This window comes from Thunnus thynnus, chromosome 3, assembly GCF_963924715.1.
Source record: "Thunnus thynnus chromosome 3, fThuThy2.1, whole genome shotgun sequence".
Classification (NCBI taxonomy): Eukaryota; Metazoa; Chordata; class Actinopteri; order Scombriformes; family Scombridae; genus Thunnus; species Thunnus thynnus.
In genome coordinates, this window is record NC_089519.1 from 38,415,383 (window position 1) to 38,485,704 (window position 70,322).

The window sequence follows — 70,322 nt, forward strand, 5'->3', positions numbered from 1 at the left end:
CCATGTAACTATTACATCAGCTTTATGGTGGATATACTGCATATTTCCATTTTTAGTTTTGTAGTTTGACCAGAGAGTACCAGCCATGTCTGAGATGTCCTTAATCTGGCTCATTTACTTTCTGCTCAGTTGAATATTTGAACAAAAAAGTATCTTTTTTAAAAGACACAGTAACTTTAAATGTCTTCACAGTTTTGAGGGCCAGAATGAGCACCAGTGAAAAAGAGGTGGAGGAACTCAAGAGGGAGAACACAGGTAAGGTACAAAAATAAATGTGTGTATAGTTTTATTTGATATTAAGGTATGGTTCTTGATAAACCTTTGGGTGAAAACATATTTGAAGTTCCAGTTTGGTACCACTGAGATGTCACTGGTCTGAATCATTTACTATCAGCTCAATTAGATATTTGCCAACTTTGATGCCCAAAGTGACTGAGAGGCAACAGCCGACTGAACTTAAGGAAGAGGTAGTTCAACAGTGGAAAAAACCTCTATGGCTATATCAGTATATGAGAATGTCTTCACCCAAAAAAATGATTTGCATAGTGTGTTAAAAAAGTCATACAGTATATATGTGTATATGAAAGGGTGCACATTGTTGCTGTGTTTGCTTTGCTCTGCAAGATTTGAAATAAAAGAATATAGTGGGAATATAATAACAAAAAGAGGGACTTTGGCACTAAAAAGACTGTAATATTGAAAGATATCTACTTGATTTGACTCATTTGGACGCTGAAGCTTCATATTAGCTTCAGATAAACTTTTAAATACATTTTTGCACAGAAGGAGGACTGTGGATTTTGATGTTCTAATGGTCAGTATGAACAGGAACATTTTAATTCTCATACGGGTTCCTGACTGCTGTTTTAAGAGAGACTTGAAAGATTGTGAACCCATCCTTTAATGTTGTTATTTTGAAAGAAAGAACATCATTCTAACTTGTTGTTTGCTTTAAACTTCAGTGTTCAAGGATCTTTGGTGCTATTTTTATATTTGTTATCAGACACCTGTTTAATTCTCATACAGTAGCTCAGTGACCTGTTTTACGTTTATATAAAGACGGGAACTGAGCGAGACGTGTCAGACTGCGTCTTGCTGTCTAAAGAGGTGATATTTCACAATGAGGCGTGCTGCAGCTTTTCTGGCGTTGCTGCTCTGTCTGTACTGGACGAGGGCTCAGGGTGAGAGTGGAGGGCTGACAGAGAATGATATCACTCAGACAGCGGATCAGTCTGAGTATCTGGGCGTTAAAGCAACCATCTGTCAGACTAACGTCACCCCTGATATCTCGGCTGAGCTGAAGGAGCTGAGAGACATGGTGATCGCACACAGCGTGGAGCTCAGGAAGCTGGAGCAAGAGAATACAGGTTCATTCACATCACGTGCTAAACAGATTCATGCAATGTTCACATATTCATTACTTTTAGGACTAATTTACTGCTTTTATTCCAGCCATACAGGCCAGACTGACAGCCAGTGAAATCAAGAATGCAGGTAGATATCTACATTTTATTAAATGTTATATAATTCATTCATGTTTGTGATGCTTTTCCTGTCAAGCTCAAGAGTTGAATGTATCCAAATCTTTAAGGTGTTTACTGAGATTAATATCTAAGATTCAAAATGAACCTTTTGATAAAAAAAACTTTAAATGTGTTCACAGTTTTGGAGGCCAGAATGAACGCCAGTGAAAATTTAGTCAAGGAGCTCCAGAGAGAGAACACAGGTAAGTTTAAAAACATCAAAGTGTGAAAACGAAACTGAGTTTATTATGTTAGCAATGAGAACATATAAAGGGTACGTTTCATTCATAATGTTTTGGTGGGAAAACTTTAAACATCATAGAGCACAGGTAAGCTACAAAAATCAATAAGAAGCAAAAATAGCATCGTATGATAGAAATATAAACATATTTAGAGAGAAAATGATCATAATAAAAGGTTCATAATGAACTTTTCAGTGAAAAATGTTACAGTTTTGGAGGCCACAATAAACAGCAGTGAAAATCTGGTTTTATTCATTAAATTTTCACATATTACAAATTTTAATGTCATTTTACACTTGACTGTTGATTGACTGTAAACCTTTCATAATAGTAACTAGAAATGTCTTCACAGTTTTGGAGGCCAGATTGACCATCACTGAAAATGTGGTGGAGGAGCTCAAGAGGGAGAACACCGGTAAAAAAAGAAGAGTAAAAATGACATTTTATGTTAGAAAACATGTTGTTGATTAAAACTCTATTAGATGCGAAGTCGAAAAGTGATGAAAGAGGAGTAAAAAGATATATTTGGAGGAAACAGGTTTAACATATTGATAAAATTTTACATGTGGATGTTAATTTAATTTATTTCCCCCCTAACGCAGATTTTTTTTTAATTCAGATTTGAAGGCCAGATTGAACACTGCTGAAAATGTGATGGCGGAGCTCAACAGGACGGACACCGGTAAGCTGCAAAACACACAGCTGACAGTTTATTAGATACACGTACAGGTATTTCCAGTTCCATTTATGTAGTTTATCTCTTTTACAATAAAAATGATGAATGTGTTCACAGTGTTGGAGGCCAGAATGAGCTCCACTGAGCTCCAGGTGGAGGAGCTCAAGAGAGAGAATGCAGGTGAGCTGCTTATATCATTATTAAAAAGTCAAAATATCATGTTATGGTAGCAGTGAGAATGGCAACGGTAAATCGAGGGTCATCCTCTGTGCAGCAGGATGCATAGTGACATGAATACAGTTATTAATTGAGGCAGAAGTGACATTTTGCAGCTGTCACTGATGTCCATCTTCCACATTCACGCAGAACGACCAAAGGTGGCGTTTTCTGTCGGCCTTACTGACGCAGGAAGAGTTGGACCCTTCGGTACTGAAATCACACTTAAGTTCAGTAAAATTTTCACCAACATCGGCCAGGCTTATAACCCAACTACAGGTACATATACCTCTTTCATCTACTCACACTGATTTTATTAAATTAAATTGTCTGTCTTGCCAGTTTTTTTTTTAACATTTTTTCCTCTTTTGTATTTCTTGTCTTCCTAGTAGGCTAGTTCTGGGTTGGAAGCTCTTATAAAGCTCTTTCAGATAAAGTATATTATACTGGGATATACATGATGACATTTTGGTGAAGGGACTTTCTCTTTTACATAGTTTGCACATGTATTATGTAGATATTTTTATTCTATTTGGCAGTCTTTTTTATTGTAATGGATTCTTCTGTGAACGTTTTGATAGTTCTCACTTGTATTTGGGTCGGTTTGTGTTTTCACTAAATTGACTCCTTGATTAGATTTCTAACACAGTCTAACATACACGGACTTGGCAACAAATTCCCAGAGTTAAACACACACCTATAAAGCCTGATAAAAGCAATTAAAAGACTGAATTCCTCCTTTGTTGCAGGTGTCTTTACAGCCCCAGTCAGAGGAGCCTACTACTTCAGATTCAACGGTTGGGAAATATATAATACAAATGTAGCAGGCATTGGACTGTATCACAATAACAGGAGATTGACCCTCACCCTTGATAGAGTTGTTAACAATGGTTATGCCACTGTGTCTAATGGATTTGTTCTTCAGCTGGAAAAGGGAGATGTGATCTATCTGGTTCTCCCCTCAGGTTGGGGTCTTTATGATGATGCCAATAATGAAAACACTTTTAGTGGTTTTCTACTTTTTGCTATGTGAGGTCTGTTGTAAAAACAACCACAGTTGATTGCATGAAGTTTCAACATTACACTATTAAAAATATGAAATCCAAATAAAAATCTGTTTGTGTGTGTGTATTTTTTTCTGGTTACAAGAACAAGACACAGGGTGAAAAAGTTTTCTACTGAAAATATCAAACAACCTCTCCACAGTTTAAAAAAGTTATACTCTACTGTTTTCTTTTAGGAAAAATAATAATGATAATAATGATAATAAACCAAACCCATCCTGCAAAACTTGCCAGAGATGCATCCAAACCCAAACAGATCACACCCTCCGCTTATTTTCTTTCTTTTCTTCACATGCTGTCCCCTGTTACATGTCTGTCCTTTTATGTTTTGTAAGCCATTATCATCTCCTGTTGCCTTTGTATTTGTTAATATGTCCATATTGTCTATATATGTATACACTTATCAGTGAATAAAAAAAAACATACCAGTGTTAATGAATATGAAGAGGATGTCATATGTAATTGAGATAATTTCACAAAGCATTTTGAAGAAAAGTTGTAGCCCTTTACAACGTGAGTCTGGGAAACAAACATACACACTTTTCAAAGATCAAAGACTGAAATTGCTCTTATCAACTGTTAAGCTCTCATGATCATTCAACATTAATGTACTGTAGTTTTTAAAGGATTTACTATTAATGATTTTAAAAGACCATCATTATAACTTGTTGTTTGCTTTAAATTCAGTTCAGTGTTCAAGGATCTTTGGTTTGGTTTTGTTATCAGACACCTGTTTAATTCTCATACAGCCGTTCAGTGACCTTAATGTTTATATAAAGACGGGAGCTGAGGGACACGTGTCAGACTGCATCTTGCTGTCTAAAGAGGTGCAGGCACTTGCACAGATAGACCTCAAAGGGGGGCTTGAGGACCTGCCCTCCTAGAGAGAAAGTTCCCCTTTTTAGGGGTGTTTTTTTTTTTAAAATAAATAAATAGATTCTTGTTATTCCTGCTACATCCAGCGTTAGAAAACAATGTACTCAGTATGTCATCTTGTTTCTGAGTGTAGCTGACAGAGAATCTATATTAGTGTATGTTAGTGTTAATATTTTACTGCAAGGTAAAGTGACTGTAGGTGACAGAACGTGGAACTAATGTTCAGTGTGGGGAGGGGGACTATTATTGTCATCACACATCCCATGCAAAGCGACCATGGATACTGTCATGTAACATGTTTCTCCAAGTTGTTTAAGTCAGTCATGAAGTTGTGAGAAAGGTTTGCATCTTTATCCCCCACAAGCTACAAGATAACAACGATGTGATTCACTTAAGAAAAACGACGAAATTAATTAATTAATTAATTTCCTCCCTTCTGTAACAAGCAGCCAGTGAAGTGTGTTCAATGTTAATTAAAGCTGCAAGCAGCGTTGAACGGGCCCTCGCGCCTCCGCGCACGTCAGGCTGCGGTGCAGTCGAAGGGCCCATATCACGGCCATGTAGATGTCTTCAGACCCGGGCTGTTTTCAGACAGACAGACAGACTGAAGCATGTACAATAAAGTTATAGCAACTTCCTCTGTCATGGCGAAACATCAAATCTCAACGGTGTGAGGATGAGAGTTTTCTGCAGGGTGAGACATGTCTGTCTTGCTCACACCTGTGTCATCAAAATTAAGCAAGTTTTGAGCCCATTCACTTGAATTTCAATTAGTAAATTGAAAACTCTTGATGAGTTTGTTCGTAAAAAAAATTAATTTCCTAATTCAAGTCTATTTTTAGAAAAGTAAAGACGTTTAACCCACATGACCTGGTCAAAGTTTGATTGACATGTGTACTGTCAGGTGTGTAGAGACAATAAGTAACTGCAGCTGGACACAGAAAAATACTCATATATTTGAATGGAGAGTGTGAGTGAACCCACACCTTTTTGAACATTTACTGCTTCCACATAGTTTTAGATACAAACTTCATTTGAACTTTAAATGAGTCACGAGACTTTGACCTACAAACCTTGAATTTACATGTTTTTTCTATCTTTTATTGTTTTTGAGATATTAGAGTGTGAGTTTTAAAGTCTTTTCTTGCTCCTCTTGTGATTTTATAATGAGTGTGTATTGCGGAATGTTTCACAGCACTGAGGGAGTGACATCACCAGGAGCAGTTGGAGAGGAGGATTTTAGAGTACACTTCTTATGAAATCTCCTCATAAATCCAATGACTTTGGCCAAATCTTACATCAAAAATCACATTTTTTGTAGGAAATTCTGGACTTCCTGTTGGATTTAGGTCAGGGGTGTCAGCATGTGATTTGTAGGTCTTGATGAGATGAAAAATTGAGTTTTGGTTCGATCTCTCTATGACATTCCTACGGGCCATGGCAGCCATTTTCGTGACATAGGTGGCGCTCTTGAGCACATTTTGGCACTTTGGGGATAGTTTTTTCATTTTGTCAAATTTTTCACCAGACCTGATGTGCATGCCAAATTTGGTGAGTTTTTGAGCATGTTTAGGGGGTCAAATTTAGGGTTTAAGTGGCAGAATAATAAAGAAACAAAGAAGAAAGAAAGAAACAAACAGAACAGAGGGTCTTTGCCCCTTTGCGGCTCAGGCCCTAATAATTAACATGCCTGATAGTCTCTTTTAAAAGTCCAAACAAGCCTTTTCCCACACGGTCCAGTCTAAACAAACAGGGAGAAAAGTCAGAGGGCCTCTGGAGGACTGGTGGAGAATAGCAGCTCGAGAATAGAGCCAGACTGTGACAGACACTAACAAAAGCCCTCATTTTCTCCCACATACTTTGTTATATATGTCACCAGACTTGCTGCCAGTGATAAAAAATAAAAAATAAAAGTATTACAACCTTAAACTGTATTAAAAACTTTAGTAATGTGTGACAATGTTGAGCTGCTTCAAGCAGTGCAGGTGGTGACTGATTGACACATATTTGTCTCTCGGGTATTATCATAGTTGCATGCTCTTGCCTCTGCTGTGCTGAGACGGTTCAGTACAAAATACCTGTATACTAGTAGTCCTGGGAAGTTCAAATGTTTGACTTGTCTCAGTACATTTGAGTACGGACTTCTAAATGTATTGAGTATTTCCAGTTTTGTAGTACTGGGTGTTGCGTATCTCTCAGGCCACTATAATGCAACATACTGATGTGTGTCTCAAGGGTTAGTAAATACATTTATGCTTCATTATCCTCACAAAAAAACACAACTGTGTTGGAAAATATCTGGTTCTTTGATGAAAAAAATCAAAGGTACAAGACTGTGGACCTTTTAACAAAGCTTAATGGGGATCTATTAGTCTCATTTCCAGCTCCATATTTTTATTCTGGGACTCCACTACAGCAGCTTTGCATGATTCACAGTTCAAAAAAAGCTCCTTATTTATCTTATACTGGTCCTTTATGCACCCCCTCAGTTCAGCCTCTGTCTCTAACAGGCAATCTTAGTTCATAATGATGAACGATATGCCTCTCATAATGATTTGAATTGAGAATTATTATATCACAGTGGAAGTGAAGACTTTTCCACGGACAGTGAAAGCAGAGATGTTTGTGTTAATCATGGTGGACAGATGAAGGTCGTCTGTGTGAATGTGGAAGTTCGTCAGTATTAAAACAAATAAATAACATGAACGTAACGTTTCTGTCTGACCTCCACAGTCTGGATGTGACAGATGGCATCTTGTGTGAACAAGTTAATATCTTGTTGTGTAGGAGTATGCTCTATGTGAAAAGTGCCCCGAGATAACTTTTGTTATGATGCTATATAAATAAAAATTGAATGAAATTAATTGAATACGATTGTTGCAGTATTAAAATGCACCTCTCACCCTGCAGTGACATCATGTTTCTCTCTTCCTGTGACTGACCTTCTGGTCCTGGGCTGCTGTCTGATGAACTCTGCAGCAGATCATTCCTGTTGATCTTCTTTAAAAGCTTCTTGGTCACCTCCACAGCTCCAGGAAGTTGGTAGGTCTGCACCATCAGATCCACAGTGTCCCGTCTCTCTGCCTTCTCCAGCTGGGATGCTTTGATGGCTTGGTGGCCTTCCAGACTTTCATGCTTTAGGAACCACTTGAAGTCCTCAAAGTCCTTCCCAATCAAATCCTCCAGAGTTTTCAGTAGGTCCTCCTTCGTCTTCATTTCTCCCTGTTAAAATCACAGAATATTGTCAACACGAAGGACTTGCCATTTGCACAAACAACAGTCTACAGCCAGATGTTCTATTGCGTCCCCATGGTCATTGTATTAAAGTCTCTGTTCCTGCCTTCTTCCCTTTTGGATTCTGCTGACTACTGACTTGTTATCAACCTCTGCCTTGAATCAAAAAACAGTTTTTTTACTTTTATCTTACCTCCTATGTTGCTGAGTCTTGCCTATGAGTCCAAACATCACCTACCAGAAACATTGGAAAATCAAAAATGAATCTCACATGTAATTTAATTTACAAACAGTACGGAAATAAATGACTCATGTGAAATCAAGGTGTCAACAACACTAAACAATGGTCAAATGGGTCGATCTCAAAGTTCACTTGAATTTTTCAGATTACTGAAACAACACTCGTCATGGCAACAGGGATTCCCCTGAGGTCATGTGCTGAGGGGAAGTTAATGAGGGCATGTTGCACGACTAATGAAACGCAGCCTCATTTGGCCGGCGCCCCTCACACAGGAAGTGTCACACCAAATTAACCGAATTAAATTTCAAAAAACAAATTTTTAATTAATGCTGGTATGACTACGAGACACAAACTAAGAATAAACATTTTTTATTTCATAGTTATTTTGTTGTACATTATTTATTTATGTTTAACATAACAGCCTTTCTTCTCTGGATAATTGGAACGGGGGCGGCACCTCACATTAACCTGCTGCCACTGAGACTAAAGGTGCCTTTAGACTCTTTAACAACATCAGTTGTTTATTGTGAGTCACACTGTGTGAGACAGTTCCAATAAAGTCTTGGTCAGAATCTGTTTCAGACTGTATGATATCAGTTTGAGGAAGTTTGTCAGATTGTTTGATGAATGTGTGGTGAATCATAAAGAAGATAGCACACATTATGACAATTCTGTTTTCTTCATGAAAAGGTTCGGGAAGCACATTTGGTGATTCCATATTTTTGTAAACAAAAGGTCTCATACTGTCTCAGCAGAATTACTGACATTAATGCTACAGGACTCAACAAAGCACCACAACATGTCAGATAGGTTGGTTAGCTTGAATGAGATCGACCACTCCCTAAAACAGTGAAGAGATAGAAATGTATTTAACACTCACAGAGAAACAACAGCTGTCTTTTTCCTGACTGAAGTCTTGTTGATTGTAGATTCTCCTGCAGACTGAGAGAACTGAATCTGTGGAGTCTTCATGAGCCGAAGGGCAGAAGAGTGATGAACTGCTCCAACAGGAACTAAACCTTCACATTTTCTCAGAAAAAGGGCATGACTGGTTAAAAGTAGACCAGTATGTTGTGTTTCTACACCCACAATATGTGGTAGTGACTTTGACATATTAAAGTTTCTCATCTGTTCGGTGACCACATCCTGTTACTGCAGCTGACACACAGACTGCTGCAACACATCAAAACAGCTCAGAGACACTAAATTCATTCACCTGCATCGTATCAGGATGGAGACAAATATCTCAAAAAACATGGACACATAAAACCAAATCTGTTTGGACCGACACCACTAGAAGGAAGACAGAGAAATTTTTTTATCTTTTATTTAGGTAAACTGACTTTACACACTCTCACAGCAGCCTAACTGAACAAATCTAAACTCACATCAACCTGCTGTGACCTGCCCCTGCTCAGCCATGACTGTCGCCCCAGTTTGTGTCTCTTATGTATCAGCAGACATTCGGGTCACAGATGTAACCATTGCTTTCTCTAAAAGACAATTAACCGGCAATGCAGGTCATTTAAAAACATCTACCGCTGTTTTTGACAGTATTGCCCGAATCTCCAAAGACTCTTCAAACCATCTCGATTCAAAAAAAATCAGTCCACTGCACGATAACGAAAGATTTTTAACTTGTTTCCCAAGTCGTGACTCTGTTTCCTATCCAGGCAGGCTGCCATCTTTGTTTTGATACACAGAGAGAGGGTTAAAAATCTTTCTCATGACTTAGCAGGCAAAATATTTTTTCATCCAGATGGTTCAAAAAGTCTTTGGGGGATTCTGGAAATACCTTCAGAACAGCAGCAAGTGTCTTTAAACATTTTTAATCGTTGCTGGTTAATTATCTTTTAGAGAGAGCGGTGGTTACCTCTGTGACCCAAATGTATGCTGATGATGCTGATGACATGAGAGGCACAAACTGGGGGCAACCATGACTGGTTCTTCAGCTTTCATTTTTATAAATGTCATTATTCTTTGACAGATTGACACATCTGTATTACTGTGAATTAAACTGCAGATTTGTTGAACATGTAGGTGAAGGTAAGACTGTATATAGAAAACACCTTCACACAGGAATCAGGGCCGTCTCTGGGATATCCACTGGCTGGAGATCAATGTTCCCATTTGAATATTATATAATAATTTTATAATACTACTGCAGCTTTATTCAACTTCAAGTCTGCATCATAAAATAAGATCCCAGGATGGAAATTTTGTATTACAACGACACAAGAAGAAACCATAGAGGTAAATGGGAACATGATACAGATACATTTTTTTAAAAAAGGAAAAGAAAAAAAAAATATAGATTTAAAAAAAAGATCAAAATTAAAACAATATACACAGTATATTACCCTAACTGACAGACATAAATATATATGCAGAGACAATTGTGAAATTATCTTAAAGCCAGATCAAAGTTGCAGCATAGTAGATAAAATATGATTGGAATGAATATCAGTAGTCTGTTTTATAGATTAGCATTAAAAGTTATGATGTATACACTCTGTATATAATGGTTGTCAAGTATAAAGTGAAGTGAAACTCTAAGTATATACACATATATACAATGTATACTGTGATATGTCTATACCAAAGACTAAAAAATATGGATGTAGCCACCGTGACGTCACCCACTGGTGCCTGACTTCATTTAACTCCTGAATACTGTGCAGTTGTCATGAAAGAGGAAATTAGCTATAGAGACCAGAATTGTTTTTTGTATCAGGCTGTAACATGTTTATTTCTGCTGTAACATGGGGGTCTATGGGGATTGACTCACTTTTGAAGCCTCAAGTGGTCATTCAAGGAACTGCAGTTTTTGGAACTTCCTCATTGGCTTCATTTTTCAGCCCTGAAGGTTACCGCTTGGTCTATGTACAATATATGTATATGTATAACATATAATAAAAATGAGAACAGAATAAAACAGTACAGCAGCTTAGTATAGAAACAATATGACATAATATTTTTTAAAAAGGACAGTATGTTATTTTATGATAGAATAGTGGAGTGGTTCAGTAGTATCTTTCGCCCCTGTCATGCCTTACTCTGGTTTAATCATGTTAGGGATATGATATGGAACATAACCTGGTTATTAAAGTCACTGTATGATTCTAATATTATCAGGTTATTGATCATCTGTGCAGGAGTGTCTTTGACTCTTTCGCATTAAACTGTAATTCCTGTACTGACCTGCAGAAATTTCACCACCGCTGTCATTTAATTAATTGAAACTGACTGCTGTTTTTATGGATTTTGTGACTACACAGTTCACTCTCACCACTGTAACTTCCAGGTCTTAGATGGAGCACCGTGGGTTGAAAGAACAATTTTCAGCAAAACTTGGCATACGGTACACCAGCAACAGTGATACACATTAGTATGCCAAGTATCAGTATTACACTTTCACTTATAGCAGTCCCAACCACGTTCATGATCCAATGTTCAAATTAAAATTAATACAGCAGATAAGATGTTTTAAAGCTGAATCACTCTGCATTAAGAGAATCTAACATGCTTGTTGTTTTGTATAGTAAGTATTTTCTATAATATCCATGCAAAGAGAATGTCTGTGTGGATCTGTTGTGGCAGGAAGATCTAGACAGGATTTAGACATGTTAACAAAATACTGAGGATTTCAATAAACAGCAACTTGATAAAGAAATTTCACTGCTGCTGTCATTAAATTAACTGAAACCGACCACTGTTTGTTTTGTATATTTTTTGCTTCCGTGGCTTCACAGTTCACATAGCAATGAATACAGCTACAGCTCCAGTTCTGAATAAACGCAGCAGTCAAAATAACAGTTCAAGTGCTGTTACAAGCAGTTTTATTATGTCATAGAATTTACAAAATTATTATCTGCTGGTTCTACTAAAGGAGAGCCTGAAGGGAGAGAAGACAGTCAGGAGGCAGCACAGTGTGGTACCAAAGGTAAAAGAATAATCACTACAACTAAGATCCCCGCTCACCCAACCTAAAGGTGACCACAACCAAACTACCTCCACACACCACTCCGCTACAAACCAGCTGCCACACCACATGAAACCGCCCCCAGTGCAGCCACCAGTAAACCCTACAGAAGGATTAGCGTTAGTCTTCTCTTTAAAGTATTAAAAATCAGGCAGCATTAACAAACTATTCAAAACATAGTGGATAATAATGGGCACTTGACTGGAATCAAACAGATAATTACTGAATAATTTGCATTTGTATATGAAATTATGTAATTATTATGTTCGCATATCATGACATAAGTTGTGACAGTGAATACACAAGAATACAATGTGCACAGTACAGGGTAAATATATACTTAAAATATTAATCTTAGATGATCAACAACAGACCAAACCTGTCTGGTTAATTGACACCAAATTAATTTCTAATAACCCATTCTGTCAACAAAAAACATCACAATCAATCATATCTGTACAGAGTAAAATAATTGATACATTTATTTTTTTTAAAAAGGCAATAATTTGTTTAAATTTATGAATTTGTGTGTGGAGCCTGTTGTAAATTCGTTGTAAATTTGTTTAGTTCACCAGTTGGTTTTGTCAGCAGTTCTGAAAATATGATTTTGGATCTGTGCTGGTGTATTGATCGTGTGTGTGAATGTTTCTGGAGACACTGAAGAGACAAACCAGGCAGCACTTTTCTCCTTTCCCTCTGACTTGTCTCTAAGTCGTCGCTGTATAAACTTCTCTACTCTACTCAACCTTTCAGTAATTTCTGCGCAGCAGATTGGAGGACAAGTCAGATCTGTGTAGAAGTTCAGGAAATGACCGATTCAGTGTTGTCACTGTTGGGTTGTTGTAGGACACAAAGGTATTTGTGCCCAGTGGAAGTTCGCAGCTGTCTGATGGAGAGAACAAGACACAAAACAGCAGCAATCATCAAACAGTGAGAACTGAAGGCAGATACACAAGCGTTTGATTTAACCCTTTCAACCCTTTCAAGGTGTTTTTCCTTGATTTTAATCTCCTTCATTTATATGCTTTTGTCAGAGTCATTAAATGTGTCGCCCAGGATACAGTATATATAGATTTTTTTTCAAGTTAAGCTATTCAGAAATACCATGCTCTAGGACAGTCGTTCCTAACTTATTCTATCAGACTGCCAGCCCTCAGAAAACTCAATTATTGATACCACCGATCATGTTCCAAATGTGTTCATTTAAATTGATTTGAAACTCATATAATAATATAAAAGTGGATAATAGTGGATGTTACAATATTTTGTCATACTGTTGAACTGAATTATTAAAGTTGGTTCAGCTAACTTTGCAATTGTATTACTACCACTTGGACTGGCAGAAACCAGACAGTTGAACTGTTTACATGGTTATTTTTTTTCCTTTACTTTAAGTTAACAATTTTATCTGTTTATCCATTCCTATCATTTCCTATTTTATCAAATTACTTGAGTTACTCTACAGGCTTTCCATGTATCCTGTCAACTGCAGAAGTACACCAAATGGTACATGTATGCCTGGTTGGGAGAAGACTTTTTACGGGGGGGGAAAAGGAGATGTAAACTTTGAAGTTTAACCAGAAGTTTTCAATTCAGCAATAATCTAAATATCACCATGTTGATGGGACATTCTGAGCCTTAGTAATGTCGAAACATGTATTGACAAAGTCAAACCAACATTTTCATTAATTTGAGCACTGAGAAGCATTGAGATTGTAATTTTTCTGTATCAGAAAGAGACAGGAATGACAGAGAAACACACATGTCAGTTAAGGGCAGGTCCAGCTGATTTTACACAGTTCTGTGTACAATTTTGAAGCAATTTGCGTCCCTTGGCCGCAAAGGGTTAAACAACTTTAACATGTGCTGCCTTGTTTTCATGAATGAAAGTGAACGCACACTTACATTTCCTCAAACCAGATGTCAGCCTCTGCTCTCCACCATGTTCCGCCCTGGAGGAAAAATACAATGCAACTCAGTTAAATTAAAATAACTGTTAATTTCACTCATCTCAACATCCAAGCATGCAAAGCGCTCCTGGCTACGGGAATCTTTTAAGTTCAAATTTGCAGCCTTGTAGTCAGGCAGACGGAGGTTGGATCATGCTCCCACTAGAAACAAATTGAGACAAGTTCCTCTAAAGGGTCTCTGTGCGGTTGTTTTGGTCCAGGTACAATTGCTGAGTTTAGATCTGCCAAAACAAATCATACCGATGAGAAAAACCAGCCAGAGTCCCATTCAACCAGACTGAACAATGCAGGGTTCAAACCATCCTTACAGTTGAAAATGGACTGCTGCTGAAAAGGCTCAAGTCCCGGCCACCAAACAGATTGTTTTGCATGTTTTGTTTTTCATGCTTTCCACATTTTGGTAATTACAGTCACAGAGATACCACTAGTCTTGTGCCTTTCAACAATCCTCAGCTTGTCAGTGTCGCAGAGAAACAGTATGTGAACTGTTGTTGTCTGTTGATACCTGAGAGTGTCCAGTCTCCAGTGTGGATCGTCCAGTCCAGTAGACAGCATCTTCACTCTTGAGTCTCCCACATGATTGACGCTCAGGTCTTGCTTTCTCAGAGGGGAGGGACTAGATCTCAGAGTGGAGCCCAGCCCTACATCTGTGATGGAACTGCCTGTTAGCCTGGAGACACCAACACACACACACACACACACACACACACACACACACACACACACACACACACACACACACACACACACACAATTCAGTTTTCCTTTCAGTGGGTAAATGTTCATCTCTTGTAAAGTTGAATCCTGACCTTAAAGTGTCCAGTCTCCAGTATGGATCCTCCAGCTCATCAGACAGCAGCTTCATTCTTGAGGTTCCTGGATGATTGTAGCTCAGGTCTAGATCTCTCAGGGAGGAGTTGGAAGAGCCTAGGGCTGAGGCCAGAAAAACACAAATCATTAGTTGTTTAATTCTTGTTTATGAGAGCCAGAGTTCAAGGGATGTGAGGATGAAGACATGGCCCACCAAGTTCCACCATGGAGGGATGTCATGTGCCCCAACTAGTCCCAATGACATGATACTTTGCCCCTCTGATTCAGTCTATTAGTTAGTTACTGTGTCAGGGTAGCACAGTGGGGGAACTGCCATCTACAAACAAGTTCCCTTCCTTTCACAATTATCACTGCATCTGGGCCAGGCACACGGAGGAATTTCCAAAAGGATAATGAACAAAATTAACTACTATTGGTGGTTCATTTCGAACTTCCTCAATGACCCGACCGACCCAGAAATGCCAGGCATTCCCATGGAGTGAAGACTGCACAGCTCTGTTCAGCACTCACAGAGGCTTCTGTGCTAGCTTATCCAGACTGCCGTCAAGCCTTCATCATGGACACTGGTATCAACAACGTGGGTTGTGGCAGGTGGCAGGTCACTGTATGCTACAGCCAACCATAGGGAAGCTGCTACTTCCTGACTTTGAGATGTGCCACAGTTAAAATGGAGTTAGAATATCTCACAGAGAAAATAAATATGTTATTTATATAGCACCAAATCACAACAAAAGTCATCTCAGGGCACTTTTCACATAGAGCAGGTCTAGACCGTATTCTTCCCCCAAATTTAAAAAGTTACACTTTCTCTTTCAGGGTTTCCAGACATACCAGAGAATGCAGAAGCTTTAACATCAGGCTGCCTGTTGGTGGGAAGACAATGAGCCAGAGATGAGGAAGATCCGACACTGCTTTTATACACTGAGAGAGAGAGAGACCGAGGGTTACAGGACAAAAAGGCTGGGGAAGACTGCTTTACTCTTTAACAATGTGTCGTATTTTAGAATCTTTTAGGAACCTGTTGTTCTGTTTTTTCATGTAAATCTTAAAATCCAACTGAAATCACCTTTAGTTTTGCCTTTTGAAGTTCAAAATAATGTGAACATGGGGCGTGCCGGTGTCTGTGTTTGATTGACATCGGTTGGAGGGGCGTGTCGGTGTCTATGTTTGATTGACAGCAGTTGGAGGGGCGTGTTTGGTGTCTATGTTTGATTGACATCGGTTGGAGGGGCGTGTCGGTGTCTATGTTTGATTGACAGCAGTTGGAGGGGCGTGTCGGTGTCTATGTTTGATTGACATCAGTTGGAGGGGCGTGTCGGTGTCTATGTTTGATTGACATCAGTTGGAGGGGCGTGTCGGTGTCTATGTTTGATTGACATCAGTTGGAGGGGCGTGTCGGTGTCTATGTTTGATTGACAGCAGTTGGAGGGGCGTGTCGGTGTCTGTGTTTGATTGACATCAGTTGGAGGGGTGTGTCAGTGTTACACCATATGAACGGACACAAAGTAAACAACCTGCCGTACGTATAAGTGATAGACAGACAGTGTGTTGTTAACAGTGTAAATGAAAAGTAAAAACCGCACCAGCATCTAACGCGTCCGAAGCAACATTTGCAGGATGTGTTTACATGCTGTTTAATGTGCTGCAGCTGAGCAGCTAATTAGCTATCTAGCTGCTAACTCAGGTTAGCAGTGCACTTTTTCTCGGTGAATGTTTGTTTGGTGGCTCATTCAACAAGCTAAGGTGCAGGACAATATGTGTGTTCATGTGTGTAAGTTAGATAAGGAGAATTTAGCAGGTAAGCTAATGTGGGTTGTTGTTAAGTAAAGTTGGGATGTTTCACTGGCACTCTTTTTTCTAAATTTTGTGGAAAGGTTTTATTTTTTCTCCAAAGCTTGGAACCTCAGGTGCGCTGCATAAGAGATAAGAACAATTTTTCCTCTCCCACAAAGCAGTTACACTTAAAACTTTTGATTTTCTCTTTCAGGGTTTCCAGACATATTAGAGATTGCAGAAGTTTTACCATCAGTCTGCCTGCTGGTGGGAGGATCAGGAGTCTGAGGGGAGGAAGATCCAACACCGCTGTTACACACTGAGAGAGAGAGAGAGAGTCACAAGACACAACTGCTTTAATTTTAATAAGCTCATTTTATGTTTGTCAAATAAATGCAGTGGAGAAAAAATACAGTACAATATTTTCATCAGAAATTTAGTGGACGTGTAGCAGGAATTGGAAGTACTCATATACCTCACAATTATACGCAAAATATATAATAGGGGTCTCTCAATCAAAACAATAACAAAAGTTGGAGTTTGATAAGGTTGTGAAGTAACAAGGGATCATGGAAGTTGTTGTCTTTACTGTTAAACAACCATCTTCTTCAGGTTAGGATTACTTCAGTGTTCATCATTCAGGAGCTGAATTATCTGCAGAGACCAAGATCTCTGAAACGCTTATCTTAAAAATGTGGCTTAAAACTGAATAAAAGTCAATTTATGACAGTTTCTGGTGGACAACCACAACACCAATGTATTATCTTGTATGCATATACTCTTTGGTAGAGGGGATATGACACCACTGACAGATTTCTCTGGGTTTGAAAATTGTAGGAAACATTTGGGATAATGTAAGTTCACAACTCAGCAGAACCTATAACATAGGTCTAGTCGTTTTCAGACATTTTAATGCGGAATAGTTACATATTATAGCTTTCAGTACAATTTTATATAGTTTTTGGACAACAACAGAGGTCTACGGCACAGAGGAATAAGACATATCAGGCTTTGGATACACACACAATACTTGTTGGTAGATAAGTTCATTGTTGTTTATTGTTCTATATTTTTCTTCATGGATCCAAACATGAAGAAAAATATAGAAAATCGACAGAATTATCCTTTAATTCTGATCGCTTTGTAGAGATCTGTTTTCACTTTGACATATGAGGGTCTTTGATTTAATGTTGTAAAACAATTAACCCTCCTGTTGTTCTCAGGTCAAATTTGACCCGTTTTCAAATGTTTTTATATCACAAATATGGATTTCTTTCATCTAATTGCTTGAAAATCACATGGATGGTTCCATACAACACACTTTGCAAGTAAAAGTAATCACTACTTTCATTGAATTTTGGGTGTTTTATGAAAATTTATAGCATCTGTGGACTTTTGTCCTCTGGAGTCAAAATTGACCCGGGAGGACAAAAGTTGCATGGTCGATGGGAAGACAACAGAAGGGTTAAACATGAACAATTCCCAGATGTGTGAATACATTTTACATTATATATTACAAATATAACATTGAGTGGAGCTGTTTTACATAAAGAGTACTTTTATACTTAATAAGTTAGTAAATTAAGCAACTAATACTTCTGTACTTTTACTAAAGTAAGACAGTCAGACATACCAGAAACTGCAGAAGCTTTACCACCAGTCGGCCTGCTGGTGGGAAGATCAGGTGTCTGAGAGGAGGAAGATCCAACACTGCTGTTACACACTGAGAGAGAGAGAGAGATTATGTTATATTTTTGATTAATCAAGGAACTAATTGGCAGTTTATTCGAAAATGAAAATAATCGTTAGTTGTAGCTGTATTGTGTTTTAATTATGTTCCTGTGACTGACCTTCTGGTCCTGCACCGCTGTTGGACGAACACTGCACCTGATCATTCTTGCTGACATTCTTGAAAACCTGCTTGGCTACGTCCACAGCATCAGAAAGCATATTCACCAATGCAGCTTTTCCAGATTTACCAGAGCCTGCAGAAGCTTTACCATCAGTCGGCTTGCTGGTGGGAAGATCAGGAGTCTGATAGGAGGAAGGTCCAACACTGCTGTTACACACTGAGAGAGAGAGAGAGAGAGAGAGAGAGATTATGTGTTATATTTTTTATAGTTGACTTTTTACCGTCATTATTTATCATCGCATTCATACTTGCTTTTGAGATGGTGGCTGAAACCCAGTCAAGTACATAAAGTATAAAGTTCAGCTGAATTTCTGGGCATCCTGATGAATACTTGAGCTTTTACCTGACAACTGCAACATCCTCGTTTGGATTCCAGCTCAGGACTTCCTTCCTGTCTCCCTTCATGTCCTGTCTACCTCTATACTGTCCTATCCAATTTCTTAAAAAGCAAAATTTGGTAAAATGGCCAAAAAATCATCTTTAAAAAACCAACAGAGTTCTGTATTTATCAAACTGCTAAACGTGAAATTTTGCACATAACTTAAAACATAGAAGTAAAAATCATTCTAACTTCTATTTAACCTACCCTCAAACATAAGAATAAGAGTATGTACACTTAATATTAAATTAATTAAATTAAAAACACAAAATGCTTATACTGCTGTCCCAAGTAGTTCGGTATAGTTTTGAGGTTCTTGTACATTACTTGAGTATCTCCATGTGATGCTACTTTCTACATTTCAGAGGGAAATATTGTACTTTCTACTCCACTACATTTATTTGACAGCTTTAGTTACTTTTCAGATGAAGATTTGACACAATGGATAATATAACAAGCTTTTAAAATACAACACATTGTTAAAGATGAAACCAGTGGTTTCCAACCTTTTTGGCTTTTGACGTCTTACAAAAAGCAGTGTGTCGTCGGGGTCACATTTCACATGTCTATGAGTTGTTAACAGCTTAGTCGATTAATCAATTAACTGATCAACAGAAAGATAATCCAAGCAACTATTTTGATGATTAATCTTTTAAGTCATTTTTCATACAAAAACACCAAACATTCCCTGGTTGCAGCTTCTCATTTGACAGCATTTGCTACTTTTCTGTTTTATGTGACAGTAAACTGAGCATCATTGTGTTTTGGACTGTTGGTCAGACAAAACAAGACATATGGAGATATTTTGATGCACATTTTTCACTATTTTGTGACATTTTATAGATCAAAAGATTAATTGATTAATCAAGGAACTAACTGGCAGATAAATCAAAACTGAAAATAATCGTTAGTTGTAGCTTTGTGTGTTTTATATATGTTCCTTTGACTGACCTTTTGGTTCTGTGCTGCTGTCAGACAAACGCTGCACCAGATCATTCCTGTTGATCTTCTTTAAAACCTCCTTGGCCACTTCCACTGCTCCAGAAGATTCATATTTCTGCACCATCAGATCCACTGTGTCCGTTTCGTCAGCCTTCTCCAGCTTGCTCTTTGGGATGGGTGAGTCACCCTTCTGCAGATGCCATTTGAATGTCTTGAAATCCTCTTTTCCCAAACCTTGCAGCACGTTCAGGAGGACCTCGTCCATCTTCATGACATCCTGTTAAAATAAGATCTGTATGAACATCAATAGATTACTGAGTGGGCCTGCTGGGCACAGACCTGAACAAGAGCCTCTGTTTAAAGCAACTGTAATCATTTATCTCTTATGTTTATTTTTATCTTTTCATTTTAAGTATCTGATGTGATCTTTGTATTTATTGTACGTCTCCAGCGGGAACGAAGGCACTGAGATGTTGTAGCTATACTCTGCCTGAGTCCTGGCGATAAAGTGTACTCTTTTCTGGGGTACAGTCCAGGGCTGTCTATATGGCTATACGTAGATGATATCATTCTTTTTGTCACAACCACAAGACTCCATTGAGCCTTTGCTGGATCTTACTGAAAATGTTGGTAAACTGTCAGTCTACACAGTTAATTAGCAAAAGGGTGAATGTATGTCATAAGCTGATCAAAGGTAACAGAGAGTCTTGGGGAACATCATTAATGGGTCGTGCAAATTCAGTTAACATGAAATCACTTTGCCCAGATTTTTGTATATGCTTACAAATCTTCCTTTTTTAAACTAAAGCTTTTTTTGAAGCCTCAACTCAATTATTTTGCTATTTATCGGTCAATACAAAGTACATTGTGTGGCAAAAAGACTGTGGGAGGCTGGAGGCCTGACTCTGCCAAATGTTTAACATTACTATTGGGCAGCTAAAGCAAGAACTCTGCGTCACTGGCAAAATGTTAATTCTGGGGATTTGTTCATCTCCACCCCTGCATGAATAGGCATTAATATGCCTGTCTCTTCCCTTCCTTCATTACTGTTTGTCTCTCTCTCACTAATAAAACATATATACACATATACAAATATATACATATATACTATATAAATACACAAACACATATATACATAGATACTACATTCACAAACACACATATACATAATAGTATATATGTATATACACTATATATTTGTTTTAAATAAAACAAATAATATTCCTGACACGTGTGTTCATGTATATAGTATATTTTATATACTGTATACATGAACAGACATATACATATATACTTGAACACACATACACATATATACTATATACATGAACACACATATACATATATACTATATACTTGAACACACATATACATATATACTATATACTTGAACACACATATACATATATGCTATGGCATGTTATTCAGGCAGTGGCAGTCCTGGCTGTTTTGACCTTTCAAGATTAAGCTAACTCACAGCAATCAGCTGGTGGATTATATTTCTATTATCATTATTAGAGATGGGTATGGTTTGAATCTTATCTATACCACTACACTTACCAATAGTCACTATTATAAACTCAATAATATCTCACCAGGAATTAATCTAAATTTTAAATAAAACAAATAATATTCCTGACATCAAAACACTGATTGAAGTTAGAATTAGTCATTCATCCTCCTCTTACTATTGATAGGGATTCACAGGCTTTTTACTCAATAAGGTTTATGAACTTACAGTAATGAGTAACATATCAATATTACCAATATATTATTATATTTCCTCTGAAGCCATTTAGTTTTAATTTAAATTAATGTTTTTAACAATAATAATGTCAGGTACACTCAGCTTTCTTTGTTGTTTTAGCAGAGTGGAGTCGCAGCGTCATAGCATTGATGGTCATAAAAGTACACAGAAGATAGAGTAGTAATGTAGTTTTATATATAATAAATCCAAACATCTTCTTATATCTATAGGTTGCTTACCTTGCATACCTTCTAGCCTTTCATGTGTGAAATAAACAACATTCAAACAAAGAGAATTCAGATCCACTTACTCAGGTTGTTCCTGTCAGCTCGTACAACTCTGTCTATTAAAATACTGACCTGGTTTTTTTATTTCATGGAACAACTTTGGTAAAGACTCCACCCATAAACTCTTAAACAGTCCTCCATTGTCTGTCCTGGTTGTGTTTAAACTTGTTTATCTAAAGATGCAGTCAGACTGGTCTGACAATCAGACTGTTTGTGACACTTACAGTAAATGAACCAAAACCCATCACTTAAAACCAGGTGAGTGAGAACGTCTCTCTCCTCTCATTGATCAGATGGGTCAGATGGGTCTAGATATATTATATTTCTATTGTTAGAAATATAATATATCTATCAATCTAAGATGCACTGTATGCTTTGGTTTAAACGCACAATATGTAATTTCAGCCGCTAGGGGTCTCAATCAAAACAATAACAAAAGACGGAGTGTGATGACGGTGTGAAGTAGCAAGGGATCATGGGAGTTGTTGTCTTCGTTGTTAAATAACCAGCTTCACCGGGATAGGATTACTCCAGTGTTAATCGTTCGGGATGTTTTTACCGGCAGAGGTCTCCTCCTCTCCAGAACAAACGGACCTGCAGATTACAGGTAAAAACACTGAATAAAGCTGCTTCACCCAAAAAATCAGTGTTTATCTGACGATGTACGGTGACCACCGGATGTCCGGTACGGGCTGTTAGCCAAGCTGCTGCTAACACTTGTTCGGTTTATTTCTCTTCAGATTATTTAACTTTGGATCGTTCGGCCGGTTTCTCCCAGGAGCCAAATTATCCACAGAGGTCTCCTCCTCTCCAGAAACAAACGTACACGCAGATTGAAATCGTTAAAAATACTAATTAAAGCTGTTTCATTTTAAAAAATCTATATTTCTCCGACGATGTTTGGTGACCACCGGACTTCCTGGAGGGGCTGTTAGCCGAGCTGCTGCTAACGTTTGCCCAGTTTATTTCTCTGATAACTTAAGATCCAGACGTCCAATGACTAAAATCCTTCTTCCGGCTAAAAGATATAGTTAAAAACCACCTAAATTTATCATGAAAATGTGCCTTAAAACTGAATAAAAGTCAATTTATAACAGTTTGTGTGGAACAACCACAACGCCGATGTATTATCTTGTATGTGTGTAAGTTACTCTTTGGTAGACGCCATTGTAGCGGACAAACACAGCGCCACCGTATGAATCTTGTGCGTGTTTACTCTTTGGTAGAGGAGGTATGACGCCATCGACAGGCGACCAAATGAAACGGTCCGTTACTTTGATTAAATTACAGATTTCTCTGGGTTTGAAAATACACAACTCAACAACATATATAACACAGGTCTAGTTGTTTTTAGACATTTTAATGTGGAATAATTACATATTATAGCTTTAAGTGTAAAGATGTATTGAATCGTTGGGATGTTCTTGTTCATGTATTCATGTACTTTAAGGTATATTATGAGTTGCATTATGTTTACAGTTATGAGTTAAATGAAGGAAAGAATACACTATAGAGCAGGAACTGCATTGAAGTAGATCTCAATGGACATTAATGGACTTGTAATGAGTAACTGTCCTGCACACTGGACCCTGATCCATCCAGGGAACATCTCCATCTTCACTTAACCAACATCACAGTCATCATCTTAGACATTCGTTGTAAAAAGAGAGCGGTGGGACTTTTGAGTACACTCCTTTTATCTTATTTTATTTTACTTTATTTTATTTATTTTGCTTACTGTGTGATTCCATTGATTTGGACTTTGAGATGAGTTTTTTTATCAGTGGTCAGTCAACAGAGTTTAAAGGGGAAAAAAAACTTGACATTTAATGTGTGGAAAAAAATTTTTGTAAATCTATTTGGTATAATTGTAATATAATTAAGACTATCACTGGACTTGTTGACAGGTAGTCTGGTTACTTGAAATTCATCTATACATTATTTCCACTGATTGTATAGTGAGATGCTGTGACTTTTCACTGGTTATAATACAGTTCTTCTTGTACACAGCCAGTCTGTTGTTGCGTGCGTTATGTGGGGTGGATGTTTATTGTCTACTTCATCAGTCAAACAATCTCCTCATCAAATCTAGATTAGAGACTAAACTTCTGCTTCCTATTTAGATATACCAGGTTATCCTTTAAAGGGAGGGGTTTACATCAGCTTCCTCCATCTTAGATCACTTTAACATTAAATAATGAAAAGCATTTGTCTCTGTTAAGGATTTGGAGACATCAGTACATGCTTTTATATCCTCTCGTCCTGACTTTTGCAGTTCTCTCTCTCTCTGTAGGAACCAGTCAGTCAGTTTTATCTGGCCTGCAGTGCGACTCCTCACTGGTACCAGAAAGAAAAACCACATCTCTCCTGTCCTGTCCTGGTTTCTCTTCACTGGTTACCAGTCAAACACAGAACTGATTTTAAGATTGTGTTATTTGTTTTTAAAGCACTGCGTGGACTGGTACCATCCCTTATTCTACTGCCACATCGGGTCTGTTGACCAATCACAGCTCTTTAAAATCCAGAGATGATGCCCCTGATCATTATATAAATATCTTTAACACTCAAACATCTCTTTTCTTCAACCTTTTAATATTTGTTCTATTGTTTATTTGATTTCTGTACAGTTGAAATTCCTTCAGTCATTTGACCCACTTTACCCTCATCCCTTCACACGTCAACGATAAATGTTTCCTCATAACTAAAAAGCAATGCGGTCCGACAGGTCTGATGAGTACAGTCAGTTCCAGAGAAACTCACTTCCTTTTTCACTGAAAGTGTATTTAAATGATGCTGCTGCACTCACATCACAGCAGACTCTGTTAACAATTAAATAACAGAAAAGAAAACAGCATGAAAACAGACGATAAATTAAGAGAAAGCAGCTCAAGAGATGTATGAGAGGTTTCATTTGTTCTCACCTTTACGTTGACCTTGCAGTTTATTCCAAACTGTTTTTACTGGATCAGCTCTGGTTCAGGGTCTGGAAGCATCAACCAATCACAGGAGCAGCAACGATAAGAAATAAGATTTACTAACGAGGGCTTTGTAGATAGAGAGAAGTGAGTCGACATGAACATAAAGAAAGCAGTGCTGCAGAGCGTTCAGTGGAATCCTCATTTATCAAAGCAGCTCATCTGTTCTACATCCACCTTCCCTTTGAAAGTCCTCAAGTCTTAATGTAGAGTTACTTGTGAACAAAAGCAGAAAACAACAAAGATAAAAACAAAATTATCACACAATTAAGCTGACATACTGTAGTGTCCTGAGAGTAAGAGTGAAGGGAAGCTGGTATTAAAAAATATACACTCAGTTTGTCAGTGGTAGAATCTACATTTACTCAACTATTGTACTGAAGTACAGTTTAGAGGTACTTGTACTTTACTTGAGTATTTCCATGTGATGCTACTTTCTACATTTCAGAGGGAAATATTGTACTTTCTACTCCACTACATTTATTTGACAACTTTAGTTACTTTTCAGATGAAGATTTGACACAATGGATAATATAACAAGCTTTTAAAATACAACACATTGTTAAAGATGAAACCAGTGGTTTCCAACCTTTTTGGCTTTTGACGTCTTACAAAAAGCAGTGTGTAGTCGGGGTCACATTTCACATGTCTATGAGTTGTTAACAGCTCCACCAAATAGTGATTTTTCCCTCTAAACTTCTCACATGCTTTCATTTCAATAAATGTTCAAATGATCCAATATTTCAGCAAAAATCAAAGATTAGAGAAAAAGTCCAAAAAACTGAAAACAGATTTGTGTATCAGAACTTTGTTTTTTCTTCTTTCCTCTCCCATTAATCATCTCACCACCCCTCAGATTTATCTGCTGACCCTTTGGAGGGGCCCCACCCCTAGGTTGGGAACCACTGGACTAAACTAGCTAACTGTATATAAAGTAGTGTAAACTAGCTCCACCTCCAGCAGCTACAACAGTAACATGCTGCTCTAACACTGATGCTTCACTATTAATAATCTAATGATGTCATATATAATAATATATCAGTCAGAGGGACCAAACCACTACTTTTACTGCAATACTTTAACTACATCAAGCTCATAATACTTATGTACTTTTACTGCAATACTTTAACTACATCAAGCTCATAATACTTATGTACTTTTACTGCAGTAGGGTTTTTCATGCAGGACTTTTACTTTGTAATGGAGTATTTTTACATTGCTGTGTTGGTACATGTTAGTCAATGTATTTGTATCTCACAAGTCTCACAACTTTATGGAGCAGCAATATTTTTAACTATTTTAACTATTATATTAAGGTATCCTTTAATAAAATAATACAAACTTGTCAAACAGCTGCTTCTCTAAAATACTGTAAAATAATAAGATACTTGCTTCTTTCACATCATTAAATGCACTTAGTACATCCAACTGTTTTTATTCACATTTTTCAGTTTACACATTTAAAAAAAAAAACCTTAATGGAAACACAGAAAATTTGAAAAAAAATACAGAAAATAGTGTAAGAAAAAAAGGGTTTCCTGTCTGAGGTGTAACAGCAGCTGAACAGACTGAGTGAATAAATGATGACGAACATGAATCATGTGACTCAAACATCGCCGAAGAGCTGAAAACATCTGCTAATATTCACAAACAGCAGGATGGACGCAAACATCCATTTTACTTTGACCGTTTTCTGGAAAACTCGGTATAAATTTGAGCTACATTTGGATGAAACTTGATTAACAGTCAGTTAGATGAAACAAAACATGTCTTTTAACATCAGTGTCAAGTAAGAAACAAACAATATGACAGGAAGTTATTCTTTATTTCATAGAAACATTCGTGCAAAGGTACATAAAACACTTCTGTTGATTAAAAACAAGGTTTTTTTGGAGGAAGTCTTTCAGGTTCACGCAGCTGTCGTGTCTCCGTAGTTTCTGTTCCAGCAGCTGTAAAACTCCAGAGTCTGCGGACCGACGCTCCTCTTGATCTTCTTCAGCGACTCCATAAAGTCACTGAAACAAATGTTTCTCACCTGTGAAGAAACAGAAGATTGACTCGAAGGTTCTGTGGTTTACAGACTAACACTATATGCTGACGATGTTCTAATTTTCACTGCAATTCACAGCGATACATTTACTTTTAACTCCAACATAATATAATGTATATATACGTGTTATACAGAGTTACTGGTTATTCTGCAGATTCAAAATTTCAACATTGAACATGAGATAAATTCTTTCTCACTTTTTCTTCTGTCTTTATTTTCTTCCATCACTTGTTAATTTCTTTCTTCTTACGTTTAGTTTTTTTCCCCACTGAACTCAAGATATGAAAATTCCAAAAGGTTTAAACTTTAATCTTCTTCATTATCACCACTTACTAAATAAAATCTGTATCAGCACTTTTTTCTTAGTTCTGCTGGATTAAAAATCAGAGTGAAGCTGTAAACAGAACAGTGTTCCCGCACATGCTCAGTAGCATCTGCCTTACACAGAACTACTCTCTGGAGACTGAAAACATGATGCTGTTATTAGTCTTTGTAGCCGTTTCTAAACAAACTAACGTGACCAAACTCTTCATGATGAAGGAACATGTCACCCAGTGCAGCGGTGTGACTCACTGACGTGTTTTTAATCAGATATATCAGCTTTGATACACACACGGTACTGGTTAGTAGATCAGTTCATTGTTGGTTTGGATCCAAACATGAAGACAAATATAAGTGATGTTCAAACACTAAAGGAGGTCTTTTTATTTGCTGCACTGAGATTTTATAAAAGTTTAGTTTTAGTTTATTTGACACAATGAGATGAACAGATTTTTCATATATATGTATATACACACAGTACTGTATGAATGTGTGTATATGTGTATATATATATATACACACATTCATACAGTACTGTATATATAAGAATGTCCAAGTTTCACATTAGTATTGATTTAACTTTCATTGGGGTATAACAGAATCATTTAATTCAATAATTTAAATGTGATCTTTTTATTCTTTTTACTTCTTGAATCTTGAATCATTCCAATCAGTAATCAATCAATGATTGACAGATCGGCGTGGGGTGAACTCACCTCGCTGGCCTCCATGTTCCTCACCTGGTCTGGACGCAACTCTGCAACAAACAAACACAAACAAACTTCATCTAATCAAACAAACCTTAACAAACCATCAGAACAATGAAGTAAAGATGCTCTCAAAGGCTGGTAATAATAATAATAATAATAATGATTTATATAATTTATAAACTCAGTAATTCAAATAATGCAAATATGTAATAAAAGAGGGAAACAGTGAAGGATTGTAAATGTTTAGAGGGCAGAAATTTTAGCTTTAAAGAATTAGAATTTCTTGTTAATCAGGAAACAGCGATTTTGTGATCGTAATAATTAATGCAAGTTCAAGAAATGGCCACAATATTTGCGTGATTACATGAGCATGAAATGTGCAAATGAACAGGCTGCTTGTGTTTGTATAATCTTTAATAGACACCATTGATAGGCGACCAAATGAAATCGTTACCTTGATTTAAACTACAGATTTCTCTGTTTGAACATTGATGGAAACATTTGGGATAATATAAGAACACAACTCAACAACATTTATAACAGAGGTTTAGTCATTTTTAGGCGTTTTAATGTGGAATAATTACATATTATAACTTTAAACACAATTTTTAAAACCTCATATTCATAAACAAACACTGACTTAAAAAAAAACTTGTAAGGAGCTCTTTATAACATGAGTCTCACCTCTGATTGGTCCAAGAGAGGCGTCTTTAGCCAATGAGGTGAGGTCGCTGCCGGAGTAGCCCTCCGTCATTCTAAACCAATCAGAAACAGTCAGAGAGAGGAGAGGTCATGTGATCAAAACATCCCAGACAGACTGTTCAGGGTCAGGAATTTAAATCTCCATGGAAACGCTGGTCTAGTCCATCTTAAAGCAACAGTCTGGAGCCCAAATGAACATTAAACCTCCTGTTCATACTGACCATTAGAAGATCCCTTCATAATGACCTTAATGAAGTTAATCTGAAGCTAATATGAAGCTTCAGCGTCCAAATGAGTCAAATCAAGTAGATATCTTTCAACGTTACAGTCTTTTTAGTTCCAAAGTTCCTCTTTTTGTTACTATACTTCCACCTGCAGCTCAACAGGGAAACACTGTCCGAGGAAAACACAAAGAGGGAATCTGATGCTAAAAAGACTGTAAATGTGTCAGATATCCACTTGATATGACTAACTCAGACTGCTGAAGCTGAATAGAAGCTTCACACAGACTTTTAAATGACTGTGTGGACACACTGTGGATTTTGGCCTCCATCACTTCCATTGAAAGCACATTTGAAGGATCTTTTAATATCCAGTATGAATAGGAGGAATGATTACAGACACCTGACTGCTGGTTTTACACACTGGGAACACTGGGAACTTGTCCTTTAAGTTCCATCTTATAGTGCATTTTATCCCCTCGCTGATGACGGCGAACACTTGACGATACGTACGACTTGAGTCCAGTTGGATTCAGCTTCACTTTGATCCACAGACTTTCATCCAGCGCCAACATGAGGTCAAAATGTTTATTTGTAAAAACAGTTTATAACCAAATATCTGCAAATCTGATGACATCAGCTTCAGCTGTACTATGTGTTCAGTGCTGAGTAACAAATGTTAGCATGCTAACATGCTAAACTACCTGCTAGACATCAGTATGATTAGCATTTAGCTCAAAGTATCACTAGACTACATCCACACAAATCCACTGAAATTCATCATTATCTGTGGAATAATAATAATAGTAACAATAAAAATCAATCAATAAATGAATAATTGATGATTGTTGACCTGGCCAGCTGGCTCAGCTCTCTGTGGGTCAGCGGGTTTCCGTGTTTCCCCAAAAGGTTCTTCAGCAGCTTGAAGCGAGTCTGACGACAAAAGCAGCATCACAAACGTCAGTCTGACAAACCTCCAAGATTTATACGTTTGATGATGTTGAACTGGAGCCTGAACTCACCTGCTCGACAGGTAGCGCCACGTACACACGTTTAGAAAAACGCCTGCAACACACAAACACACACACACACACACACACACACACAGCTCAGGAGGAGGTGCTGCCATCTACAGGCTGAACAACACAACAACAGGAGAAACTGACATTTAAACATCTTTATCTGCAGACAGAATCACTCGGTTGTCATGAAACTGTAGATCATGTGATATGATAGAAAGCTCCAGAACAGCTACTAAAGGGACTTTATGGTGAGATTATTTGTCAACAACAACAACAGATCTGACCTGAGAACTGCCTCGTCCAGCTCCTGAGGCCTGTTGGTGGCTCCCATCACCAAAACGCGGTCATCACCTCCCGACTGCACCTGCACACACGCACGCACGCACGCACGCACACACGTCTTCATAAGTGCACGAGTTTGAACTCAGTGTGAAAAGTTGCACGCCGTTTCAGTCACGTTACCCCGTCAAACTCGATCAGGAACTCGGTCTTGAGGCGGCGGCTGGCGTCGTGTTCGCCCTCCCGGCGTTCACACAGCAGACTGTCCACCTCATCTGCACACAAACACACAACATTCACAACAACAACAACAACACATGAAGGCTCAGTGCTGCTAATGAGATCAAAACGTATTTTAAGATGAATAAATCTTGTTAACCTGCTGACGTCCAAGTTTTTTTTTTTTTAATGATCAAATTTTTATTTTTCAGTACTGCAGGTTTAACATCAGTCTCTACATACTTCTGTAATACTGGACATAGAAAAACTAGCACAGAAAAGCTACGGAGAGCATATCTTGGTAATGTTATGAACATTTTTATACAGTAACAGACATTATTTCCCAGTCTGGGTTATAAAAGCCTCTTTCACACATAGTTCCCAGTAAGTTACTGGGAAAAGCTTTCAGTGACACATGCAGCTGCATTCAGGAACATTTCTGTCTTGCGCCTTTTCACCAAACAGCAACCTCCGGGGCTGTAAAATGAAGCCAAAAACTGCAGTTCCTTGAACGACCACTTGAGGCTCCAAAACAAGTCAATCCTCATAGACCCCCATGTTAAAATGCCCAACTTTACAGCAGAAATAAACATGTTTACAGTCTGGTACAAACAACGGTTTTGGTCTCTGTAGCTAATTTCCTCTTTCATGACAACTGTACGGGGGGTGAATTTTTTTAAAACTCACCTGTTTAAATTTTATTAAACCGTAAAGTTATGTATAATGAAGGACATGGCTGCTTTGAGTGACAGGTCCGCCAGCCGCTAGGTGGCTTGTTTCAGCCATTCGGCCCGCCTCTTTGCCCATTTTTGATTGGCTGGGAGTTAGGCAGCGTCACGCACTGCCAAGATGGCGACGGCCGGGGAGGCTTTAAGCTTCAAAACCATGGATGTATAAAGAGAACTGGATACAGCGTCGGAGGCGGGGCCCCGTTCATTCTTATGAAAGTTGCTCAGTGGTGCATGAAGCCAAAAAAATCGACTTCCTTTTTGGGCCAGTGTGCATCACGTGACGTTGTAATTACACGGTTTGGTCGCTATGTCAAATTTGCTTCAAAGCCCGGCGCTCTTCCTGTTCTCTTTATACGTCCATGTTCAAAACCGCTCTTCAGAAACCAACGGGTGATGTCACGGTAAAAACGTCCATATTTTTATACAGTCTATGGTTTTTTTCCCCCACATCAGACGAGGGATTATCCACCGCTTCTCCAAGAGGTGAATAACATCCCAGATTGATTTGCTTGGTGAATTCTACAAGGCAACACCGCTTGTTGTAGGAAACGCGGACTTTTAACTGAAAATACAAAGCCGGACGCCGACATTCATTCCCCCATAGTATCGCGCCATCTTTACTCTCTCGTACCCACATCATCACCTCAGAAAAAGGTTGAATGGAGAGGGTTGGGTAAGGAGAACGATACTGGCATCCTACGGTAGGGATAGCTGATCGTTACAACGACCACATACAGGAAATGTTCCTGAACATTTCAGGGATGGACTGCATGTGTGAAACGGGCTTTAGATGAATTTCTGACAAAGACGTCGACAGTTCCAGAGAGACGATGACCTAAAAGTCTAACATTAATTACCGAATCATCATTCAGAAGTAAATAAAGTCACGTCGACCCTTGATCGTGTGCGCGCCCCCCCCCCTTCAGTGACTCTGCGGCGTCCAGGAGGGGCCCCGCCCCACGGTTTGAGACCCGGTGATTTAAAGTAAGAGTTACCGATGAAGATGATGGAGGGCTGCAGCTCTCTGGCCACAGAGAACAGAGCTCGGACCAGTTTCTCTCCTTCACCCACCTGCACACAAACAAACAAACATTCCTCCGTTATTGATCGATTGATTATTGCTTCAGTATTTATTATTGGGTGATCAGTGATCAGTGTTCAGCAGCAGATACGACTCGGAGCTTCTTACATATTTGGAGGTTAAGCTGGCGGCGCTGATGTTGAAGAAGGTGGCGTTGGACTCGGCTGCGACGGCTTTCGCCTGCAGACGAGAAAAGAAAACAAATAAAACTCACACATAGTAGTTTGGTTTATTGATGAACTACTTTTTGTTTTTTTGTGTGAGTAAAAAGTTGGACAAACAAACAAACGACGTAATATTTGCATCTTCACCAGCATCGTCTTGCCGTTGCCGGGGGGACCGAACAGAAGGAGTCCTCTGGCTGGAGTACGCAGACCTGTAAACAGCTAGAGAAGAAGAGGAAAATCTGCTGACCCGACAACAAACAGAACAGCCACCAGACGTTTATAAAAACAGGAAACCTTGGACTTTAAAGGTCGATGACATCATCGCTCACCTCCGGCCGCAGCGCCGGCAGGATGACGATCTCCTGCAGGGCCTGCTTCGCTAAATCCTGACCGGCAACATCTTCAAACCGTACTGATGAGCCGCTGAAACACACAAAAGCAGAATTTAAATATCATTTATTGTTTTCTATGTTGTATTTTTTAAATATAATTTTTAAGTTTAAAAAATCAGTGTTTCTCCGACAATGTACGGCGACCACCGGACGTCCGATACAGGCTGTTAGCCAAGCTGCTGCTAACACTTGTTGGGTTTATTTCTCTTATAACTTTGGATCCAGACGTTCAGCAGGTTTCATTTGGGATGATGTTAGTACACAACTCAACAAAATATATAACATAGATCTAGTTGTTTTTAGACATTTTAATGCAGAATAATTACATGTTATAGCTTTAAATTAGTTAAACAGCAAAAATAACTGCTGACAGTACAGGAAGGAAATAGTTGTTTGTTAGGGGGTTAGGGGTTAGGGTTAAGGGTAGGGTTAGGAGTTAGGGTTAGGGTTAAGGTTAGGGGTTAGGGTAGGGTTAGGGGTTAGGGTTAGGGGTTAGGGTTAAGGGTAGGGTTAGGGGTTAGGGGGTTAAGGTTAGGGGTTAGGGGTAGGGTTAGGGGTTAGGGGGTTAGGGGTTAGGGATTAGGGTTAAGGGTAGGGTTAGGGGTTAGGGATTAGGGTTAAGGGTAGGGTTAGGGGTTAGGGTTAGGGGTAGGGTTAGGGGTTAGGGGGTTAGGGTTAGGGGTTAGGGATTAGGGTTAAGGGTAGGGTTAGGGGTTAGGGATTAGGGTTAAGGGTAGGGTTAGGGGTTAGGGTTAGGGATTAGGGTTAAGGGTAGGGTTAGGGGGTTAAGGTTAGGGGTTAGGGTTAAGGGTAGGGTTAGGGGTTAGGGGGTTAAGGTTAGGGGTTAGGGGTTAGGGTTAGGGGTTAGGGTTAAGGGTAGGGTTAGGGGTTAGGGGGTTAAGGTTAGGGGTTAGGGTTAAGGGTAGGGTTAGGGGTTAGGGTTAAGGGTAGGGTTAGGGGTTAGGGTTAGGGGTAGGGTTAGGGATTAGGGGGTTAAGGTTAGGGTTAAGGGTAGGGTTAGGGGTTAGGGTTAAGGGTAGGGTTAGGGGTTAGGGATTAGGGTTAAGGGTAGGGTTAGGGGTTAGGGGTTAAGGGGTTAGGGTTAGGGATTAGGGGGTTAAGGTTAGGGTTAAGGGTAGGGTTAGGGGTTAGGGTTAAGGGTAGGGTTAGGGGGTTAGGGTTAGGGTTAGGGGGTTAGGGTTAGGGATTAGGGTTAAGGGTAGGGTTAGGGGTTAAGGGGTTAGGGTTAAGGGTAGGGTTAGGGGTTAAGGGGTTAGGGTTAAGGGTAGGGTAGGGTTAGGGGTTAGGGTTAGGGTTAAGGGTAGGGTTAGGGGTTAGGGTTAGGGGTTAGGGGTTAGGGATTAGGGTTAAGGGTAGGGTTAGGGGTTAGGGTTAGGGTTAGTCTTCATTTTGTGATCATGTGATGATTATCTGTTTTTTTTATTTTTATTTTTTTTAATGAGACATAATGTATACAACATATAGCACATACAGATGTACATACATGTGATTTTTGAGAGCTTTCTCTGTTTGGCTTAATGATGAACTTTATTTTTTGTTTGTTGAGAGTCAAAGTTGATGAAACAAATGATACCCATAACCATGGTAACTCTGCACAACAACAATAAAAAAACGACGCCAGCTGTAGTCTCAAAATTAAAAAATGTGACAAAAACAAGACTAAAAACTTACTAAAAATGTGTCTGCCTGTAACTCAGACAAACAGCTGATATACTACGCTCCGTCTGATTGGCCGCGTCTCTTACCTGTCAACGATCTCGTTATGGATGAGGTCGGCGAGCTTCTTGTCCACGTTCTTCAGGTTCTTTGTGTCTTTCTTCTTCTTCAGCGGTGGTGTCGACGTCGGGGAGCCGAGTTTCCCCCCGAGTTGACGACCTGTTCGACCCTGCAGGAGGAAGAGTCCGAACAGCAGCAGTCACATGAACACGTGTTGACCGGTGAGAGCTCTCGGGGGTCGATGAGGGTCAGCGATGAGGTTGGACATGCAGGACTTTATGTTCTCAATGTTTTATTTCATTCAGTTCAGTTCATAAACAACAACAACAACAGACCTGCTTCAGTTTATTATCAATATGGGATTAAAAAAAGCAGCAAATTCTCACGTTTGAGAAGCTGAAACCAGAGAATATTTGGCTTTTTGCTTGAAAATAGCTGCCAATTATCTTTCCTTCAATCGATTAATTGATTGATCGATGCAGCTCTACATATTCACTGAAGCTTTTATTTATTTATGTAGAAAGACTTCAGCTCACCTTACTGGCACTGTGAGTGTGTGTGTGCGGGCGCTGTGAGCTCAGGTTGGACGAGCGCTGAAGGCCCGATGAGGATGATGATGAAGAGCAGGACGTCTTTGGGAGGAGCTTTGGTCGGCTGGACGGAGGAAAGTCTTTCTTTCTGGAGACAGCGCCACCTGCTGACCACACGCGCACACACACACACACACAGGTTTAGCTGGTCAAGACGCTTGACAATGTCTCTTTGAGGTCACAGAGACCCTTCAGGAGGTTACCTGAGGTCACGTCACAGGCCTCAAATCATGTTTGTTAGTTACATGCATGCAGTTCTGTTTTTAACATCTCTGGTCTTCATCACCAACATCATCATGAATCACGACGTTCACAGAGTCACAATATAACCTCAATAGTATCTCATTAGACAAATGTACAACTCTGAAGTTTAAAGTGATGTAAAACAGAGTAAACTCATCATTCATTCATCGTCTTTCATCCATGAATGACACCAAAACCAGCTTTTTCGTCACTGGTTCTGACTCCTTCAGATCCAGGTCTACCAGCGCTGCACAGATACAGGTCTACAGCCGATACTGAATCCAGATGTCTGACTTCAGAAGTCTATGTCTGTCCAAACCCACAGTTCTTTCTGCAGACCTCCAGAGAGTCCTCTCACGCTGCAGACCCCACTATCCATACTACCCATAATCCACTGGAACATGGAAGTGACGATGTAAAAGAACATAATAATCTATATTTATCATAATAATAACAGATGTGTAAAATATCTACCTTTGATAATGTTTGCTTTTTTCATTTTTTGCATTAGTTAGTTGATGTAATGAGACATAACGCGGATTTGTTTATTATAAAAGGTCCATAAAAATCTCACTCAGCTTTCTGACCAGATGTGTTGAGTTACAGGGTCAGAAATTTGAATTTATCTCCTTGGAAACACTGGAGGTCTTCAAGATATAATATGTAATTATTCCACATTAAAATGTCTAAAAACAACTAGACCTATGTTATATATGTTGTTGAGTTGTGTACTTACATTATCCCAAATGTTTCCAACAATTTTCAAACCCAGAGAAATCTGTAATTTAATCAAAGTAAGGGACCGTTTCATTTGGTCGCCTGTCGATGACGTCATACCTCCTCTACCAAAGAGTAAACACGTACAAGATGCATACGGCAGCGCTGTGTTTGTCCGCTACAATGGCGTCTACCAAAGAGTAACTTACACACATACAAGATAATACATCGGCGTTGTGGTTGTTCCACACAAACTGTTATAAATGGACTTTTATTCAGTTTTAAGTCACATTTTAATGATAAATTTAGGTTGTTTTTAGGTCGTTATCAGAGAAATAAACTGGGCAAACGTTAGCAGCAGCTCGGCTAACAGCCCCTCCAGGAAGTCCAGTGCTCGCCAAACATCGTCGGAGAAACGCTGATTTTTTTAGGTGAGGGAGGACATCTGGATTCAGTCGGACTCTGATCACATGTGTAAGACACTCTCACTCCCTGCAGGACGTACCTGAGCGCAGGTGGGCGGGTCGGTAGGCGGGGTCAGTCTGAGCTCCGGACCCTGACAGCACCTCCACTACAACAACAACAACAACAAGAACAAAGATGAACTCAAGAAAAGATAAAAGTTAAAAACACAAAATCAAACAGATTCAAGGAAACACAAAGACTAGATGAAGATGAGAAAGCAGCTACCAAGAGACTGCAGACGCTCCCTCGTCATCATCAGGTTGGTCATCATCTTGTTCTGCAGACGTCTGTCTCGTTCATATTTCTCTCCTGGAAAACAGCCAAAGCTGAATTTCACTATAAGCAGCAGAATCATTGATCACAAAACACAAAACAAACAGAAGCACAGTTCCAGCCGGCTACAATATTATCAAAGCTCTTCAATACATGTTCACAGATGATTATAATAAACTTTATTTATTTTGTTGTACAACATCTTCCTGATGTTGTACAACATCTTCCTGATGTTGTACAACATCTTCCTGATGTTGTACAACATCTTCCTGATGTTGTACAACATCTTCCTGATGTTGTACAACATCTTCCTGATGTTGTACAACATCTTCCTGATGTTGTACAACATCTTCCTGATGTTGTACAACATCTTCCTGATGTTGTACAACATCTTCCTGATGTTGTACAACATCTTCCTGATGTTGTACAACATCTTCCTGATGTTGTACAAGTAGATGCAGCACAACTCCTGGTTCAGGCTCTTGTAATATCACGCATCGACTACTGCAACTCCTTACTGGCAGGCCTCCCTACATGTGCGCTTAAACCTCTGCAGATGATCCAGAACGGGGCGGTGCGTCTGGTCTTCAATCAGCCCAAAACAGCACATCACCCCACTGTTGATATCCCTCTACTGGCTCCCAGTGGCTGCCCGCATCAAATTCAAAACCCTGACACTTACAAAACAGCTTCCGCCTACCTGAACTCCCTCATTCAGGTCTACATTCCCCTCCCGCCCACTACGCTCTGCCAATGAAAGGTACCACAACAGAGTATATATGTGTGTTTGCTTCGTGATGTCAGCTGTTGACTCACCGCTGCCTGACATCTGGATGGCGACGCCTTCCTCCAGCTCGCTGATCCCTCGCTGGTACCAGCCCACCGCCTGCTGCTTGTCACCTGGCAACACATCAGCCAATGAGACACTCGCTCTGACATCATCACTCATCCAAAACTAACTTTCATGTGGAGACTTTTTAGGAGAGTTTCTGCCCCATATTTTCAGTATCTTTCAGTGAGTTGTTGGTCTCTATAAATCACTTCCTCCAGCAGGAAACTGTCATTGTGGTTTGGACCAATCGTGGCGTTTGGTGTGGTGGTAACTGACGTCATTCAGGTGGAAAATGGACAAACATTATGCCATAGACAAGCAAAGCAATTCCCAAATGTTCCCAAATGAGGTTTGATTCAGTGAGTCAGAGGAATATTGATTAGACTATTGATCTGCTGTCACATCTAACTGACCTTCAGCTGCATGTGTCTCTCTGGAAACTCACTATAACTGCTGCTTTAAAATATATTGACTCAACTTTACCAAATTTGAATGTGATATCTGAACTTGATGCCAAAATAGAAAATCCTAATATTTGTACATTATTGATGAAACAACTGCTGGTTGCAGCTTCTTCAATGGGAGGATTTCCTGCTTCTCTGGAAACTTGATGTGGACGATAATGAGAAAATAATTAGTTATAGATGAATCAGTAATGAAAGGATTGTTGTTCTCTGTCTCGTCTCCTCTCTGGCCATACATACTGCTGCCTCAACTGATCAATAATCAATCAATAACGACAGAAAGAGCTGCTGCAGGGCAATGACTGCCCTGATGAGGTTGTGTAAAGTTAGAGAGCTGCTGACCTCAATCTTCTCGCACTAAACTACATTCAAACGTCTTCTGATTTCATTTATTTTGACAACAAATACACAAAACTGTCAGAACTGAACTGAAAGCACATAAACAACAACCACCGAGGTCATTTAAGCTGCTCGGCGAGCATCTTATACACCAAGCAGCGGTTATTTTATGAAGTTTGCAAAAATATGAGTTCATGTTCAGTCAGCTCAACACCGTTAAAAAGACGGATTTTCTACCGGAGTTTGGTACAATACAGTCAGGAAGAAAACAACCTCGCTCGTCCTCGTCGATCTTCAGCGCCGCAGCGATGAACTCGAAGGCCCGCCTGTGGTGGCTCCTGACCCGCTCGCCTCGCTCCGGGCTCCCGCCGCCGCCGCCGTCAGAGGTTCGGGTCTCGGTTGTCACCGCGGCTCCGGTGCGGCTCCACAGCCAGCAGAGCAGCGCCCGGACCAGGGACAGCACGGCCCGCAGCAGCCCGGCCAGCTTCCCGGTACAGACACGGTCACCGGAGGCGGATCCGTCCGGCGGGTTCCTCCTGCCGCTTCTCCCGCAGAGACCCATCCGAGGCCATGTCACAGCATCCCGGTCCGGTTCCGTTCAAACCGCCGCCGCGTTGCTGCTTCAAACAGACTCTTCTTCGTGTTTACAATTCAACAAAGAACAAAACGCCGCCTGCTGGACCGGACAGTCACCGCAGAACAATAAAACATCCAGAAATATAGAATAATCCTAATATTTATATATATATAATCCTAAAAACATTGACGAGACACAAAATGTCCGACAGCGGTTTCATCTCATGACTTTTTTCATTGAATATATGAAAGAACATTTGAACAAACACATTAGATATAGAAGAGAATTAAATAAAATTAAAAAATGAATATATAAAACAACTGAATAGTTAAATAAAGACATTGAAACACTCATTAACAGGTTTTACAGCCTTCTTATTAGTGCAGATCTGATGTCTGTAAACTGTCACATTCTTCATGAAAAACTAAGAAGCAAACTTAAACTCATGGATATGAAACTTAACTCAGATAATTATAAGATAATCTTAAAAACTCAAACAGTTCACAGTAAAGATAATCAGCCATGAATGTAACGTTAATAAACTTCTTGTCAGTGTTTTATTATAGTAACAATAAAAATAGTTTCAGGATGTTAACAACAAAACGAACACAATACATTAATATTATCTCATGAACTTTAGAAATTAATACAAACGACACACAGACAGATGAAACTGAATAAATAAACAAACAAAACGCAATAAAAATCTAATAAGGGAGACTACAGTATTGTGTATTTACTGTATTCATTAGTTAGTTCTAGTTAGTCACATCAAAATATGTGATTCATAAAAGTCTAATTTGTTTCTTTCATGCAGAATAAATGTAAATAACTAAACATTATGTTGTTTAATTTGTTTATGGGTTCATTTATTTTTCACAGGGTTTATACATGTAAATATTTATGTTTCTTTTTACATTTTTAATCTATATGTGACATAAAACGAATAAGCGCAGGGACACCACGTGATGTCGTGACGTTTTCGGTGGTCACGTGGAGGGTTGGTCAGCTGATTGCTGTCTTCCGGGTTGTCCGTCGGTGTTTACTTTGAGAGCTGCTCATTTTTTTTTCTGTTTTCTGCGTCTTAAATTAAGGTAAAACGTTCATTTTAATGTGTTTATCTGAAGCTAACAGTTCGTTTTCAACGTCTTTTAGTCGGATTCACATTTATTTTCTTTTAGAGTTTATCAGACAGAAACAAAACTTCTGAAGATCAAACATCAGTCAGATGATTAAACACCGAGACACTTTATGAATGATTCAGTTTTCAGTTTCAGTGAGAGTTGGTTTGATTTAAATGTCACATCTTTGATTTTTTTACACTTAATCACTCGAGTTTTTCCAGATTTCCGATGAAAAATAATGACGTCACGTTATGTGATCAGTGTCATTAACGTCTCCATCAAATCAGAAGAAAAGAATCCATTTGAAAAGTGAAAGTTGATATCAAGAGTTTTTAAGGGTTTATAAGGATTTTATTGATGAAGGTTCAGAGTCTCTGCTGGAGTGGATTCAGTCATTTTTGGGGCCTGAAGGCGTTTTTCATTCTGCTAAATTCTGAAAAACTCTGGAAAGTTTCTCTGTTTAGCATCTTCAGGTCAGGCTAACCCAGTGTTGCTAACCTCTGGGGCTTTACTGGAATATATTTGCATGATTTCCAGTTAAAAACTCCTTATTTATCTTCTACTGGTCCTTTATGCAGCCCCTCAGTTCAGCCTCTGTCTGAAACAGGCCGTTTTAGTTCCTGTCTCTTTAAGGCCCCGCCTCCTGATGAGCCCACTCTGTTCTGATTGGTCAGCTTTCAGGAAGCTTCCTCCTACTGGTCTCCTGTCTGGATGGAGAGAAACCAGCCTCGAACTCTTCATCATTGTTCATAAAGATCTTCCTCATGTGGTGTTGTGATGATGATGATGATGGTGCAGAGCGCTGTCTAACACGTCAGCTGGGTTGAGATCTGGCGACTGTGAAGGTCATAACATTTAATACTCATCAAACCATTCATTGTCATCCTGGAAGAGACCACTCCCATCAGGATAGACATGTTTCATCACAGGATAAAGCTGATCACTCACAACTACTTTGTATTGATTAGCAGCCCCCCACTGTAGGGGTCCAGCACTAAGACCTGGACCAGTTTTTCCTTTAATGTCACCCGTCTGTATAAATGCCCGTTCTGAACAGGCACGTTTTGAACGGTTACTGAACTATTAACTGATAATAACCGTCCAGCTGCTCGCTGGGAGTCTAACAGCTCTGCTGGTTATTTGCAGTCGACGCCGTGTGCAGCAGCCATGGACAACGCCTCGGACACCGATGACGACTTCTACACCGAGAGGACGGCGTTGGTTCAGTCTGAGAATCCGGTGGTGCCGTCCTACAGACAAAATGCTGACCCCGAAAACGCCAACGACACCCCGTCCAAAAGGGTAAAGATCCTTTTACCTGTTAATCTTTACAAATGAGTTCAAGTTTAACAGACATTTCTCTGTTGGTCCAGCAGGGACCGACCAGGAGGGCGGCTCCGGCTGCTGTGGACGGCGACAGCAGCGGCGGCGGCGGCGGTGGCGGCGGCGGCTCGGACCAGGAGGTGGATGCAGACGAGGAAGAGCTGACTCTGAAGTACGGAGCCAAACACGTCATCATGCTGTTCATCCCCGTCACCCTCTGCATGGCGGTGGTGGTCGCCACCATCAAGTCAGTCAGCTTCTACACCGAGAAGACGGACCAGCAGCTGTAGGTCCACGTTCAGCCCGCCGCCTCACCATCTCTCGTCCTCCGCTTTGCCGCTAATGCTGATGTGTTTTTGTCCCCCGCAGAATTTACACGCCGTTCACCGAGAACACCGCGTCTGTCGGCCGCCGGCTCCTCAACTCCGTCCTCAACACCATCATCATGATCAGCGTCATCGTGGTCATGACCATCTTCCTGGTCGTTCTCTACAAGTACCGCTGCTACAAGGTCAGCGCCGCCTCCTCACACAAATGATTTTTGTTTTTAAACTACTACTAATGAAGAGTCATGTATGTAAGTATGTAGTCACTTCATGCACGCTGCTCTGACGTAACGTTACCACAACAAGAAATGCATCAACTAGTCCAAAATCACAGTTTCCTGGAGAGACTGCCCATGAGTCTCAGCTGCCGTTGCTATGAAGACGAAGACAGGAAGTGAACTGTTTTACAGTTTTATTGCTTTACAAACTGAATCAAAGTAAATTTGAGAAAGAAAATCCTTTAAAGTAGAAGCAAACTGTCATACAAATGTGAATATTTGGGGGAAATGAGTCCACAACATGGAGTAAATATAGTTTAGACATGTTTACATGCTGCTGACTTTGTGTGTAGCTGCAGTTGAACCTCCTGCTGATAGAGGGCGCTGTCTCTTGTCTCTTGTCTCTTGTCTCCTGTGATGTTGGTTTAATGTGTTTGTGTTCAGTTCATCCACGGCTGGCTCATCCTGTCCTCCCTCATGCTGCTCTTCTGGTTCAGCTTCATGTATCTCGGGTGAGTTCAGCTCTCGGCGTCTGTTGTAAAAGAAAACTGAATAACAGGTTATCATTTGATGTATTTCTTCAATATATCATACATGTTTCAGACAGTGTTTAAGTTCAGTTTAGTGTTAGTTTGTGTGTGCTGTGTCTATTCTAAACTTAGTTCTTTGCTGTGTAAGATGAGGCAGTTGTGTGTCTAACAGTTAGTTTATTCTGTTATACCTTTACCTGAGCCAGTGATAAGATAAACTGTAGTTATGTAGATGTTTATGTGTAAAACTGATCAGCTTTAGAGGATAGTGTGGTTTGTCCTTAATTTAATATAGTAGTAATGTTATTTTGTGATGCTACTTGGTGCTTATGTACTGTCATATATGGTGGTGAAGAAAGTCTGTTCCTAGGTTAGCTGAACTTTTGACTTATGTTTCTATCTGAGGGTTGCTGACCTGTAAGGTTAGTAAACAGATGTCTTAAATTCTGTACAAGTAGTATTTAAGGGACTGGTTAACCTTTCAGACAAAGAAAAGATAGCTAGGTGGTATCTTTGTCTCCAGAACTATGATGCTTTATACTTCTGATTGTATTATTTGATTACACTATTTCATAACCTGACAATGCTCTCTTTGTGTTTTTATTGAGTCATCAGCAATTTCCCATTACAGTGTCACTGTTTTATTTGATGTAAAAACTTTATTTACACCACGTCCACAGAAAATACTAAATAATATCCACATTAAGGAAACACACTGACAGTTCAGGTGCATCATGGCGCATCTTCTTCTGTGTCCCAGTGAAGTGTTTAAGACGTACAACCTGGCGGTGGACTACCCGACTGTGGGCGTGATCATCTGGAACTTCGGGGCGGTGGGGATGGTCTGCATCCACTGGAAGGGCCCCCTGCAGCTACAGCAGGCCTACCTGATCCTCATCAGCGCCCTCATGGCCCTCGTCTTCATCAAGTACCTGCCCGAGTGGTCGGCCTGGGTCATCCTGGGAGCCATCTCTGTCTACGGTGAGTCGACGCCGTCGGCTGCAGGGTTCAAGAGTACAGGGCCCAGTACAGATCCCTGTTGAACTCCAGAGGTCCCCAGTTTCCATTTACCACCATAACAAGTCCTGTATCCAGTCTGTAACCGTAGTTACGGTATCTCCATAACGGGGATTCAGGGAAACAAGGACTCAGATGCAGATGTGTGTCCAATGATGTGACTTTCAGCCTTCCCATCATGCTTTGCTCTGGTTGTTTGTGGTGTCGTTGCAGACCTGGTGGCCGTCCTGTCTCCTAAAGGTCCTCTCAGGATGTTGGTGGAGACGGCTCAGGAACGCAACGAGCCCATCTTCCCCGCCCTCATCTACTCCTGTGAGTATCAGCAGAACCACAATGTTAAAATACTCCGTCACAAGTAAAAGTACACAAGTACCGGCAGCAAAATGTAGTTAAAAGTATTAAAGTAAAAGTATTCATCATTCAGAATGGCTCCATTTAGATGGTTGTATTAATAAAAACCTGTATATGTAGTATTTGAGTATTAAAACTGATTAATTGATGTGAGCAGCATGTTTATAATGTTAATGTATGAAGGTGGAGCTGATTTCTGATCTATAATAATAATATATAATCTATAATAATGAAATGAAATGTTCACCTTCATTTTCTCTTCCATATGTCTGACTGACCTGATGGTGATGTCACTGTGATGTCACTGTGATGTCACTGTGATGTCACCATGTTTCCAGATCTGGTTTATTGTCTTAATGAGCACAATGTTATTGATAGAAATGATGATAAACACCTGTAATGTTTCGATAAGTACAATAATCTTTAGATCGTTCATACAGTTAGACGTCTGTTAACCGTCCTCCATCCATCCAGAATCTGTAAATATTGATGCTTTCTATAGTTTTTCCCCCACTGGACACCAGATGTTTCCTTCCTTATTCTCAGTGTTTGTGACTGACATCACACTGTGTACGTTACATACTGGACCACGATTGGCTCCAGACTCGTTGTGATGTCATAAATCCTGCTCCTCCTTCAGCAGATGAATGAAAACAAACCACAGATGATTCTGACCGGACGAGACTTTAGATTCGCAACGATTTTATAAGATAAATTATTAAAAATTGAACAAATTTAAGACTTTGTTAAACCCGGAAAAACATTTAAAACATGAAATAGTAGCGTTTTCAACACGTGATGTTTGTTTTATTATCGTTTTATGTTCAGCTGCCATGATGTGGACGGTGGGAATGGCGAGCCCGACGGACGGACAGCAGTCAGGACACGAAACAGGTCCGACATAAATAAACTGATTAAATAAATTAATTAAGTTTGCATTCATGTTAAAAATCATTGATGCTGAATTAAGTAATTAAACTTTACTATATTTATCTGCCTCTTTGTAAAATGTCCAGATGTTTATTTTCGTGTTGACGCCATTTTGTTTTTCAGACGAGGAGGCGGAGCACAGCGGCAGGGGGGCGGAGCCCGAGAGCCGACGGCCGCAGTCGTTTCCAGAAGAGGAGCTGGAGGAGGACCGTGAGTTTCAATCAGCTGACGGCTGCGCTTCATGTGTTTTGATGATGATGATGATGATGATGTTTATGTTGTTTTTGGATGTAAACACGACTCAGGAAGTGTGTTTTGGTGTTTTGGCGTGTAGGCGGGGTCAAGCTGGGCCTCGGGGATTTCATCTTCTACAGCGTTCTGGTTGGAAAAGCTGCAGCGACCGGCGGCGACTGGAACACGACGCTCGCCTGCTTCGTCGCCATTCTTATCGTAAGTTGTAGTTTTAGGTGAAGGTTTAGGTTAACATCTTCATCAGCAGCTCCCCAAAACACGATGATGAAACTTCCTACAGTCTACACCAGTTTTCCCAAATATGGTTTCCTAAATTGACACAAACTCCCAAAAATCTACATGGATGTAAATCCACATCAGCAGTTCACCAAATTATGAAGAAAATTCCTAAAATCTAAACAGCAATTCCACAAAATCTACACCAGACTCCTCAGATTCCAAAGAAACTTCCTACAATCTACATCACAACCTAAAAATCTACAGCAAATGCCTTAAAATCTAGACCAGGACCAGGACTTTAATCTACAGCAACTCCCTAACCAGCATCTCTCTGTCAGTACTGAAAGTACCTCTACCTGTATTACACCTGTATCACACCTGTATCACACCTGTATCACACCTGTCCTTTACCTGTATCACACCTGTCCTCTACCTGTATCACACCTGTCCTTTACCTCTATCACACCTGTCCTTTACCTCTATCACACCTGTCCTTTACCTCTATCACACCTGTCCTCCACCTCTATCACACCTGTCCTCCACCTCTATCACACCTGTCCTTTACCTCTATCACACCTCTATCACACCTGTCCTTTACCTCTATCACACCTGTCCTTTACCTGTATCACACCTGTCCTTTACCTCTATCACACCTGTCCTCCACCTCTATCACACCTGTCCTTTACCTCTATCACACCTCTATCACACCTGTCCTCCACCTCTATCACACCTGTCCTCCACCTCTATCACACCTGTCCTTTACCTCTATCACACCTCTATCACACCTGTCCTCCACCTCTATCACACCTGTCCTTTACCTCTATCACACCTCTATCACACCTGTCCTTTACCTCTATCACACCTGTCCTTTACCTCTATCACACCTCTATCACACCTGTCCTTTACCTCTATCACACCTGTCCTCTACCTGTATCACACCTGTCCTTTACCTCTATCACACCTGTCCTTTACCTGTATTACACCTGTCCTCCACCTCTATCACACCTGTCCTTTACCTGTATCACACCTGTCCTGTACCTGTATCACACCTGTCCTCCACCTCTATCACACCTGTCCTCCACCTCTATCACACCTGTCCTGTACCTCTATCACACCTGTCCTGTACCTGTATCACACCTGTCCTCCACCGTTATCACACCTGTTCTCTACCTCTATCACACCTGTCCTTTACCTCTATCACACCTGTCCTCTACGTGTATCACATCTGTATCACACCTGTCCTGTACCTGTATCACACCTGTCCTGTACCTGTATCACACCTGTCCTGTACCTGTATCACACCTGTCCTGTACCTGTGCTGTTTCAGGGTCTGTGCCTGACTCTGCTGCTGCTCGCCATCTTTAAGAAAGCTCTGCCGGCGCTGCCGATCTCCATCACCTTCGGCCTCGTCTTCTACTTCTCCACAGACTTCCTGGTTCAGCCCTTCATGGACAACCTGGCTGCTCACCAGTTTTACATCTGAGACAAAGCCCCGCCCACCTCGCCTGCCTCCTGCACCTTGTCCTCCTCGTTTTTACCTTCGTCACCCGCAGGACGCCTTCTGTTGATGTCACGCACAAAGACTTACTTCCTGCGCCCGCCTTCTACCCGGTCTGTAAAAGACGTCATGCAGACAGAGGAAGCTGGCGTGGGTGTCAGCTGGTTACCTGGGTGTTTGTGCTCAGGTGTGTTTCAGGTACAAACATCACCTCACCTGCCAGCAGGTGGTTTAAAGGAAAGATCCGCCTTAAATTCTGCCGTCAATCAAAACAAACATGGCCCCCCAACATTCCTGTTTTTATTCCTCGACATTAAAATGAAAAGTTTTACAAAATCAGTAACATCAGCGTTGCCTCAGTGAAACAACAATTAACATTTAAACCAAGAAACAATTTGATCTTTTAATAGACAAATGAAACTTGTTTTTTGTGTGTTTTTATTGTTTTTAAGGTGGATTTTGTCCATGAACACATTCAGGGGATACAAGTGTTGCAGAACTCCCTTCAACACATTCAGTTCACATGTAAACTTTCCTGATTTAAAACATAAATACAAACATAACAGGTAATCAGCTTCAGTGTGTCCATGTGGATGCTGTTTTCTTTAATTGATTTCAAGTTTTTAAGGACTTCAGCTGCTGCTAAAACCTCAAAGTCTTTTATTTCTGCACCTGTTCAACACACATCATGTAAATCAGACCTGTCGGATCTTTTGATGACGCTAGTCCCCCCCCCCCCCCGCTTCCACTCTTTGTGCTAAGCTACGCTACTTTCCCAAACAGTTCCTCTCCATCCTCTGCAGCATTCAAACAATAAACTTTATTTAAAACACTGTCTGACAGGAGTGGGGGGGGGGGTCTTTATATATATATATTTTGTAGATTCAGGCGTAGTGTTTGATTTTGTAACTGAGTACATGTCGAAGAGATTGTTTTATTTCATTGTACTGTGCACTAAAGTAAAACTTATGTAATGAGCTGAAGAAATTAAAATTCTATTAAAAACTTGTTTTGTATGTTTGAAGATTTATTTCTAAGCTTTGGACGGAGCCAGGCTAGCAGTTTCCCTTCGCTTCCAGTCTTTATGCTAAGCTAGGCTAACAGTTTCCCCCTGCTTACAGTCTTTATGCTAAGCTAGGCTAACAGTTTCCCTTCGCTTCCAGTCTTTATGCTAAGCTAAGCTAACCACATGCTCTGAGAGAAAAGAATCTATAAAGAGACGGTTCTTTCATGTCAATATGTTTATTCTGGATTATTAAAAAAAAAACATTATGCTAAGCTAGGCTAGCAGTTTCCCTTCGCTTCCAGTCTTTATGCTAAGCTAAGCTAAGAGTTTCCCCCTGCTTACAGTCTTTATGCTAAGCTAGGCTAGCAGTTTCCCTTCGCTTCCAGTCTTTATGCTAAGCTAGGCTAGCAGTTTCCCTTCGCTTCCAGTCTTTATGCTAAGCTAAGCTAACAGTTTCCCCCTGCTTACAGTCTTTATGCTAAGCTAGGCTAGCAGTTTCCCTTCGCTTCCAGTCTTTATGCTAAGCTAGGCTAGCAGTTTCCCTTCGCTTCCAGTCTTTATGCTAAGCTAAGCTAACAGTTTCCCCCTACTTACAGTCTTTCTGCTAAGCTAGGCTAGCAGTTTCCCTTCGCTTCCAGTCTTTATGCTAAGCTAGGCTAACAGTTTCCCCCTGCTTCCAGTCTTTATGCTAAGCTAGGCTAGCAGTTTCCCTTCGCTTCCAGTCTTTATGCTAAGCTAGGCTAACAGTTTCCCCCTGCTTCCAGTCTTTATGCTAAGCTAGGCTAGCAGTTTCCCTTCGCTTCCAGTCTTTATGCTAAGCTAGGCTAACCACATGCTCTGTGCTGATGTTCATCTGAACGTCCGCCTCTCTGAGAGAAAAGAATCTAAAACAGAGACGGTTCTTTTCATGTCAACATGTTTATTCTGGATTATTAAAAAAAAAACAGTGTCGCAGTTCATTAACAAACAAGTTTCTACTGTATGAAATGATTCTAATGCAGCGTTTTAATTTCTCTCATCGAACTGGGATTTGTTCTTCAGCAGGAACGCTGCCAGATACTCGATGGGGTTCGGAGGTCTGAAAGGAAAAACAAAAAAAAAAAAAAAACAACATCTGATCAACAAACTGCAGCAGAAAGACGAAGGAAAGAGCAGAGACAGTCAGATATCCGGAGGGAAACTCACAGTAGGAACAGTAGTTTATACATATTATACACAACATGTAAACGGGTCATAAATTACAGGAAAAACTGGTCCAGGTCTGAATGCTAGACCCCTACAGTGAATCCGACTTGAACAAACAAACCTCACAGTGAAAATAATCAGCAGAGGAATCAATAATGAAGATAATCGATAGTTGCGGCCCTACCTCTCCTTGGCGAGAACCGACAGACCCTGCAGCAGGATCGGGACCACCGTCTGGTCCAGGTAGGCCCGGGTCGGCAGCGCCTGCAGGTCCACCTTCTGCTTGGAGATCTTCTCTGCACCCGCCTTCTCGTTCTCCACCGTCCTCTGAGGAGCAGCAGCAGCAGAGCATGCTGGGAGTCTGAGTTTACAGAGTGTTTGTGACTGTGTGTGTGTGTGTGTGTGTGTGTGTGTGTTACCTGGATGTTGTCTGTCAGGCCGTACTCTCCGTGAGGGTTTTCAGACACCTGCAGGAAGATTCATGTTCACAACACAGAACGATCGTTACAGAGTAAAGCTGCAATTAAATTAAACGCCATAAATTTGCTGTTTCAGCTTCTAAAATGTGATGATTTGATGCTTTTACTGACAGTAAACTGAATATTTTGGGATTTTGGACTGTTGGTCGGACAAAACAAGACATAAGAAAACAACATAATAATTTTTCAATTTTTACTGACATTAACAAATCAAACGTTTAATCAAAACAATAATCTGCAGATGAATCCATAATGAAAGTACTGGTTAGTTGCAGCTCTAACTGAGAAACATCAGAAAACAGGGAAAAATGTTCACCAGTGTCTGAGAGCTCAAAGTTTTTTCATTAAATGTTTTGTTTTATGTGTCCAAAACATGAAGAGTTTCAGTTTACTGGAAGAAAAACACCATCGATAAGCTGGAAGCAACAAATATTTGACTTGATTGTTTAAAATACGGCTGAAATGACCAACTAACAGGCTAACAGTTTCCCTCTGCTTCCAGTCTTTATGCTAAGCTAGGCTAACAGTTTCCCTCTGCTTCCAGTCTTTATGCTAAGCTAGGCTAACAGTTTCCCTCTGCTTCCAGTCTTTATGCTAAGCTAGGCTAACAGTTTCCCTCTGCTTCCAGTCTTTATGCTAAGCTAGGCTAACAGTTTCCCTCTGCTTCCAGTCTTTATGCTAAGCTAGGCTAACAGTTTCCCTCTGCTTCCAGTCTTTATGCTAAGCTAGGCTAACAGTTTTCCTCTGCTTCCAGTCTTTATACTAAGCTAGGCTAACAGTTTCCCCCTGCTTCCAGTCTTTATGCTAAGCTAGGCTAGCAGTTTCCCTCTGCTTCCAGTCTTTATGCTAAGCTAGGCTAACAGTTTCCCCCTGCTTACAGTCTTTATGCTAAGCTAGGCTAACAGTTTCCCTCTGCTTCCAGTCTTTATGCTAAGCTAGGGTAACAGTTTCCCTCTGCTTCCAGTCTTTATGCTAAGCCAGGCTAGCAGTTTCCCTCTGCTTACAGTCTTTATGCTAAGCAAGGCTAACAGTTTCCCTCTGCTTACAGTCTTTATGCTAAGCTAGGCTAACAGTTTCCCTCTGCTTACAGTCTTTATACTAAGCTAGGCTAACAGTTTCCCTCTGCTTACAGTCTTTATGCTAAGCTAGGCTAACAGTTTCCCCCTGCTTACAGTCTTTATGCTAAGCTAGGCTAACAGTTTCCCCCTGCTTACAGTCTTTATGCTAAGCTAGGCTAACAGTTTGTATTTAAATATTAGCCCTTTAATGACAGTGCAGTGTTATACTTACAGGAGTGTGTCCCTCCATCGACTGGTCTGCATCTGTGTGGTCTGGAAGACAGACGGTGCATTTAGAGTTTTATTCCTGCTGGTTTCACATTGTTTTTAGTAAAGTATGAAGACCAGAACAGCGACAGAACATTTCAAAGGTCAAGAATTAACTTTTAAAAGATTAACTTTGCTTCTTGTAACTCAGAAAGAAACAAAGATGAATAGTTGTTTAAGTGCTCAAAAAAATGGAAATTTACATTCTTCATGAAAACTAGGTAACTTCCATCTGCTGAAGAAGATCTGGTGATATGATCGAAAGGTCCAGAAAAGCTACGACATGGACTTTAAGTTTAGACTGTTTTGTAGACTGTCACTTCTGTTTTTTGAACTAAGTGCAGAAAGGTGAAATTGGTCATCATCAATTATTGATCACTCAAGTAGTTGACAGCTGATTTGGGAATAGTTTTAACTAACCACATTAAGACTCTCCAAACATCAGCTAGAAATAACTGTGGCAAAGACAAATTAATTAATTATCTGTACAAAACTAGATCTGAAAAACGGCACCAGTTTCAGTGTCTGAAAGTAAACTTTAAATATCTCGGAAACAGTTCTCGTCTTCCAGGTGAACTGAGTAGATTTTAAAGAAATGCTCACAGCAACTTCAACTGTAGAAGTGAGAAGAAGAAGAAGAAGAAGAAGAAGAAGAAGAAGAAGAAGAAGAAGAAGTTCCTGATTCAACTGAAGAGTAGAGAGCTGCCGTCCTCTACTCAGACAGTTGGAGGCGCCATAACGTCCTTCATCCACAGAGCCGTCAGTACTCTGAGCTGATGTGATGTCTCTGTGTTTATTATACTGACTGCTTCTTACAGAATCTGGATGAACCAAACAGGCTGTAAACTGGCTGATTAATGAGCAGTTTTGGTATAAAAGATACTGTTTATGGAGCTGAAGATTTAACTGAAATGAAATATCATGTTGTTCAGTGTTTCACCAACAGATCACGCGGATATCTGACAAACCTTTAGTTCAGTTTTATACACATTGATACGAAAGAAATCTCTAAAGAAACAAATTTATGAACAGAGTTTGGTTTACAGACACTTTATGAGAGATAGCCGAGCTCTGTTCAATTAATAAACGTCACTGAGGAGAAATATTACAGCTACAAAATATAATAAAATACCTGATAAGATGCCTGCTTCTTCCAGCTCAATCTTCTCTGATCAATAAGTTTATTTATCAGTTTATTTGTGCGCCCCGAACACAAAGTGTTAATAAAACAAATGTTCTTTTTTTATTTAAGTCTCTCGGTGATTCTACAGAAACATTAACTCGTTTATTCTGTTTGAAATTAAAAACGTTACATTTCCTAAAATCTCGTCTGTCGCGCTGCTGTAAGCGGTTAGCTTGTTAGCTTAGCATCATATTAACGCTCTGTAGCCGCTAAACAAACCGGATTTACGGCTCAAACTGACCTCTGCGGGTTAACGAGGTTCCTAAAAGCTCCAAACCAACCTGCAAACACGCAGCAAGGAAACAAAATACAACAAAAAACTGTGAAAAACGCGATCAATGGTCAACAATTAACTCACCGTCCGCCATGTTTGTTGTGGATATTTACGCAGGATGTCTGACGTACGGACGTCGATTCTGTTTTAACGGTACGTAACGCTGCGCATGCTTCCGGTTCTTCTTCTTCTGGTGATATTTGCGGCAGACCAGACGCAGCAGAGGCGTGTTGCTGCCCTCCACAGTAGAACTGCATTAAATGAGTTAAATCATGTAAAGTCCAGCGCGATGGAGGAAATTAATTACAGCTAATTAATTTATTTATCAGGGACGATGCAAAAAAACATTGTAACAGGTTAAAATAACATGAAACAGATGTGTTGCATTTGGGATTTATAGACTTTTATTTATAGGCTTTTCTACTCAAAATAGTCATAACACATCACTACCAGAAGTACATTAATTAAATAAAGCTCATAATAAATAGTCACATTCTCAATAACAACAGTATTAACATCACATAACAATCATTTACACATGTTCCCTAATTCATGGCAATGATGTATTTATGTGCATAACATTTATCTTTGTGTGTGTCCGTGTACATACATTCATAATCTGTATCAGTGCATGTATGTTTATCTGTATGTGCACATGGACACAGATCACAGATCAATGTTTCACCTTTTTCATTAAATGTTTGTCAGATCAGTTTGTATTTGTATTTCTGTTGGTAGGGCATTCAAAAGATGTATCCATTTTACTGAAAGAGATGACTGACCGAAAATAATTTTGCGCTACACTGTCCCTGCTGCTCATTCTTGTGTTCTGTACTGTAAAATAAATCCTCCCATTCTTTTTGCCATAACTTCTATGGAACCATCTTCCAGATTGGGTCCGGGGTGCAGACACCCTCTCTATGTTTAAGAGTAGGCTTCAAACTTTCCTTTTTGATAAAGCTTATAGTTAGGGCCGACCAGGCTCGCCTTGGATCAGCCCTTAGTTATGCTGCTATAGGCCTAGACTGCTGGGGGACTACCCATGATGCACTGAGCTCCTCTCTCCTCCTCCTCCTCTCCATCTGTATGCATTCATGTAACATCAATGCATGTCACTAACTTTGCTTCTTCCCTGGAGTTTTTTTTGTGCTCTCTCATCTCACAGAAAAACCTGACTCCCGGGCCGAACCTTCGCGGTCCTTCACAGTCCTGATGGCATCCTTCCCTGGCTATTGCTGCTTGTGCTTGTTGTTGTTATTCTGATTGTTGTTATTCTGTCCCCCCTCCCCCTTTCCCTCTCTCTTTCTCTCTCTCAACCCAACCGGTCAAAGCAGATGGCCGCCCACCAAGAGCCGGGTTCTGCTTGAGGTTTCTACCTGTTAAAGGGGAGTTTTTCCTTACCGCTGTCGCCAAGTGCTGCTCATGGGGGAATTGTTGGGTCTCTGTAAATTAAAGAGTACGGTCTTGACCTGCTCTATGTGAAAAGTGCCTTGAGATGACTTCTGTTGTGATATGGCGCTATATAAATAAAAATTGATTGATTGATTGATTGAACTTTGCTATTCCTTGCATGAAGCTCTTACACTCAACCGTTTCATACAGTACCTCCAGATCTAATTCCTTCCTGCTGACGGCTCTTTTTGCTGCCTAATCAGTTTTTTCATTCCACTGTACTTCCATGTGAGCTGACATCTGTCATCCATGTTGTATCTGTAATTGCGTAATTCTTATTTCTGTTGCAGCTTTTCCGTTGCTCAGATTCTTGGAGCCATCAGTGTAAATCTGTGTGTAATCTGCCCATTTTCCTTTAAGATGGTCACAAACTAAAGTCACAGGATCCAACTGCATCCTTCATCTTGATTTGGTGTAATATGGGAGGGTCAGGTGTCCAGCACACCTAGTACTAGACTCCCCCTCCTTACTTTTCCTTCCCTGAAGTTCTGAACACTTGGCAGATATTAAAAGCCTGTAACTGTAGCTCAGACCAGTAGATCAGAGACAGTTCGCTCCTTCTCAGCTCTGATGTGGTTTCTCTCATTTCAACTATAAGAGCATTAATAGTCTTTGTTCTAAACATCCCACCACTTATTCCAAGTGCTTCAGCCTGCAACACATCCAGCTTCTTTAGAACAGTGTCCCATAATAAAGTACAGATCTTATGATGATATCATCATTAATGCTCCCCCAGTCACATCCTACCAGTTATGATTTTGCTGCCCAGCTGACTTGGAACCTGTCTGTCCCCCAGAGTCCAAACTAAACCTGGAGAAGCAGCGTTCAGTTTTTATGCTCCACATATCTGGAACAAACTCCCAGAAACCTGCAGGTCTGCTGCAACTCTCAGTTCTTTAAATCACAGCTGAAGACTTTTCTGTTTGCCGCCTTTCATTAAACCACATTAAGGGTTAATATTTTACACTGCACTGTTACTTTTACTCTCTTGTTTTATGTCTTATTCCCTTTTTAGCTTCTTTTTAATTCCAAATTTAACACTTTTTAATCGTCTTTTATGCTCTATGTGAAGCACTTTGAACTGCCTTGTTGTTGAAATGTGCTACACAAATAAACTTGCCCGCCTTGCCTTGGCCAACCATCATTTAATACAATAAGTATGTGTTTGCCTTGAAAATCCTCCAGCACAGCTCAACTTTCTCCCTCCAGCGTCTCTTCCTCCTGCTGTCGTCCAGGTTGCACTACAGAGATCTTTCCCTGTGATGACCTCACTTTATCAACCACACATTCAAGCTCAGTGCTGATCTCTCTACTTTTCTTATAATTCACTCCTGCCACTGCAGGACATCAAACATCATTAAGAACTTCATTATTAACTCATCCATAAACATATACTGCTCATCTGACTCGTCCTTGCTCTGGGCTGCTGCCTACCTGTTGACTTCCAGCTGCTCCTGTGTGTATATAAACTTATTCAGGAGAACATCTTTGATCCTAATAGGAACTTGTCTGCCACTGCAGCTTCCTCCTCTCTAATTCTCCACACAGCTACATGATTATTCTTCTGCATATGAAACATAACTGTCATCCCTGAGCTTCGGGAGGCTCAGCCTCAGCATGCTTCCTGTTTAGGGTCGACGTCAAAATAAAAGAACGACAATTAAAACGCGTAGATTCGAACTATTTAATCTAATTAATCTGATACATCTAAATAATATATCTTTAATATCTATCTTTTTATTTTTAATAATGAAAAACACCCATATTTATTCAGACATGTATGTTTGATTTTAAATGTTTAATTTAATTTTAATATAGCTTTGTTTATTTAATCATAATAATAATAATAATAATAATAATACTTTTGTTCTATTTTGTTGTTTGTGGGACACTTTCTTTATCTGCTGCATAATAAACAGATTCTGATTCTGAAATTTATTTTTATTGTTTCCTTTTTTATTTTTAATACACAAAAATAATAAATCACATATGAAAACATTTAGATGAAATGAATGTACAATTTCACACAAAAAAAGTTGTTTTAGTAAAATTATTAGATTGCAAAAGTTCAACATCAGAGTTCTGCGTCTCATTTTTCTTTAAACACTTTTATATTTATACATTTAAATATAATTTAAACACATAATATTAAAACATTAACAGCACCAACGACGAGTCTCCGTGTTCAGAGTAACATGTGAACTAAACTCCACATTCAACATTTATTTTAATAAATATTCTGGTCGTCACACTACACACAGTTACAGGAGAGGAAGAGGAAACACATGAACTCATCAGACGTTAATGTTTTCACAGCATCTGTACAGACTTTATTTTGAAAAACCCTCCGGTAACAGGAACATAAATCTCATTAATCTTGTGTGTCATTAGTCTCTCTGACTGAAGAAAACATTCAGGTGTTAAAATTGGACCAGATTTGGTTTTAAAAGTGACATTTTTTGGTAATGCTTATAAGTAAATTTGCAGATATTTAACAGTTCATTTTTAGGACATTTTTCAGAGTCGTGGTGCAATTTGGTACAAATGACAAGAAAAAGATAAAAGTTGGTTTAGTCAATAAGTGCTGATTTATTGTGTTTGGACTTTCAACATAGTTATTACTTTACAAGAACTCTTAATTAGTAGGATTCTTCATTCTGTAACTGACAGAAAATACTCAGTTTTCAGTGTGTCAAATTATACCAGCATATCATCTTAAAAACTATAACGAGCACATTTCCTGTTTACAGAAAGCTTTCAGAGAAACGCCCTGAGATTGAACAGATACACAGCAGCTACTTCTACTGAAATACACTAAAAAATCCTTTGATACACAAAACTACACACTGAAAATAACCTTTGCAAATGAACAACTTACCAACTATTAACCAACTTAACACTATTTTCTGGGTTTTTTTCTTACAATTTGTACCAAATTCCAAGACCTTCTCTGTAAAAATGTCTGAAGAATTTACTGTTAAATACCTGCATATTAATCAGGAAGTCAGTATAAAATTAAGTACATTTCAACATTTTGATAGGTAAAAATTACCAAATAGACTGAGGTTGGTTGAAGTCAAGCGTCTCTTTAATCCAAACCAAACATGTAGACATAATTGATGAAAATGATCAAAATACATCACATCAGTAAGTTACAATCAGTCAATATCACTTCTCACGATTTTCAATATTAACGTCATAAAGAATCCTTCTTTTGTAACATTACATCACAGATCCAAAAGTAGAAGTTGCTCTTGATATCTTGCTTCCTGGTGCATGACCACAGCTACAGACTTCTTTACCAGTGCATTGATAATGGGAATGATGCAACAAACACTTACAAAGATCAGAATCAAAAATGGAGCGACTGGAGCCAATAATTTCAAACAAACAGCGTACCATGGACCGGTTACGAACCAGGACCTGTCAAATTTTGAGTCATGATCAACAGCATCACGCAATGAGGTCAGATTAGCAATAGCCTGCTGAATGACTCCTCCCTCATCATCATTAGCAGGGATGTATGTGCAGCATGAGGCACCTACGAGAGCACACACACCTCCAGTGGCTGCAGTGAGTTGATCTAACACAATGCGGTTCTGAAGGGCAACGGCCCTGAGGCCTCTCAACTCCTCCCGTTCAGCCTGCCACATAACCAGCGTAGTGTTTACGAACCCAGAGAACCTGTAGTTCATAGTTTCCATCCGCAGCATTACTTTACCCACTCCAAGAGACGGGAAGAGTGACAGCATGACTTTTTCACCAGTGGACCACAACTTATGGTCTTCTGGAACATTAGAGCCCCAGACAGGATCATGCTGCTGACTTACATCTCTCCTCATACGCTGCTCACCCGGAAGTTCACCAGGGTGGGGCATAGCTGAAACAATGAAGGAATGATCAGTCGGCTCCACAGCCGCACAGCGACCCACCCAGCCAGGAGGAAGTTGAGCATACATGTAGTACCCACAGAGAAACATTACATCAGTCTGTGGATATGTCCCAAGGACGTCTGGCACGGTGAAGTAAGGTGCACACGCACTGCCCATCACTACCTGAGAATAATTTAGGGATGCTTTGCCAATGTTCGAGGTACAAGGACTCGAAATAGTAGAGCAGAAAAGTTTTGGGATCTTTCCTACTCTGATGGAGGAGGACTCAGACAGAACTAATTTTTGAGCAAAACAATCAAATTTAATTTCGGGTCTCAAATGGACCAGCCCAAACAAGGGTTCACTCCCAGCACTGAGAATCTTAAACCTAGAAAACTTTCGACCTGAGTAAGGCCGCAAGGGCTGGCAACACATTTCCAGTTGCCCTAAAAACTGTTTGATTTAAAACTGTTGAGTCAACACTAGAAACCAAGATATCAGGAAACAAACTCTTTAAGTCTTTAACAGGTCTGGGGACAACATGGGGGTTGTTTTGTAGCAATCGGCATATGGCTGCACACATACCAATTAGAGCGATTCTTGGATTCAGCAACATACTTGGCATAGGAATACCAAAAGTTAAGTGTGTACATGGTGGAGTGTGATTTCCTTGCAGAGATCATTCTCAGCCAGACATCCTGAGCGTGGCTGATGACATCATCTTCCATAGACCGGGCCCCTCTGAGCAATGATAGATAAGGACGAATAGTAGGGAAGAACCATATGCCGTATACGTTTGTTCAACTAAGCTCACCGTCCCTCCTGACGAGACATGAGTGACTCCATGGCTCGTCATCGCTGCATAGCGATAGAGAGACTTTGGTAAAATTGGTTTACCTGCAGGTCAGATGTAAAGACCATCTGCGTCTTGACTAACTCCCTTAGTCTTCCAAAACTGTTTTTCTTGTTTAGGAGAGCTATGTTGCATGTCCATTAAAAAGTCAGTGGTTACTTGAGCTTTGTCAATCTGTGCAGAGAAAGAATGACTAACACCCTCGCGAGCTGCTTTCTTTGCTGCTTCATCTGCCTTCCTGTTCCCACGAGACACACTGTCGGTATTGTTTGTATGTGCCACACACTTACAGACAGCGACCTTAGCAGGCAGGTGTATTTCATCAAGTAATTTCAACAGTAAATCCTTATGTGTTACTGGCCGACCTGTGGATGTTATCATTCCTCGGTTCCTCCACTGCTGTGCAAAGGTAAACAAAGTGGAAAAGGCATACTGACTGTCTGTCCAGATCGTGACCTTCTTATCTTTCCCTAACCTGCACGCCGCTGACAATGCAACTAATTCTGCTGCTTGGGCAGAGAAATTAGAAGGCAAAGCTCCAGACTCTAATACTTCATGCAGTGTAACTACAGCATAACCAACTCTGTTAATCCCATCTACATGTTTGCTTGCGGAACCATCTACAAACATCACAATGTCTGCATCAGGTAAAGGCGTGTCAAGCAAATCAGTGCGAGGTAGGGTTAATTCATCGGTGATTGCCACACAATCATGAGGAATCCCTTCTACAGGTGTTGGAAGGAGCGTAGCTGGATTCAAAGCCGTACATCTCTCAATGGTCAAGTTTGGCTGGCCTAACAATGTGGCTATGCAAGATAAGTGTCTTGCTGGTGACATGTGTGAATGTTTGTGCTCCAGCAATAGCAAAGAGACAGCATGTGGCACTCTAAGAGTCAGTGGCCTAAACAAAACCAAAGCAGCTGAGGTCTGCACTGCCATAGCCGCTGCCACCACCGCCTGCAGGCATTCGGGCAGGGCTCTGCTTACTGAGTCAAGTCTGGAGGAATAGAAAGCAACAGGTCTTAATTTATCCCCATACTCCTGTAACAGGACAGATGTCATAAAACCATTTTTGCAATCCACTGTTTGTATGAAATCCTTTTTCATGTTAGGTAAGGCAAGTACAGATGAAGAAGCTATCCACTGTTTTAACTTTGTGAAAGCCTGCTCGCCCTCCTCAGTCCACACCACCTTATCTGAAGCAGCCATTGCTTTACCATAAATCATATTCTGTAATGGTTGTGCAATTTCGGCGTAATTAGCAATCCATAACCTGCAAAAGTTGCAAGTACCAAGAAAAGATATCATCTCTCGCTTTGTTGTAGGCTGTGGTAACTGCAGAATAGTTGTTTTTCTCTGTTCATCCAACACACGGCCTTCAGGGGTTAGCATGTAGCCTAAATATTTCACCTCCTGACTCCACAGCTGGAGTTTAGATTTAGAGACTTTAACACCAGCTGCAGCTAGATATCTCAACAAGGCCAAAGTCATGTTTTTGCACTTTTGTTGAGAGCTAGAAGTCACAAGGATATCATCAACATAAGTCAAAATCTGAGACGCCTCTTCAGGAGGTTCAAAAAGGTCAATACATTTTTTAATTTCTTGTGAAAAGATAGTAGGGCTATCTTGAAACCCTTGAGGAAGTCTTGAATACGTCAATCGTCTGTGTTTAAACATAAACGCAAACCAAAACTGTGACTCAGGGCTCAAAGGAATGGTAACAAATGCGTTTGCCAAGTCAATCACTGAGTACCAGACATTAGTGGGTTTTATGTTGTTCAGAAGAGTGTAGGGATCTGGCACGTTTGGAGCTCGTGGAACTACAGCTCGGTTCACAGCTTGTAAATCATTTACTAACCGCCACCCGGAAGTGAGTCAGGACAATCAACTAAAACCCCTTGTTTTATCAAACTGTCTATCACTTCTGAAATACCTTCCTCAGCTTCCAGCTTCAACGGATATTGTTTGACAAACGGTCTATAAGAGCTTTTAGGTTTAATGGTAACAGGTGTGGCAGTACGTAACAACCCGATATCACCATCTTTCCCTGTACTCCAAAGTTCAGAAGGTAACTCTTCTAACTCTTTTTCCTGCTCCTCTGTCAGCAAACACACTTTTTCCTGCAATGATCACAAAGAGGGCTGCAAATGAGTTGTGGCTGCTCCCACTGTTACCCAATTCAGCCTCCTGACTCATGCTGCACTCAACCTTTTAAGGCCCTCTCCCCCAACTCCACTAACGCACCGACGTCCGTCCAGTGCGTCCTAGGGGCCTTAGCAAGACCAATATAGGGCAAGGAATGACCTCTGTACACTCTGTCCAGTTGCTCATCCCCTTTTACTGCGACCCCCACATTTCCCAATTTATCCCAGTACAGTGAGGTCAAAGTCAGTTGGTAATTGGGATACCGAAAAAAAGTTTCCTCATATGCAGGGTCTGGCCCTGCTTCGAAATTTGAGTGTGTAAACACGCGCATGTCAGCCTCCCCTTGAACTTCATTACCTGGCCTAGTTACACTAGTCGCTTCTCTCCTCAGTTCGGCAGTGATAGCTGCTGGGCCTTTTGTAACAGGGTCAATGATATACCAAAACCGTGGCCTGTTTTTATCTTCAATCACAAAGATACAATCAGTCTGAGCTTTCCGGAAAACCACAACCCCTCTGTCAGTTGGCATGATTCCAAGTTGTAATGCTGCCATGCCATCTCGACCTAGGAGATTGACTGGGCAATAATCAGAGGCCACCATTTTCAACATTACTGAAAAACCAGTTACAGGATCAGTTAGTTTTGTTTTTTCTGTCAATCTCTCCGACACCTGATGTCCTGAAGCTGACACTACTGATAGTTCTTGTTTTGTCAACCGACTACTGTCAGGCAACTCTTTTTTCTTCAACACAGTTTTGCAAGCTCCTGAATCACACAAAAAGGTACACTTTTCTCCCCTCACCAGCAGAGTCACAAAAGGTTTGTCATCCCACTCAGCTAACATTACTTCAACAGATTCCAAATTTAGCACTTCTCCTTGTGATGGAAACTCCCTCCACTTCCTCAGAATCATAGTCAGCATCTTCAGTTTTTGTTTTCTGTTCTGTATGTGTGTGTGTGATTGCATGACCTGATTCTGCAGGGGAAGCTAGTCAGAAGTCCTGCTCCTCATCCTTCTCTCTGTCATCATGTTCTCTTTTCTCTCTACGACCGCCTCCACGGCCCCCGCGTCCTCTCCTGCCCCGTCCACCACCTCGACCTCCGCCCCGCCCGGTGTCCGCAGCTGGAATGAGACTTATCTGTTCCCAAGCTGCAGCTCCTTCCTGGTACGCTGTGTGGTCGGAGGCGAGGATGACGCGAGGTCGGGGATCGGAGCGGTGTCCTGTACTTGTTTAACAACAACAGAGCTTGCCACAGCATTAGTTCCATCATCATCTTGTTGTTTTACTTGGGCCATAGACAAAAGTTTCTTTCGTCTTCTGCACTCACTCCTTTTCTTTGCCTGTTCTAGCCACAAGTATGCCTGTAACAGCCCTTCCTTCCTTTTTCTCTCGTTTTTCATCCCCTTTGCTCGCCTTGGTTATTTCTTCACACAGTTTTTTACAGTCCTCTGCATACAGTCCCCCTTTAAACTTATATTTCTTCTTCCATTTGTCAAGATACTGCACACTCCCTTCATTCATCGTGTACATAAATTTTGCATCCCCCCGTCAACCCATTTTTCGGGGTTTTGCTTTGATTTGTACCCATACTTCACCCTTTTTTTTTTTTGTTTGTTTGTTTTGTTTATAGTGACTTTATCTCACTATCTTCCCTTAACAGCCAACCAGTTTGTATGGAATTCACCCGAGCAACTGGTCCAATCAGTGAAATGTAGACTTTTGTAACCTAGGTAGACACACCTATTCTCCCTTCACTCTCCCGAGGGTTGCCAGTCTTATACAGCCGTTTAAAATCACCACTAAACTCTCTCCCACATATCTTGAGGCTGGGCTTACAGATTCAGGCCTTTTATACAACTCAATTGTTGATTAAAGAGACAAACTTCTCACCTCACAAAGGAATCCGTGGGGCTCCCGACCCTCTCCAGCCTGCAAGCGCCTTTATCTCTGAACGTAGCAGGAAAAGGATTTTGTAACCTATGTTGTTCACTCTACTCCGCTCCAGCTTGGAAAGAGGGCCGAGAAGCACATCCAGGAATCCGGCTCGAAGGACCAAAATGATAGGTAAAAATTACCAAATAGACTGAGGTTGGTTGAAGTCAAGTGTCTCTTTAATCCAAACCAAACATATATTGTAGACACGGAGAGTCCACAGAGTCTCCGTGGAGAATTCTGACAACACAAAGGAAAGTCACTAGTATATATTGACGGCCTTGATGCCCTGGGGAGGCACCTCTAGTTGTTTACAGATTCCTTCTAACAGACCTAGACAAAACTTTACAGAGCTCTCGGTTTCACATGATGACCATGATGTCCATATGTCTATCATAGTGTTCCCCTCAAGGCCCCTGCCGCCAAACATATACATACATATGACCATATCTACTTAACTAATACATGGATTTTTCTATCACATTTCAATGACAGTTATTAATAATATAATTCAAATAGAAAAAGCTTCTCCTCTGTATATAAAATGAGCACAGTTCACTTTTTCGAAGCGTTGATCTTTCACGATGAAGACGGTGAGATTCGGTTGAAAAAGCAAAGTAAACCCTAAAGAGTTTTTTGTTTTGTTTTGTTTTGTTTTTCTACTTTTACACATGTCCAACTTTTTCTTACCTGTTTGTAAGTGTATTTTGTGAGATTACAACTAAATACATATTAAAAATACACACAAAAACACATCTTTTATATGATGTAACTTCCCAACGTACCGACAGATTCATCTTAAACGGCCAGCAAGGCAGCAGGAGGAGGATTTCAGATGTTGTATAATGTCCTCCAGGTTTTTATGGTTGATCAGATAAAACTGTGACATACTACTCAAATTGATTTTAAGTGGACAGAGTGACAACACATATCCTGCACCTGATATGGAGGCAAATTGCCTTCGATGGATAGAAGTTCAGAGGAGGGTTTGTGATCCTGTCAACAGCAGCAAATAAGGAACCTGCATTATTACTGTTTCTGTCAATGATGTCAGAGAAGAAGAACCGACTTGCATTTCTCAGTTCCAAATTATAAATGTGACTTCTCTCTTTATAGATGTCATAATGAACCTGGAGACTCTTTTTTTTCCCCCATTCTGACCAGTGTGGCATTTCTCCATGGAGATCTTTTCTTACCAGAAACAGCCTTCACCTTAGTCCAGGGGTGTCAAACTCATTTTCACCGATCAGCATAATCGTTGTAACTTTTAAAGGTAAAATAAATGTAAGTACTCCTTCATGTTAAATAACTCTGACTGTATTACTTATTCAAGTTACAAATATTATATATATATTTGCATAGATGTAAAAAAATATATATTTATGTTTGCTTGTTTCTTTGTAATTATAACATAAATCTTTTTAATTTGTCAGGTTATTAAAACCCACATGACTCCATCAATCAACCATCAAACTATCCAAGAGAATAAAGAAACATAACATCAAACACAAGTTATGACATTAACTTTGTTCAAAACTTTTTTTGTCATATTTGAGAGGGGCAGAATATTTTCTGGCATCCTCAGCACCGTGTTTGGTAGATCGTTCTCTTTGACCACAGACGCCGCCTCATAACACAAAAGACAAACCGGTTTTTCTCCTTGAAGCACAAACATCTTTCTTGAAACTGCCTTCCGTCTGCATTCATTTTTCTCTTTCTGGACATTTTGGGGTCATTATTTATATTTCTCAATTCCACTTGTTGGGAAAATTGCACTGATGTGGATACGTTGCAGTCTAGTGGCGGGATGCCGTCACTTCGTGGGTAACATAATCGGCATTCATTGTGGGAAATGTAGTTTCCAGTTTTTTGTTTTTTTTTTACAATCAGACCTTTTTCTCTCGCGGGCCACATAAAATGACGTGGCAGGGCACATTTTTTTGAGTTTGACACATATGTCTTAGTAGGTGCAATGGCATCAATAACATTTGTAATTGTCGAACTGAAATTATCTACAAGCTCAATGACCGAGACCAAAGAGAGGGCAGGTGTGGAAGAGAAAGCCTGAATAAATATTTCACTAGTGTTTTCATTGATGTACCGTTTTGTGATTACCTCTGTTTGAACATTTGCGTGCATGGAGATAAAACTCTCAAAGAAAACACAGGAATGATCAACATCAGTCAACTGGCTGAGGACTTAAAGCCATTGGTGGAGGTGGCAGAGAGCAGCTCTTTTATCTGGTCAGTGAACTCCAAGAGAGGGGAAGAGGGGGTTAAGGGCGACCTGGATGGGGTTTTGGGTGGGGACTCTTCCTCTCGGTGTGGTGCAATTTCATTAAGAGTCATGGTGTGCCGACAGAAAAGATATTAAACAGCGCACAGTGATTCTTATAAACATTATAAGCACTAAGTACTAATGTGAATTATCTTTATGTTGCATAAATAACCTCACAGATCACATATAATCAATATAAGGGCACAGAAGTGTGTCAAAAGAATTTTAATTCATACACTGGAGAAATTTGAGTGTGTTTGTATTACATGTCACTTTGCTTGGGTTTGCATGAAAGTCTTCACCTTTTTTAAAAAATACTCTCTGGAGGAGATCAAGAAATAAGGGTGTAAAATGGCAAGAATAAGTTATAAAAAAAAATAAGGCCAGGAGACAATTTGGCAATAATGGTGTAAAATGATTCCCAACAGTTATATATATATATAAAAAAGGACATGACTAGATAGAACTGAATATGCCAATGCATATCCAGTTCAGCTCAAAACCTATCTTGGAGAGTTTTGGCCAACAACGAGTGACGAGGATAAATTATAATGGTGTAATTGGACCCAAGGGTATAAAAGACAACGCCCTGAGGCCAGAACCCAAGGAGCGACCTGGTTCATCTTGTGTGCACTGTTTGCTCTCCTTTTTTTGTTGCTGCTTGGACCTTTGACTTCTGATTTTTTTTTTTATCTAAGAGTAGTTTTTTGACCTTGTGTTTCTCCAACTGCAACCCATCAATTTGACACGCCATCGGCTCTGATCATGTTTAAAGCTCTCTTCAGGTGGGGGCTGAGGTGGCTCTCTTTCAAAGTTTTATCATGTATCATGTAAAGGAACTGCATTAAGCTGGTTTAAGTCCTACTTATCAGACCGATTTCAGTTTGTACATGTTAATGATGAATCCTCCGTGAAGGCAAAAGTTAGACACGGAGTTCCACAAGGTTCTGTACTTGGACCAATTCTATTCACCTTATATATGCTTCCTTTAGGTAATATTATTAGGAAACACTCCATAAATTTTCATTGTTACGCAGATGACACCCAATTATATTTATCAATGAAGCCTGATGAAACCAATCAGTTAACTAAACTCCAAGCATGCCTTAAGGACATAAAGACCTGGATGACCTGCAATTTTCTGCTACTAAACTCAGATAAAACTGAAGTTATTGTGTTTGGCCCTAAACACCTTAGAAACACATTATCTAATGATATAGCTACTCTGGATGGCATTACCCTGGCCTCCAGCACCACCGTAAGGAATCTGGGAGTTATCTTTGATCAGGATATGTCCTTTAACTCCCACATAAATCAAATCTCAAGGACTGCCTTTTTTCACTTACGTAATATCACAAAAATCACATCCTGTCCCTAAAAGATGCAGAAAAACTAGTTCACGCATTTGTTACTTCTAGGCTGGATTATTGCAATTCCTTATTATCAGGCTGCCCTAACAAGTCTCTAAAGACTCTCCAGCTGGTCCAGAATGCAGCTGCACGTGTTCTGACTAAAACTAGAAAAAGAGATCACATTTCTCCCATTTTAGCTTCACTACATTGGCTTCCTGTAAAATCTAGAATAGAATTTAAAATCCTTCTCCTAACTTACAAAGCCCTTAATGGTCAGGCACCATCATATCTTGAAGAGCTCATAGTACCGTATTATCCCACTAGAACACTGCGCTCCCAGTATGCAGGCTTACTGGTGGTCCCTACAGTCTTTAAAAGTAGAATGGGAGGCAGAGCCTTCAGCTATCAGGCTCCTCTTCTATGGAACCATCTACCGGATTCAGTCCGGGGTGCAGACACCCTCTCTATGTTTAAGAGTAGGCTTCAAACTTTCCTTTTTAATAAAGCTTATAGTTAGGGCCGACCAGGCTCGCCTTGGATCAGCCCTTAGTTATGCTGCTATAGGCCTAGACTACTGGGGGACTTCCCATGATGCACTGAGCTCCTCTCTCATACTTATACTTATTGTTATTGTTGTGATTGTTGTTCTCCTGTCCCCCCTCCCCCCTTTCCCTCTCTCTTTCTCTCTCTCAACCCAACCGGTCAAAGCAGATGGCCGCCCCCCAAGAGCCGGGGTCTGCTTGAGGTTTCTACCCGTTAAAGGGGAGTTTTTCCTTACCGCTGTCGCCAGGTGCTGCTCATGGGGGAATTGTTGGGTCTCTGTATATTAAAGAGTACAGTCTTGACCTGCTCTATGTGAAAAGTGCCTTGAGAGGACTTCTGTTGTGATATGGCGCTATACAAATAAAAATTGATTGATTGATTGATTGATTGATGTTTTCTCCTGTTTTGATTCGTCTTGTCCCTTGTCCTTGGCAGAAGTTAGAGATGAATGATGAGTGCAGTTGTGTTCAATACCAACAAGCTGCTGAAGCTCTCAACTCCTCTTCTGACTGGTGGTAGAGGGCCACTGATAAACACCTCAGTTGGATGTGCAGCTGCGATATGAGGATTCTTTGTGTGTTAGTAGTGGACTTGGCATGTATCCTGCTGTTTCCCAGGGAAATTGTTTATTCTTTGGCTTTATTCTAAGAGTTCTGGGAAGACAACCAGATTTATTATCCAGTTTACAGATCTCCTGTTTCTTGGTAGTCTCAGGTCCAAAATAATTTGAAATCATGTTTCTTTAAGCTCAAGATACTCTCCAGAGTCAAAAGTTGATGATTTACAAAAAGTTGTACATGCTTTTATCTATTCCCTGCTGAATTATTGCAATGCACAACGCTGCTGCTCAACTCATTGCTGGAACAAAGAGGCATGATGACATTACCCCTGTGCTTACCTCCCTATATTGGCTCCTTGTTACATTTCACATTGATTTTAAAATCTTATTGTTCACTTTTAAAGCTTTAAATGGCCTTTCACCTACCTACGTCTCTGACTTATTGACCTGGTATGAGCAGATTCACAGATACACTACATGTAACCCCAGCTATCCGTTGTAAATATGATCCTAAGTGCTCCCCATTATCAGCTTTGGTACATATAGTCATCTTATGCAGTCATGCCCTAAAATTGCAATTTTTTGGCTCTCAGTCCAATATGAGATAAAGAAAATATTAGATAGAAATCACTTTGTACTGCGGTTAGATACTAATTATGAAGGCAAGCACAGAAACATTCTTAGAATTATGTGCAGCACGACTCATAATATTATAAAACTGGCTGAACAAAGAGCCCCCTAATATCCTAACATGGTATGAAAAACTTATGTCTATTTTGCCATTGGAAAGACTATCATATGTGTTAAGAGGCACTCTAGAGGAGTTTTTAAGGGATTGGTCACCAATTGCAATATACCTGAAAGAGGACCGGTCAAGAGTAATAAGCATGGGGGTAATAAATATAACAGTTTAAGTACATACAAACTGCATTTTATAAATTCACCAGATTGTGAATACTGACTGCCGATTTTTGTCTGTTTTGTTTTGTTTTTTTCTTCTTTGTGTATTTGTTTTTGTTCTTGTGTTGTGGTTTTTGGTGCGTCTTAATTGTAGGTCTTTGTACTGTATCATGTTGTTATTGAATATTAAAAAAGATCCTCAGATGGAGCCCTGCTGGTGATATTCTGTTCAACATATCAGTGTGATTTGCATTATTGTGCCAATTTGATGAAATGTTTTTTGTTTTTGTCTTTTGTTTTTCCATGTTATGATTTTAACGGCATATTTTGGTATGACAGCTACAGTCCAGTAGTTCCTGGGAAAATAGACAGGCAGACATTTTGACTCAAAGCACAGGAAGGCTCAGCTGAGGAAACCACACTGGTGAACACTTGTGCACTATGCCAAGGTCAGCCATCATTATTTGTTTTTTTTTATTCGTCATTATTTGCACCTGTGCTTTTCCTCTGTTTGACATGTCAAAATGTTTGCCAAAAACTGCAGTTCCTCAAATGGCCACTTGAGGCTGGCTCAAAAAGCAAGTCATTCCCAAGCAGGAAGCTCCGGGTCTGAAAAGTGAAGCCAGTATGGAAGTGCCTTAAACTTGCATTCTCTCTAACAGCCAGCAGGGGGCGACTCCACTGGTCTGATTGTATGGAAGTCTATGAGAAAATGACCCTACTGGTCACCTGAATTATTACCTCAGTAAACACTTCTAACGAGTTTATGGTCTCAATCACTAGTTTCAAGTCTTCTTTAATACAGCATGATGTTCATTTAGTAAATTATGGTCCCATTTAGAGTAAAACAGACGTAACATAACAATGGCGTAACCCCAGACTCACAGGGTATAGGCGAGTGTGTTTTCAGTTAATTTTGGTCACCTAAAAAAGTCTTGTTCAGTGTTTGGTTGTGATAAAAGATCCTCTAAGGAGACGGGTGATCGTTTTCCAGTGACTACATTTTGTTTTATGGTTTTAAGCCTGTTTTTCGCTAGCGGAAATTAGCATTAACATTATCACAGTTAACAAAGACTGTAAATGCACTGTGCTAACCAACCTAGCAGCTAGCAGCTAGCGCTAGGGTCAGCTCTACCCTCTCGTCCAAATATGGTCACTTCTGATTCCAAAAATCCAAGATGGCGACACTCAAAACGTAAAGTCAAGGCTTCAAAATGGGAGTCCACAAGCTAATGGGTGACGTCACAGTGGCTACGTCCATTATTTTTTTACAGTCTACGGTATTTGGTCATAAACCAAAGTATTGGACAAATTAACATTTTGACCAGATGGTGGTGCTAGATGAAAGGTCAGAAGATCACCACAGTTGCAAGAATTCATCCTCTGGGGAACATGAATGTTAGTACAAGATATCTTAGCAATCCATCTGATAGTTGTTGGGATATTTTAGTCTGAACCAAAATGGTGGGCTGACATTACCATTTATAGAGCTGTGCGGCTAATAAATCTGATAATTACGTGTCATCAGAACAGCACCAACAAAGCAATGGTTTGAAATTAAGGTCTTGCAGGAGGCTTGTTGTTTTACTTCATATGCCCACATTAATATTTGTAGCTGTACTGGTGTAAAATGGACACTCTGTCCTTTATTTATCTGTTGCCATGGTGAATTGTAGTATCAGAGCTCTGTTGGTGAGAGAATTTTACATTCATCACACAAGTGCTTATTTCAAGATTAACCGAAAACTGCATCAAGTTCATCAGTTCAGAGTCCAGATTCAGGCTTTGTTAAACCAGCAGCGACATGCTAGCTAGACTTTCTTTCTCCCTTCTGGTGGTGAGGGGGTGGCATCGTGACAAAAGTTACATCAGTAGAGACTTTCCTAAACAAAGCAGCAGAAAACAAGCTCCAGAGTGACAAAAGAACATAGCTTACCCCCTTTGTTTTCCTGCTGGTGTCGTAATAATCACACATTTCACAATAAAACCATAAAACCACAGCGCAATGCTGTGTTTAGTAAACACTGTTGGTAAAAAAAAAAAAGTTTGCTGTTTGCAAGTCGGGTGACACACGGTGCAAAACACAACGTTAGGATCTTTCAAGTAATTATGAAAAGTGTCAGCGAGGAAAAAAATATCACCTGCAATAGTCTCATGCAGGACATTGAGGGCAGCTCATGTAACGACCACAGA

The 70,322-nt window shown here is 40.1% G+C and overlaps 6 protein-coding genes across 9 annotated transcripts in view; 2 read left to right on the plus strand and 4 right to left on the minus strand.

Annotated features, from left to right (window-relative positions):
* The first annotated feature begins 1,098 nt into the window (after positions 1-1,098).
* LOC137180423 (uncharacterized) lies at positions 1,099-3,734 on the plus strand. Its single transcript, XM_067585781.1, has 8 exons — positions 1,099-1,367; positions 1,453-1,494; positions 1,664-1,726; positions 2,118-2,180; positions 2,385-2,447; positions 2,559-2,621; positions 2,808-2,936; positions 3,407-3,734. Exons 1-8 carry the CDS (start codon positions 1,121-1,123, stop codon positions 3,688-3,690), a joined length of 954 nt encoding a protein of 317 aa, XP_067441882.1. The 5' UTR covers positions 1,099-1,120; the 3' UTR covers positions 3,691-3,734.
* A 7,944-nt stretch (positions 3,735-11,678) lies between these two features.
* Positions 11,679-22,057, minus strand: LOC137180422 (pyrin-like). 2 transcript variants are annotated; one of them, XM_067585779.1, is made up of 10 exons: positions 21,919-22,057; positions 19,871-20,138; positions 18,479-18,697; positions 18,262-18,351; positions 16,879-16,947; positions 15,687-15,776; positions 14,834-14,957; positions 14,530-14,694; positions 13,960-14,006; positions 11,679-12,940 (listed from the first exon to the last, which is right to left on the minus strand). In XM_067585779.1, the coding sequence occupies exons 2-10, from the start codon at positions 20,130-20,132 to the stop codon at positions 12,804-12,806; spliced, it is 1,203 nt and encodes a 400-aa protein (XP_067441880.1). In that variant the 5' UTR covers positions 20,133-20,138; positions 21,919-22,057; the 3' UTR covers positions 11,679-12,803. The 2 variants fall into 2 exon arrangements, with proteins under 2 accessions (XP_067441880.1, XP_067441881.1); XM_067585780.1 differs by lacking the exon at positions 21,919-22,057 and having other exon boundaries at positions 19,871-20,374.
* Positions 22,058-26,676: 4,619 nt separating this feature from the next.
* LOC137180424 (spastin-like) lies at positions 26,677-39,088 on the minus strand. Of its 2 annotated transcripts, none has more exons than XM_067585782.1 (17): positions 38,699-39,088; positions 37,607-37,690; positions 36,743-36,826; positions 36,558-36,623; positions 35,039-35,199; positions 34,532-34,671; positions 32,703-32,796; positions 32,518-32,592; positions 32,315-32,386; positions 32,121-32,196; positions 30,359-30,450; positions 30,181-30,260; positions 29,897-29,939; positions 29,728-29,807; positions 28,636-28,706; positions 27,958-27,998; positions 26,677-26,905 (listed from the first exon to the last, which is right to left on the minus strand). In XM_067585782.1, the coding sequence occupies exons 1-17, from the start codon at positions 38,985-38,987 to the stop codon at positions 26,780-26,782; spliced, it is 1,674 nt and encodes a 557-aa protein (XP_067441883.1). In that variant the 5' UTR covers positions 38,988-39,088; the 3' UTR covers positions 26,677-26,779. The 2 variants fall into 2 exon arrangements, with proteins under 2 accessions (XP_067441883.1, XP_067441884.1); XM_067585783.1 differs by having other exon boundaries at positions 35,039-35,196; positions 38,699-39,087.
* Positions 39,089-39,990: 902 nt separating this feature from the next.
* On the plus strand, positions 39,991-47,799 carry psen2 (presenilin 2). Of its 2 annotated transcripts, none has more exons than XM_067585784.1 (11): positions 39,991-40,096; positions 41,273-41,428; positions 41,500-41,735; positions 41,819-41,960; positions 42,438-42,505; positions 43,284-43,504; positions 43,754-43,852; positions 44,720-44,785; positions 44,945-45,031; positions 45,156-45,271; positions 46,620-47,799. In XM_067585784.1, the coding sequence occupies exons 2-11, from the start codon at positions 41,294-41,296 to the stop codon at positions 46,773-46,775; spliced, it is 1,326 nt and encodes a 441-aa protein (XP_067441885.1). In that variant the 5' UTR covers positions 39,991-40,096; positions 41,273-41,293; the 3' UTR covers positions 46,776-47,799. The 2 variants fall into 2 exon arrangements, with proteins under 2 accessions (XP_067441885.1, XP_067441886.1); XM_067585785.1 differs by having other exon boundaries at positions 41,503-41,735.
* Positions 47,800-48,695: 896 nt separating this feature from the next.
* On the minus strand, positions 48,696-52,438 carry dpy30 (dpy-30 histone methyltransferase complex regulatory subunit). Its single transcript, XM_067585787.1, has 5 exons — positions 52,327-52,438; positions 50,751-50,791; positions 49,401-49,448; positions 49,166-49,308; positions 48,696-48,874 (listed from the first exon to the last, which is right to left on the minus strand). The coding sequence occupies exons 1-5, from the start codon at positions 52,334-52,336 to the stop codon at positions 48,802-48,804; spliced, it is 315 nt and encodes a 104-aa protein (XP_067441888.1). The 5' UTR covers positions 52,337-52,438; the 3' UTR covers positions 48,696-48,801.
* Positions 52,439-69,171: 16,733 nt separating this feature from the next.
* The window catches only part of srd5a2a (steroid-5-alpha-reductase, alpha polypeptide 2a), a 12,077-nt gene continuing 10,926 nt past the window's right edge, over positions 69,172-70,322 (minus strand). The window contains exon 5 of the mRNA XM_067585786.1: positions 69,172-70,322. This exon is cut by the window's right edge and continues 129 nt beyond it. The gene's annotated coding sequence lies outside the window, so the exon portion shown is untranslated.

Excerpts from the sequence above, each read along its gene's own strand:
- psen2 (XM_067585784.1), top strand. The coding sequence starts at position 41,294 with ATGGACAACGCCTCGGACACCGATGACGACTTCTACACCGAGAGGACG. Across the intron at positions 41,429-41,499 it reads ACGACACCCCGTCCAAAAGG|CAGGGACCGACCAGGAGGGC; the intron begins GTAAAGATCCTT and ends CTGTTGGTCCAG. Across the intron at positions 41,961-42,437 it reads ACAAGTACCGCTGCTACAAG|TTCATCCACGGCTGGCTCAT; the intron begins GTCAGCGCCGCC and ends GTTTGTGTTCAG.
- LOC137180422 (XM_067585779.1), bottom strand. The coding sequence starts at position 20,132 with ATGAAGATGGACGAGGTCCTCCTGAACGTGCTGCAAGGTTTGGGAAAA. Across the intron at positions 18,352-18,478 it reads CAGCGGTGCAGGACCAGAAG|TGTGTAACAGCAGTGTTGGA; the intron begins GTCAGTCACAGG and ends TCTCTCTCTCAG. Across the intron at positions 14,007-14,529 it reads TGGAGACTGGACACTCTCAG|GGCGGAACATGGTGGAGAGC; the intron begins GTATCAACAGAC and ends TTTTTCCTCCAG.
- LOC137180423 (XM_067585781.1), top strand. The coding sequence starts at position 1,121 with ATGAGGCGTGCTGCAGCTTTTCTGGCGTTGCTGCTCTGTCTGTACTGG. Across the intron at positions 1,727-2,117 it reads GCTCCAGAGAGAGAACACAG|TTTTGGAGGCCAGATTGACC; the intron begins GTAAGTTTAAAA and ends ATGTCTTCACAG. Across the intron at positions 2,181-2,384 it reads GCTCAAGAGGGAGAACACCG|ATTTGAAGGCCAGATTGAAC; the intron begins GTAAAAAAAGAA and ends TTTTTAATTCAG.
- LOC137180424 (XM_067585782.1), bottom strand. The coding sequence starts at position 38,987 with ATGGGTCTCTGCGGGAGAAGCGGCAGGAGGAACCCGCCGGACGGATCC. Across the intron at positions 37,691-38,698 it reads GATCGACGAGGACGAGCGAG|GTGACAAGCAGCAGGCGGTG; the intron begins GTTGTTTTCTTC and ends ATGTGTTGCCAG. Across the intron at positions 28,707-29,727 it reads GAGCTGAGCCAGCTGGCCAG|AATGACGGAGGGCTACTCCG; the intron begins GTCAACAATCAT and ends TGATTGGTTTAG.
- dpy30 (XM_067585787.1), bottom strand. Across the intron at positions 49,449-50,750 it reads CGATGGAGGGACACACTCCT|GTGTCTGAAAACCCTCACGG; the intron begins GTAAGTATAACA and ends ATCTTCCTGCAG. Across the intron at positions 49,309-49,400 it reads GCCTGACAGACAACATCCAG|AGGACGGTGGAGAACGAGAA; the intron begins GTAACACACACA and ends GCTGCTCCTCAG.